General features: G+C 40.4%; 1 protein-coding gene across 1 annotated transcript; it reads left to right on the forward strand.

The window, feature by feature from the left end:
- Window positions 1-16,632: 16,632 nt before the first annotated feature.
- NID1 (nidogen 1) lies at window positions 16,633-59,686 on the forward strand. Its single transcript, XM_086744977.1, has 20 exons — window positions 16,633-16,869; window positions 23,566-23,865; window positions 25,079-25,308; window positions 25,957-26,384; window positions 27,513-27,662; window positions 28,927-29,178; window positions 30,163-30,363; window positions 32,221-32,466; window positions 33,396-33,539; window positions 34,599-34,727; window positions 37,189-37,332; window positions 37,991-38,113; window positions 45,578-45,802; window positions 46,444-46,616; window positions 48,373-48,499; window positions 51,745-51,916; window positions 53,140-53,297; window positions 54,644-54,767; window positions 55,939-56,051; window positions 57,600-59,686. The coding sequence occupies exons 1-20, from the start codon at window positions 16,648-16,650 to the stop codon at window positions 57,719-57,721; spliced, it is 3,783 nt and encodes a 1,260-aa protein (XP_086601103.1). The 5' UTR covers window positions 16,633-16,647; the 3' UTR covers window positions 57,722-59,686.
- Window positions 59,687-72,089: the final 12,403 nt, after the last annotated feature.

A 72,089-nucleotide genomic window follows, 5' to 3' on the forward strand; every position in this document is an offset into this window, starting at 1 on the left:
CCATCTGACCCTGACCGCCTACAGCAACAGGCCAGGGAAGGCTCACTCGTAGCCTTCCCCAGCTGCCCTGCGCCAGGACCAGCCTCAACCCGCGCCCCAACGAGGCGCAGAGCCCCTGGGGGGGTTGATGAGGGCACGAATGCAGCCTTGGGCCCTGAGGAAAACGAAAAGGCGGGCAAGAAAAAAAGAGGGAAGCGAGCTCTCCGACACCCTTTCCCGCACACCCTCACCGCCGGCCCGGCCCGCTCCCCTCACGCGTGCCCGGCGCTGCCGCGCCTCCTAGTGGCGCAGCGCCGTGCCTGCAGCGCCGGCCGGTACCGGCTGGAACCGGCCTGTGGCGGCGGAGGGCGGGCCCGGCGGGGCAGCGGGGCTGGGCGGCGGGGTTGGGGCTCTGGGAACGCAGGCGCCTGAGTGCCAAAGGCTGGGCACGGCTGTGGGGTGGGGGAAGAGAAATGAGGTGGGCTGGGCGCAGTGCACGGCCTGCTGTGCCCGGCAGGTCACCCCTGGGAGCCAGGGCCGGTGCCACCCGGTTCTCTCAGCGTGTGCGGCGGCAGCCACCTCTCCAACTCCAGAGGGTACGGGGGATGCAACCTACGTGCTGTGGGTTGCTAATTTTATGATTTGTTAAGGCCACCACACGTGTGTGTGCAGCATTCGGGGTTCTGTAGGAGCCAGTGGGCTAGGCCAGCGACGGACTCCCTTCTGCTGATCAGCAAAGGGCTCACTGAGGGGGATTGCAGCTGCTTGCTTTCCCCTCCAGCCCTGGTGTCCTCAGGGCACCAGCTTTTCTATAATGCCTGCCTGTGAAGATGCCTGTTTTCTTCATAAAACTCCCCTGGAAAAGAAACAGAAGTTGCTATGTAGGTTCATGTCCTTCAGCCAGCTGCATTTAGCCAGGCAGTTTCCTGTCCCAACCAGCAGCCGTTCCGGATTTATCCCTGTTGCAAAGCAACATTACCCCACTCTTTGTTCTGATTGCTTCTGCAGGATTTTATTTTGTTCATAACCTGTAGCTCAGTGGCAGAAATCAATTGAGCTTTATCTCCATCTCCTTAACATTGTTAAAATACATTTATGTGAAAAATGAGGTTAATAGTAGCTGGCTTAACAAATGTTGGTTTTGTTGTGGGAGAAGTGACAAGAATGTATGTTTGTAAATGGAACTGCTTTTGCTCCTAACACAGTAAAATAAAAGGTGATCACTTAATTAATTTAATTATTGTGCCAGCTAATTATGTTTGTTTCTACTGTGACAGAACATTAAATGCATTAGACTTCAAGTGGCCCAGGTGAATAAATTGCTCTAGTGGGTGGAGCAGTGCAGAGAACTGTGTGTGTGAGAAAAGAAAATAGTGAAAAAAGAGGAAAGGAAAAAGTTTGAAGAAACATTGCTGCAGGTGTTATAGGAACTACATTAAAGAGAAGCTGCTTGGAGAAAGTAAGTACTATGCAGATCTCTTATCCTTTGGGGGATTTTTGTAAAATTCTCACAAGCAAGTTGCTTGATGATACCATCATGTGGATAGCAAAAAAAATTGTCTTTCTCCTTTCTTTTCATAAACCTGTGTCTATGTAAGTTTATTATTAAATAAGCATCTCAGCTACAATTATAATTCCTTGATGGTCATATTTGATAATACATTTATAATAAATCATAATATAGAAATAAATACATCACAATATAATTTACACTATAACTAGATAATAAATTATAATGTATAATTATTAAGTAATAAGATATTAACTATTTAAAGATTAGTAAATGGTGGAATTAGGGTTGTCAGTGCAAGTTTTGTTTGAACCTCTTTGCAAGTGATTTGTGGTGTTACCTTTAGCGAGTGTTTTTTCCTTCAGGTTCCTTGCTTCATTCAGAGGACAGAATGGTAGTGCAACAAGTGTTCTAGGAGGAACCAGAGCTGTTAGGAAGTGATAGGGTTGTTTGTAGGGTGTAAGATACATGCGAATTGGGGTTTGGTAAAATAAGGGTTTGCTTAAGGGCGTATCAGATCTTTGTAACTACAGGATGAGAAGATCTGAGGAGCTTTGCAGAGAGGAGAGGGTAGAAACCGTCCAGTGCTACATGCTGTGAAAGGAAAAGAGAGAGAATTATTTAACAGCTGAGATGGAGGGTAAGGAGTAGGTATTTATCCTGGACATACTTCTGTCACCTCCGGCTGTGCTAGCTGTGGTTTATTTTGGAGCAAAATTCAGTATAATACAATGGCAGGTTTCCAATCCTCTTGTAGAACAGACAACATTACAGTAAAAGGACTTCAATAATTTTTGCTATTAAAATGTTTCAAGAGGTCTGTTCCTGTGTGCAGCTGTATTGACTTTGTCTTAACTATGCGATTGCAGAGAATGTTTAATCAGAAACTGCCATCTTTTGTTTTATTTTTTGCATTTTGTTGGCCCGGATTTTTTTAGAAAGTTGTAAGTGTCTAAATCTCAGCTAGGCAAAGCTGGTAGAGGCACTCAATTAATGAGCAGAAAAAAATATACAGAATTTCGAACTATCTTAATTAAAGAAACTGAGCAGCTGAATTTGAGTCTGCTTAATCGTTATGAAATCTTTTGAGATACGCGTAACCTAACCTGGTTTCTCAGGTTGGTGACATCAGGGACCCATAGGTGTCCATTACATACTTCATGCTAAGTATTGGGTTTTTTGAGAATACAATTGTAGAGAACCAGAAGTATAAAACTGCAGTCTTACGAGACCTACAGCACTACGCCATTCATTACACCTTGCTAAAAAGGTGTCCTGTGTTCAAAGATATGGCAAAAGAATATAAAGAGAAGAAGAAGAAAGGGTTTCCAAGACTGTGTCTTCAAAGGTGAGATATGCAAGCCTCTGTCTGTATCTTCAGACAGCTTTGGTTATAATTTAGTTAGGATCTTATCAAATCTATTCTAATGGCCTACTGATTTTATTGTGTTTATGACTATCAGTAATTTTTAATTAAGAGAAGCAAAATAGTCATTTCAGAGAAAGTTTGCAATAAAAAAAGACAGTGTAATCTGTTAGTCAGAAGTCGGTTGGGAGGGGCAGTCAGTTTCCCGCATAGACCAGTGTAAAAATGAGTTGCACAAGAAAAATTCAGTTTTCCAAATGTTTTCATTGGGACACACTAAATGTAAATAACTTTCATTTGTTCAGTTTACAAGACTTTGTAAAAAGAAAGTGATTTTTATTTAAAAAAATATGAAAACCTGAAGCTAGTTATTTGCAAAGTATATCCTCTTTATAAAAGCCTTATAGTGGTGTATCAAAAGTGAATAACAGTGGTGTATCAAAAGTTGTGGCATATTACAGCATGGACTCAACTTGTAGTGCAAGTGAGACAAAGTTTATTTTGCAAGCAGTGCTTTATACATCTTTACCTGGACGCTTGTTCCCTTGTGGTTTCTGTCCCGGTAGGGCAGCTATTTGCGTGAGTTCTTCCACCCTGCTTCCAATCCACTGTCACATCACGCGTTAGTTAGCCACTACGGTTGCTGATCATGCACCATCCACATTCCAGCTGACGTTGTACTGTTGTTACTCTCACTTCTTCATCACATACTCAGATCTTGCTTACTTCAACAGTTCGCTCTTGTCCCCATGCTCTACAAAAAGTTAATTTAGTCTTAGGAGAAATTAAGTGTATTTTGAAAAAAAAAAAAAGAAATAAAAAAAAAAATCTTTTCATTAAAAAGTAAAGCAGCTACCTCTCCTGTGCTTTCTGTTGCAAACACAGTGACTGACAGATACAGAGACCGTGGAAAATTCTCAGCTTGTTTTAATTAGTTGTAAAATAGAGATTAATGAGGAAAACACACAAATATCTCTGTCACATTTTATGATAGGTACCTGTGTATACAAAACAGTTAAAAATCCTGAAAACTCAGCAGTAGCCAATTCCATCCTTTCAGGAGGATTCTACTGGGAACTGGGGTGGTTTAGCCCAGAGAAAAGGAGGCTCAGGGGAGACCTCGTTGCTCTCTACAGCTACCTGAAAGGAGGTTGTAGTGGGGTGGGTATCAGTCTCTTCTCCCAAGTAAAAAGCAATAAGACAGGAGGGAATGACCTCAAGTTGTGCCAAAGGAGGTTTAAGTTGGATATTTGGAAAAAATTTCTTCACCAAAAGAGTTGTTGAGCATTGGAACATGCTGCCCAGGGAACTGGTTGAGTCACCATCCCCGGGGGATTTAAAAGATGTATAAACATGGCGTTAAGGGACATGGTATAGTGGTGGACTTGGCAGTGTTAGGTTAACAGTTGCACTTCGTGATCTTAAAGGCCATGTCCAATGTAAATAATTCTATGATTTTATATAGACTTAACAGTCTGACTGTGTTAGCTTTCATCGTACCTTTTTTGCTTTTATTAACTTAATCCACATTTTTCATTATTGTTTATGTTTAAGCAGTTCTGTAAGGAATTTTTAAATTACCTTTGATAATACAAAATCTAGGCATTTCTAAATTCTGTAAGAACCTACATGCTGCCAGATTGGTAGAAAGAAGCTTGAGCGTTGCCAGAATTGGAATAGGTAAATTTGCTAACTGGGCCAACAGCTGTCTTGTTGGCCAGAGGCAGATAATGTTGATTTTCTCCCCTAGCTGAGGGCAGGGGGAAACTGTGATTGCTTTTTTCATTGAAGTCACTGTATATATAGATTTCACTAAAGTTTGTATAATATGCTGGCTGAAGATCTAGTCCAATGTGAATTCTTACACTTGGTCAGGGTGTCCAGGAATTTGTGGTACGAATTAATCTAGTCACTGCATATGTATTCTGTGTCTATCCACTGACATGATCTTGGACAGCATATTTCAAATGCAGTCTATCCATTTAAATTCCACATAAATATCCAATTTCCGTGTAGTTATAGTAAGCACATATAATGGCTATGAATGACCTTTCCTAGTTTCAGTCTAGGTATTTTTGGTTATGTAATTAGTGACAGTAATCGGAATCAAATATACATATCAGTTGGCTCTTGAAATCACCGCTCCTTTGCAGGAGCGGCCACTAAAATAAAAATGAACTATATACATGAACACACATATGCTAAAAAGAAAGAAAATATCCCCCTTCAAAATAAATACGTGATCACATCATGAACTGGTTCAAGTAGACCATTATTTTCAGTATGGACCTTTGTGTTTTTATTATTGGATACCTCGGTATGGCTAAAGAGTTTTGTAAGTACAGAAAATAAAGATTTTTAGATCGATAATTTACAGATGATCTTCAGCAAAAATAAAGAGGTTAAAATATGCTGAGCATGCTTAATCACAGACAGTCAGTATTTACTTCTTCTGGATCAAGTGAAAGACATTTTCTGCAAGCTCTCATGCACACAGACACCATATTTTCCTCATGCACAGTGGCTTAGATTGTCTTTTTTTTGTTTGTTTGTTGGAATTTTGCACATATCCAATGGCCAGAAATCTTAGAGGAAAAAATATGATGGTAACACCCAATTTAATCTTTTAGGGTTGGTGCTGTAACTAAAGTACTAATTAAGAATATTCTGTTTGGGAAATATATCATTTCATATATGGTAACACAATTGATGCATCTTGTTATTAACACTAAAATTAAGTGTTCTTTCTGCGCTTTATAGTCACCGCGCCTGCTTTTAAAGTATGTATGTGTGTAGCGACTGGAGCAGCTGGAGGCCACGTACAGATAACATGAGCTGTTAGTATGGTTAGTAAAAGGGTGTGTTTCTCTAGATTTAATGTGACAGATCTAGCAGCAGCTCCAGTCAGCCCTTTTACTGCAGGTGTCTTCATGGCAGGGGCCAGCGGAGGGTGCTGTTGTTACTTGCCTGTACTGGCGCATGGTGGAAAAAACCTGAGAGTAAAGTTGTACTGGAAGAAGTACAGTCTGCCAGTCCTGCCCTTCCCCTCCCAGCATGGCCTGTGCAAACTCCTATCCACCACAGCCTACGAAAATCTAGTTAATAATGGTTGACAGTGAGCATCGTCTGCTGTCTGAAAGACAGGATGTGCTAGCTACGCTGTGATGGGGAGAGATGGGGAAGCAGGAACAGAGCAGCTTGCTTTGAGAAAGTCTGCAGCAGAGTGCTGCAAAATCTTCTGTGGTAGGAGTCAGTTGCTTGTCTCGCTTTCGATGTGTAAGCCACACATTGGCTGGCAAGAGGTTCTCATCAGTCACTGGACTCAGTCTGTCATGCTAGGGGTTTCAGTTTGAGCTCTGTTTCTATTTTGCAATATGTATGTGGAGCTGCACAACTGGGGTTTACCTCCTTTAGCATAAGCTTTGGCTGCATAGGTACATCCTTTGTGATGAGCTTTTGCTGCCCTTGTGATATTGTTGCTTCTTGGCTGTTTTCAAGCAGTCCTGATGCCAACTTTGAAAAGTCACCTGTTAGAGGATGCAAGATACACAGTATTGAAAGTATCACATACTGTAGCCCATGCATGTTGAATAACCTATGCTTGGATCATTGCTGGCTGACTTCATAAGTATGGGACCTCTGACTGGGGAAAACCTGCTGAGGCCCTCAGCTTTTACTTCGTTATACCTGCAATTTGCCAGATATTCTAAAGTGAAAGCCTGCAATGCCAGGAAGTCTTTAAGACTCACTGAACAGAGTCTGAAGGCAGCAGTAAGCTATTGGACGTAGGAAGCAGGAATCAATTTCAATAAGAAGTAACTTCTAAATACACAGTATAAGCCTCTTAGTGCCTCCTATGTGCTGCTCTGTCATTTTGATTGGCACTAACTTCACCCAGTTTTTGCTCTTTAGACCAGTATCAGTGCCTTTCTTGTGCATCGTGAGTCAGGCATGCCTATTCCTTTCCTTTCTCTAAGCATCCTTCCTTATTACGAAGTAGCAGCATTTCTGCTTTATCCAAACACAGCAGGCACTCATTTAGAGAATTCACTCATCTTAGCTGAGCATTAATGAAGGGAAATCTTCAGTGAGAGGAGAGATCCATTTTTTTCATGCAAGGGGTCAAGAGCAGCAGGATCAGCAGACCTTGGGTTTCATTTGGTGGAGCTGGAAGTGTACATACACACGGTTAGGCAGCAATCCACCTCTTTGCTTCTTTGCCTGCAGGATTGGATAGCTGAAGTTGTTCTCTTCTGGTTGCTGTTATTATGTGATGAGCCCCCTTAAAGTGAGTGGGACAATTCACCTGCACAAATGCTGGCAATGTCAGGGCTTATATTTGTATCCTCTGACTTAAAAGATTCAGGTTTTCTTTTCCTTCTCTCATCTGACTCCTTTTTGAAATCCAGTTTTCCCCCTGCCTGGTTTATTCCTTCTCAACTGAAAAAAAAGACATCCTCAAAGTAGGGAGGGGGGGTTACTGAGGCCAGTGGAAGTCCAGCAGGCTTCCTCTTCTCAGTTCTGGGTCTGCATCTGCTGCAGCCAGGAGCAGCTGCTTCAGATGCTGGGACAGTAACAGAGTTGTTGCTCGGCTGAAGCAACTCATGCAACAAATGTTTATATCTGGTGCCAAGAGGGACAAAGCATGTTTGGTGAAGATGGGCTCTCTGGAGATGGCAAAAGTCTTGTCCTTAGGCAAGGTTGAACAATTTGGGGGGGATTTCTGGTTAAGTGAGTCTAAAAAGCCTGAGAAAAGTGGTACACTGTAGGGAATGTTCAGAAATTGTAGAAACTAGAAAAAGCTGTCAGAGTTAGTGGCAGTGAAATAGTAAGGGTAATGTACTTATAAGTTCTTCTGTACGTATAATATATATGATACTAAATCTAAGCCCTAAGGTTGCAAATGCTCAGGCAGAATTGTTCCCAAGTTTTAGAGAACACTTATCTCTATTAGTGCATGAAATGTACAGGGCATGCTGGTGAATATGTGGAAACGAGCATTGGCAAACAAGAAAATTAAGTTAGTTTTCATCATAGTTTGCCACGTAAAATGGACATGATGCTATGTAAGCTTTAAAGGTAAGGTGTTACTTGGGCAAGTATCACTCCAAGTAGAAGTTCCTCTCTAATTCTCCTATCTTTGGACTCTGCTGTCTTTGGATAGAGGGCTATTTGAAAAATACTGCGCTGTCAGGGGTGGTTTGCTGCTGCTGTTGTGTTAAATCCGTGTTTGTTTTACTTTACTCTGAAGCATATATCCTGTTGGCAAAGTGATGGGACAATTTATGGAGATCAGAAACAGCTTGCAGATCTTTAAGACCAACCTTTTAATTCTTCCACCATACAGAATGGAAATTGTGGCAGAAGTTTTGTATCTTTGTCTGCTTACTGAATTGTCATTTGTCAGTCATATACCTTCCCTATTAAGGCTGAATTTAGCAACCAGCCACAGAATTCTTTGTTACATATTCACCTTAAAAAACTGACTCTTAACTTTTTCTTGTGATTTTTTTAATTCATTTCTGACATGTGGTAGCCCCCTGAATATCTGAAGTTGGTGAGCTTTCCTGAGGCTTGAGAGCATTAAGAGCAACTACAGAGCTTCACACTCTGGATACCCAAAGACATTTATTAGTTGAAGCTGGCATTTGTCTCGGGAAGAAACATGATCTGCTTCTCTTCAAAAAGCTACTTCTGGTTGTCAGGAAATCTCTACTGAGTTTCCCGTGTGTCTTCTGATTTGCCAGGTGAACAAGCTGCATTTCTTCAATGCCTTAATTTTTCTATTTTGTGAAGTGGAATAATAATAAATCTTTCTTAAATCACCAGGAAAGGTTTTGAGATTTGACAGAGTAGTAATGGAAACTGCTGTTGAGACTAGTGTACTGTGATTGCTGTATGAAAATCTGTTTTCTGTTTTAGCACTGCTGCAGGGAATAAGCTGCAGAAAATAATTAGGTTTTGGATGAGGCAGAGTCGTATGCTTAGTACTTAAATAATTGAGTTATATTTACTAATATGGAAGAAGCAGTGGGCAGTAGATGTCCCTCAGGAAGAACACAATGCTTTCATTTGTTTACATGCGGTGGCTCGTTTTTCCAAAGTTAGATTCTCTCCTCACATGATAAAAATGTAAATATGAGTACATCCACAAAAATTAATCATTTTGTTAAAATTTAGGTCCAATGTAATACACATTTTTCCCCATTGTGGTTTTTTTTTTTTCAATAGTTGCATCTCCAGTTATTTTCAGGCTGTGTAAGCTATGTACATGTGGTGAACAGGGGTCTCTCAATGGCAATTTCCTATTGTATTTAATAGCTCTAAAGATGGGTGGGATTGCTGGATCTGATAATTGTATTAAGGGACAAATGCATTAAATACATAAAATGCATAAATAAGAATTATTGTATTTCAAGAAAAAAATATATAATTAAGGATCAGATTTAGATGGTCTTATTTTGGATAATACTTTTTCTTTCTTATATAGTTTCCTTAAGTTTAGTGGCCTTACTTGTAAGTAAGAATAACCCATGCTGGCAGAACTGTGCTTTGAAAGATCTGTGCTGCTGGAAAACATTCAAATGTTTTTCATGCAGGAAGTTTGAGAGAATCATAAAAGATTTGCAATTAAAGGAAAGCAGACGTTGAGTTTCTCTGAGAAAGAACTCAAGGAATGAGAACTGGTCAATGAGCCATAAAGTGGGTCGGCCTTAAGGTCCCAAAAAGGTTAATGAAAAGACAAGAAGGGAAACTAGGAAGAACATAACCAGTACAGAGTTAAAGGCCCTTGTGGGGAAAAAGTGAAGGAAGATATTTTAATGTGGGTTCAGAGAGCTCAAGGCAGAGAAGATATGACAAGAAAGACCATTTAGGTAGAAGTCCAATACTGACTGCAGAGCAAGAACAAACAATTACTTGAAAAGGGGGTTGGTAACCTTTCATTTGCAGATGTAACTTTTTCAATTGTAACAATCTTGTTATATCTCCCCCTTGAAAAACTTATAAATATGCGTCTGACTGCAGTCATGCAGATACATCTCTGTTGCTAATGAGAGAGGGCCAGGGATCTCTCACATGCACCGGACTCCTGAGTATCAATATTGCTTAAATATTAGCTGATTTTCTGCCTACTCAAAATGGCTCTTTCCAAGATAAAGCACAGGGACGGTCTGGGGACAGTTTACTCCAAGGACCACGCTCAAAAATCAGTTACAAGCCAGGACCAGACTTCATTCTTGGCCCTATCTAATCTTCCAGAGCTAGTCCAAAGGCTTTGTGACTTCAAATACCTGCACATACCCTCGTGTCACAGGCTGTGGTGTGTGATATACACTCCTAAGACTTCTCTTGTAACTAAACCAGTGCTAGACTGCATAACACTTCACTGTATTTCAGACACTGTGAACGGAGAGGGGGGGCTGAAAATTGTGTCCTAGGGCTACAGCAACTCAGCAGAGATCATGGGCTAAATGCTATGTAGTGTGGATGCAGACAGTGAGATTTAGGGGTTAGCAGTTTGGACACAATCCAGTTCTTGCTACATGGCCTCAGGGATCATACTCTGTCCCTCTTTTAATTGGGAGTGTAAACTACACACAGAGTTTGTTCTCAGCAGCCTCTTTCAGGAAAAAAAAAAAAAAGAGAGTTCCTGCTTTTCTTGCTCCTACCCTGTCACTTCTCCAATGAATAAGTTACTGCATCAATCCTTGTGTTTGCAAATAATGCTTCTTTTTCCCAGGGGCAACATGATTGTTTCTGTGCAGAGTTGCTTTAGTGCAGGTCCTCATGTTTTATTGTTGCTCTGTGACAAAACTGCAGTGTTAAATCCTCAGCTAAAACACTAAACTGTGTTTGGGGAGAAATGAGTGGGCCACTGTTTATATTAGTCTGCAGATTCCAAGTGAAGTGAACAGCAATATAAATCCTTGGGTCAGGAAGAATAAATAGCTGTAATTCATGGAATTACTCCTGGTTTTCTGGATCTGGACTGTTTCAAGCCAGGGGAAAGTTCAGTCTTTACATGGTTTTTAGATGAGGAGAGAAAAATCTTCTTTCAGCATTATAGGTGCATGGTGCGTTACAGACAACTATACGCATTATGTCCAACTAATTTAAAACATGATTTATCTCCAAGCACACAAATTCCCGTATCCAGTCCTGTTGTGAAAACCAGTAATTAAAATTGTTGATCTGTGCTGCACCCCAGCATCGTTTACCCTGAATGAAAATAATTTTCTCTGTTTCACTCACAGATGTTCAAGATAATTATATATTTTCCTAGGTGAATTTCAGTAGCTTAGACAATAGATTCCACCTCAGAAAATCAGTTTCAGAATTAAGTCTTTTTCCTTGTAAAAGAGATCATCTAGTCATTCTGGGGGGAAATTAGTTAAACGTCTTCTCTAAATTGTCATGATTATTTAGACTCATCTGAGAAATTATGTACTCTTTTTCTAAATTACAATTGTTGGAAATTGTATTATTCTAGCAGGCAGAGAATCTAGGCAGGGCCAAGCTCCATAAGGCTGGCTGCTTTGTAGGCACACGGAGCAGATGTGAGATAGTAGCTTGGCTGTCACAGGAAAGACTGTGCCAGTGTTTCAGACTTTATGAGCAATTTTGGATGTTTGTAGAAAAGTTGAGGCTGAGCTTCACTTATAATCATTTTTTAATTGCATTACTAGCCACCACTAGCATCAGACCAGTGCTTGGCCTCTCTTTTCTCACTGATCGTTGTCTAGAGACTTTGCTGCTGGGACTCAGTGCAACAGATTGTTTTTGTGTTCCATGTACAACTGAGATTCACAGTCATTGCAGTCAAAGTCTGCATCCCAAGTAAAAGCAAATACAAAATTAAGCAATGCTTTTGGTTTGGTTGCACTTTCAATCTGAAGCGATGCTTTAACTTGAGATCCATTAAATACCATCTCGTCACCAGGCGACAAGCAGGTGTATTTTCTCTGCCTGTATTATCTCTGACACAGTAAGATGTCAGTGGGCCAGAGTAGTTATTTCTTCAGTCTCAGAGTAGATAGGAGGTAAAGGATATGTCTTCCTGTCCCATTCAAATTGCTTCTCCACATGCCATTTCCATTGTTTAAAAAACAATGTTCCTTCATATTGTAATTGTTTTTTGCACATATGCGAAATTGGTCATACATTTTGTCTTCCTGTCTCCTGTGTGTTTTTTAAAAGTCTCAAGTCAGTTACTATTTTCTCTTTGGAGTCTTTTGTTGCACAAAAGCTAGAACTTTTAGATAATAACAAAATAGTAAGACGTGGAATAGGTGTAGTAGTTGACTTGGAGTAAGTGTAGTAGTTAGTGCTGTGCTGAATATTTAAATAGAAGACTAATTATATACCTTCTTGCCCTATTACAACTCTCTCTTACTACAGAGAAGTCCTAGTATTCTTACTGGATTAGACTCCATTATTGAAAGACAAGAAGCATTATGGTGTAAGAAGGGTATTTTGATGAAATACTGAAAAAGAGCATCGTATTTTTTGTGTGGCTACATGACAGATGGGAGAATTATAAGGCTGGATTTTTTATCTAGCCAGTGTCCATGATGCTGCTATTTTTCTGTTCCATTTTCCATCTCATTTTTTTCTAAGTTATGAACTGGGATGAAGAAAAGCGTTCATGCTTCTGCATAAGCATAATTTCTCTGCATAACTCCCTCCATGACAATTTTTTTTCTGACCCTTGTCAATATAGTTATCGGTTCTAATAATGAGACATAGATGTAGAGGTAGCCCTAGAAATGTAAACAGTCTCTGCTAGCACCAGACCTAGAAAGAGCCTGAGAGATACTGTTTCCAATGCTTCCTGCCCCGCTCCAGGACGTTATTAATTTGTTTCTGCTATGTACCATTATGTCGCAGCAGTACATCTCTTCTGTACTGACCAGGTCATTGGCCCCATTCTTGCCCAGCTGTTCTCCAGAACAGGATACGAGTTCCCAAGTAGCTTGTCCTTTTGTTGCCCTGTAAGATCTCTGCGTAAGAGAAAAAGAAGGGATTCTACAAGCTTCTGTACCCTGCACTAACGTTGAGGGTGAGGTACAATATTGCCCTTCATGTGCATCACTTAGCAAGAGCATCTAACAGCACTTCAAAATTAGTCTCTTTCTGTAGGGAGTTCTGCTGCAAAGTATGCTTTTTTTTTTTTTTTTTTTTTTTTAAGTTGGTCCGGAGTCTTGCGACCTCCATAGTGACACAGGCTCATGCAGAGTTACAGAGTGAATCTCATCATGTTCCACTTTAATGAACAATGAACATTAAGTTCCAAGACACAGTGATTTAAATTTATGATGCTCACTCCATGATCTTCCTGCAAGCCTTGCCTCTGCTTGTGACCCTCTAATTCCCATGACCTTGTCTCTCTAAAAAATGCTCCTTCTCAGCAGACCTCCGGCCTATTCTTTCCTGTCATTGTCCCAAATGCTCAATTCTCTCCAGTTTATTACCACATGGCTACTCTGTCCTTTGATGATCCATCTGCTAGAATGCTCTGTCATCTTTGAACACCAGAAGATCATCATGAGGGGCCCACGGCATTATTTTCCTTCTTCCAGTCATGCCAGCAAAGGGGACACTAACTCCCTTTTCTCTTTTAACAGAAGCTGGGAAGGAGCTTGAGAAGGTCAAGAGTCACAGTATCTGCAATCTTCTTTTCCAAATCTCGTTGCACATAGGGAGTGGAAGTCTTCAAGTATGTATGTGTGTATACCTGTGAGCTACTTTAGTGCCCTATGAACATAGAAACTCAGGTCAAAATCTGTTGGGCTGTCTCATCCCGTGATCAAATACAGAATTATTCCTTAAGGTCTGTCATTTAGTAACCCAGCCAACTTAGTGTTGGACTACTCAAAGCTGTCTGTTATTCTGCTTCCACTATGCCTAATCTATGATTTTTCTGAAAATAGACCCCATGTTAAGGAACCGTTTTCTGATACTTGATTTCATGGCTTATTTTAGTTGTTCTGATCTCATAGTTATGTGTACTCCACAAACTCACCCATATAATTCCTCCATCTGCTCAGTAGCACTCTTCAGGTATTTGAATTGAAGATACTCCGTATCTTTGACAGAAGATGTTAATCAAATCTCCCTGTTATCATTTAGCCAAGTACACATGTTCAGTTCTTTAACAATTCCTTGTACATCACTCCCTCTGGTCCTCTGATCTTTTTTATTATTTCATTCTGAATTCTCTCTAGTGGTGGATTTTCTGTGAGATCTCTGATCTCACAAGCAATCTCTGGAAAAAACAATGTCATTATATCCCTTTAGAAAATGTCACTTACTTCCTTGTAACACCATAAAACCTACTCATTTGTTGTACAGGATCCCAATGGCTGCTCTGGGGATGCTGTTGCTTTATAAACTGCTGTCATATCTGATTTATCATCCATTGAAAATATTATGTTCTTCTTGGCATTTACTAGCTATGTTCTGGAAGATTTTTCTCAATGGTGTGTTAGCTGATGATATTCCAGTTTGCATCTGAATACATTTCTTCTCTTCTTAAGTCTCGCTGAAGTCTTTCGCGTCCTCCATTCTGGTTGGTTTTAGCAATTAATGTCTCCTGATTAATTGTGTTATATGTAAGCATGCTTTCCTATCCCTTTTTCAGGTTATTATGGAAGATGCTAGAAAGGACAACTGAAAATATTTTTTTAGTCTTAGAACTAACAATTCTCGTTACTCATCACAGTGGGAGCAACATACAAGGCAAACTTACTCAACTACAACAGAAACACTACGATCCTTTTAAGGTAAAAATAGACTAAACAATCACAACATACTGACTAATGGACAAAGGATTTACCATAACATGGCTATTACTCTGTGTTTTAAACATGCAGATGTAGATATTTAACTCTTCAGTCTTCAAATTGATTTCAAATTTACTACAGTAAGTTTCTGGTTTCCCAGTGGTCCTCATCATCCAAATTCTGGACATAATACTAGGAATTCATGTGGATCTGATGGGAAAACATTACCCTCTCAGAGTTTTCTTCTTGTTGTGCTTATATCTTCCTTTCATTGAGGTTGACTTCCATATTGAGGGACAATGTGGCTATGGAAAACTTCAAGCCTAACAGAAATTACATTTTTATGTTGTGAATCTGTATATGGGGTTCTGGAGATGTTACGGATTTTAGACTTTCTCTTTTCTATGAAGCTGTATTGCACAAGCATATCTTGCCTTTAGGTTCTGCAGGTTTGGAAATAGGCTTATGCAGGAGAGAGGAAGTTGTAATGGCAGGATGATTTTGTGGTGAGGCAGTTGGTGGTATTCCAGTGTACAAGCTTAACATGGGTAAGAAGTTACAGTTTGCTTAACTGCTTGAAGTATCCATTTGTGAAATGAGGAAAAGGTACCTCAGTTGGGTATCTTGAGGTATCTTTGTGAATACGACTATGCTCAGATAGGGTGGTGATCCAGCCAGGAGATGACTTTTGTAGCAGTGGTTAGCCAGTGGATCCCAGAATCCACCAGTTCCTCTCTCACGGGCTCTGAAAATATGGAGGGAAGTTACAGGTGAAAGTACAGTGAGAACTGGATTGTGTGAGAGAAGATCTGTCTCTCCCGGACCACCGCGCTGCTTGTCATGGTGGCTGTTTTCACCGAACTATCAAAGTCAGTTGTAAATAGTTGCTAGTGATGATAATGGTGATTAAATATACAGATGTGTTTCTCTCCTTTAGGTAGGTGTGGTTATAGCTCTACCCTGGAATGTCTTGTGCTCTTGCAATTCACCAAATGTAAAATTGTTTTCGTACCAAAAAAAAAGAGCAAATATTTAAAGAAAAGTAAAAAGCCACGTAAAAAGCATGTGGTGGCATTTCAGCTGCCTTTCCTCAGGTGATTTTCTGCTATAAACGTTCTGTGGGAATATCATGGCATGTGCTTTACTGGGCAAGATTAATCCTTAAATACCGCTGTCTTCCCTTGAAAGCTTTAGGAAAAATACATGAAATATACCCGTTCTTCAGTTGCTTCTGAGTGTTTCTTGGGAGCAGGACTAGGCTATAAAACAAGAAGACGTAGTGAGAAAGAACGTATTTAAGTATCTCGTATTTCTTTCCTATGTATCTGATATCATCACTGAATTTTAATTTACAGATTTTTGTTTTATTTTACAGTCAGAGGCAGCTCTGACACTGCTGGTGTTAATTTATGGAGAACGTTCCAGTGTATTTCTTCGTTTTCCCCCGACAGTAAGCAGCTGATGTCAAAGTGATTTCAGAAGACAGCACAGGGGTGCACGTTTTCGTCTGGCGTTGGTTTTGGTAGTTAGTTGCGGTGCGTTAGCCCGTGCCGTGCTGGCGGAAGGTGCTGCAGCTGCTGCAGTAACTCCCCGTCCGCATGTCCCAAGCGGACACAGAATCCCCACCGGTTTGGGAGGGAGCCACGGCTTTGAAAGCATCTGTCGGATGCCTACAACCCCGCACCCGCTGAGCTTCCCGAGTTCCTCTCTGATCACGAAACCGGTTGAGTCTCCCCCACCCAGCGCCCCGGCAGACCCCCAGACACCCCCTCCCCTCCCGTCCCTGTGCCGCAGCTAACCCCTCGCTCTTCCCCCCACCCCTTACTCCGGGCAGCGGGCCCCGGGGGGTCGCGGCGGCGGGCGGCGCCGTGCTAGGGGCGCCCAGGGGAGGAGTGGCGACGGGTCTCGGCCGCCCCTCTCCGCTCAGCCATTGGCCGCGGCCCGGCCCGGCCGCCCCCGCTTCCCGCCCTTATAGCGGGGCCGGGGCCGCGGCGCCAGCAGCCGGCGGGATGGGGGGCGCGCGGAGCTGCCCGCGCTGGGCGCTGCTGGCGCTGGCGCTTCCCGCCCTGGCGCTTCCCGCCCTGGCGCCGCCGCCGCCGCCGCCGCTGCTGCTGCCGCACGGCCGGGAGCGCGGGGACGCCGCGCTGCAGCCCGGGGACGACGCGCGCTCGGCGGCGCTGGAGCTGAGGACGGCGCTGCGCTTCTACGGCGCCGCCGTCCGGTCCCTCTACGTGAGTGTGTGGGGGTGGGGGGGGGGGCGGAGAGGCTGTTGGGGGCTCCCCACAGGATGAGGCGGGGGGGGGGCGGGGTTGGGGTTATCGCCTCTTGCCGTGGTGCTGCCTGGCTGTGGGTCGTTTCGCGTCGGTCGTGTGAGCGCCGTGGTCGGAGGTCGGTCCAGTTGTGCTCCAGATGTGTTCAGTCAGGTGTCGGAACGCGTTAACTCCCCTTTCACACCGTGCAGGGTGGGAGGATAAAGTAATGAGTTATCCGGAGTGAACACCGTCCCCAGCCGTTTTCCGTGCCCCCGCACAGGGTGTACGTCCAGCTAAGAAACATCCCTGTCGTGGTCTCTGTTTTGTGCGCTTCAGCGTGCCAGAGTCACAAAACGGAAACTACGAGCGTCCGGCCAGCAGCCTGACGTGTCCGAGACTCGCACCTCTCAGCACTGAGAGTGCTGTTCTGCTCCTTGATGTCTTGGGCGCTCTCAGATGTTCCTTGGGTCCCTTGGGGAGGGGAAATAGGCGCCCAGAGCAATTGCGGGCTTTGGGCTGCAGGCAGACCTCAGCCATGTGTGCGTGCCTCGTAGCGGAATCCAATCTAAGATGCAACTTTGGGAACTAATCTACATCGAGACACTTGGGAAACCAGACCTCCATATGGCCACAGCCGTTCAAAATGTGATACGGTTCCCATGTACTTGAGCCTGTTCTATGGGTATTCGCTGAAGATTTAGCATGCTTGCATTATGTTAGTGCTGCCACTTAAGTTGTGCTCTTTTTCATTGTCCATGCTGCCCCTGCCTAGATAAATCCTGAAGTCACATCTGAAATCCAAAACTTTGAGGGATTCCAGTTACGCCTGTGTGGAAAATGAGTGTTGTTAACTGAGGCTGGCAGTAAAGACGAAGTAATTCACAAGTATTAAGTGGAGTTCAGACTTAGTGGCCCTTAGTTCATTGTCTTGTCTTCTGTACTCTAAGTTTGGTCACTGATTAGCCAACCCAAGTGAAAAAAACACACTTTTTGAAGCACAGACGTATTCTTGAAAGATAGTGGTCTGTGTACCCAGTCACTGAGAAGCAAAGATAACAAGTGACTTGTCAGATAAGTGACAGAAAGGGGACAGAGTTTTCAAAGAGCAGTAAACTGGTTAACAATACTAGGTTTCTTTAGTTTAATGATCTTGTTACTTGCCTATGCCATAAAACAGCAAGTGTTCTAGTTAGTTTTTGCCTGGAAGAATACCTGTATAGAGGCTATTCCAGAATCACTTTTACGGCTCTTTCAGCAGTACTCAGTACTAAGGATGGGCAATTTTAATATAGGCAAAATCTGATAATGAATGGTATTTCAGTATCAATCATAGAAGCACCATATAAACTATATGGGAGTAGGGAAAGGAGATGTATCCTTGTTAAGGAAAGGTATTGAGCAGTCTTAAATGCACCCTCACAATACACAGTATTATTGTGTATTGGCAGTGAGTACTTATTAAGCTCTGTCACGTTATTCAGTAAGCAGAATTTACCAAAGTGTTGCTGGTTGATAGTAAATACTCTCAAGCTGATACAATTAACATGTGGTATCGGTAGAAATAAATTGAAATACTTAAAGGAATTCCTGGATCAAATTTTGAGTTGTTGTGATGAAATACATCTGTCTGTATGGTTCATCAGGATAATGTGATAACCTTTTATTAATTTTTGAGTGCTTGATTTTTGCAAATTTTGCCTCTGATCAGTTGAAAATTTATGTGGGTTCTCTATTTTTTCCAACAGTTGAGAAGCTGAGTTGTTTGAGTTAGGTCTACAGGTGAATAAAAAGACGAGGAGTTCTGAGAAATGATTGTTTAGTATCAGCTTGTCATAAAATCCCTGGCAACAAAACTTTTTTTTTCTTTTCATAAACGGAAGAGAGAACTTTTATTTACTATAAGTGGAAACAGACTTTCACATACTGTAATCTATGGTGTTTTCCTATGCAAGGTTTATAACATTGAATCCTATCGCTAACCCGTACTGATCTATTTGTTTCAATAGCACGCTTTTAATAAGGCTTTTCCAATTTACACTATGACTCACTAATGTGGAAAAGCTAAAGGATTAGGGATTACTTCCTTTTAGGGAAGAACTAGAGTCCTTTAAGGCAAACTTGGATCAATTTGTAAATAGTTACTTCTGTTAACTTCCTAAATTAATAGTTGGTCATGTTTATATTAGAAAATATTACTGCTTTAAGTCAACTGGAACTTCATTCTACAAATAAATTAACTTTTTCTAAACTCTCTTGCTCAGAAATATTAAAGTCCTCAAAATGCCTAGTAAGCGAATAGGGAAAAATCTCAAATTTGTTTGAAACTTTAATTTTTGTTATACACACGTGGATACACTTTTTCTTTCAACAGAAGAACTTTGTTACTTTGTACTTCCTTCTCCTCACTTAGTTTTTCAGGGTGGACCTATAATAGAGTGTGTGATTTGTTCTGCTACAAACCGCGAATGTATGTTAACTATGTGTGTAATCCAGAAGTTTAACATGCTAAAAATACATCTGTGTTCGTTCCTGTCAAGTTAAATAGTATTATACCCTAAAAGGAAAGATGTACAGTACGGCTGGTCTTTGGACAACGCCCACCTGAGGCCTTTTATTTTTCCCTTTCTCTTTTGACAGGAATATTACTTTAAGGAAACCCAGTACTTACCCTGAATTGCTTCTCTTTATTTTGGGGTTCACGCCTTAACCTCTCTGTGTGACCTTAAAAGGAACAGCGTAAAGTTAAATCATACTATTCACAATCTTTGTCAATATAAATGTATCCTTAAATCTGAAAACTAAAAACATTTTTTCAGTAATGATGAATGTTCTTTCTCTGCACTATAAAACTCTTCACAAAGTGAGCAGTTTGTGTATCTATTTTCATTTAATGACTTTCAAATGTTTTCTGGGTATAGAGTACTTGCAACTGAACATTCCCTGAACATTTGAAACTGAACTATCTCATTATAAACTACAAATGAAAATGACATTGGGATTTTTGCATGTCTTTAATAAAATTGCTTGTTGCATGCAAGTTTTTAGCAAGACAGGAAATTAATAGTCAGAAGCATGCCCCTAATAGGAGAAAAGAGGAGGGCCAAATTTTGGATAATTTCTTCTGGTCTCTACTTTGTTCTGTAGTATTAACTAGTCCTGATTGTATTTTCTCTTAATGTTATTTTAATCTCTGCCATAAATGGGGGACCGTGCAGCCGCAAAGTCTGCGCACACCAAAGCTGATGAAGCGCATGGAATTTGTTTAAAATACTTCAAACACCAGTCATTTCTCACAAGAGGATTTAGAGTGGTATAGGGGTGCTTGTGTACAAGAAGTATAAGCAAGGAGAAGGAAGGGAAAAACGTTTCATTTACTCTCAATTTATTACTTTAAAGGTGGAGTGCATCTTCTCCTTGCTAAAATGTCTTAATGCCCACCATCTTCCCTACTGTCTTCCAGTGGTATAGTATAATTGATAGCTTTTAATTTTTAAGGTATATTTTAGCTTTGCTTTACAGGGATAGGAGGCATTTTCTGGTGTACAGATGTAATAAGTGTTCTGGGAGCCTTCCTGGACTAGAGCTCTGTGGCATGGCTGCCTGCAATTGCAAGGTCTAGACTGGGGTAACCCATGCTGTCTTTTTAGTTCCATATTCACAAAATTCATAGTTCACCTTAGGATCTGTGACCACTGCTAAGTCACAAATAATTAGAGGAAAAATGATCACAATATTGAGCTTCTCCTCCCCCTTTCTAACATGACCTGCATTGCCATCGTGCTTGTGCAGATTATGTACTGCTTATATATTTTACATGTACTGTTCATGCGTAAAGCCAACTTCCCACTTCTTACATGATCTTAACTTTTTTTTTTAGTATTTTGCACTGTAGCAGCTAATGAAATTACACATCTGCAGATAATACAGTTAGCCATAACATACATCAAGCCATTTTAAAAGTAAATTCTGATACACCACATGAACTGTTTGCTAACTTTAGCTAATGATTTGTGCCAGCCATTTTATACCAAGCTGACTGATCACTAGCCCGTGGCAGGGGGCATGCCCTGAACTCCTGGGTAGCCAAAGGAGGATTCAAGGTATAAGCGTGTGCTGTGTATGAAGGGATGGTTTGTAGTACGAGTTCCTGTACTGCACTTTTTCTGATTTGCTGCATGTAGTGGTAGTAATGGTGGTCCAGATTTTAAAGGCTATTGCCAAGATGTATGTAGCCAACATCCTCGAGAGGCTTGCACAGCCCGCAATTTCTCTGTGTCTTGAGTAATCTATGTAGTACTGGCCTCCTTGTTTCCAAATGTGTGTGGTAGAAAAGGGGAAGAAAAATTTGGAGACAAATGGAATTATTGGAGTTGGGGAAGAGCTCTTATACGGGGAGTACGTGAATAGGCTGAGGGTCTTCATCCTAGAGGAGAAATGACATAGAGTGAGAGACTGGGTAGGATTTGACTGTATGTCCCAATACAGAATGAAGCTGAGAGCCAGACTGAAAACAAACAGAAGTAGGAGAGACCTCAGGGTATGAGTCACAGACCTGTGGAATTCCTTTTTAAGGGATTTTGTAGATGCATAAAGTTGATATGTGTTGAAGGGAAGACTTAACAAATACATGAAGGAGATCCACTGAGGATGAATGAACACTCAAACCACAGGGAATCCCTTGAGCTGAATGTGGTCAGAGGCTGATTGGAGGAGTACGTGGATGTCCTCCTCTTGTTCTGCTGAATCCATAAGCTAGCAGATGTGACTGAGGACAGGCAACTGAGCGAGATGGCCTTGTGGTCTGAGTCATGATGTTGACTATTCTGACCCTCTTCCAAGCATTAATGAAGACTGCATAACGTTGTGAACGTCTTGACCATGTCAAAAGATCCAGCGGCAGTTAGTTCTTCTTAGACTCGTGAGAGTCCATGTGAGTGAGATAAATCTCTGGAAGACTGCAGTTTCAGTTTCATAGCCTGTGGTGCCAGTTTTGGGACCTTTGTCCCTTTCTGTGTCAGCTGCTTGTGTGGCAGTGGCGAGTGCCTGGCTGCCTGCAGGTCGTCAGATGTGTCCTCTTGTCGGGTAGTCAAACACTTGGAAAAACATTTGTGTGTATTTGATGCGTACAGATGCATACACATCTGGAAGAAGGGCCAGGGACAAAAAGCTGTATGTGAGCCGTTTATGTGCTGCCTCATGGCCTGACACCTGTAGTTTTGGTTACTTCTTCCGTGTGTATGAGTCAGCTCTGGTTTGCCGAGGGAGTCACACAGTTGGACATGCCCTAGCATCTACATGTGTGTGTGTATGTATGTGTTTTATTGTTAGTCAGAGGTGGTTGGCTGTGAGTCTTCATCTCACCGACCAGTTAAATCTCACTGAGCCAGTATGCATGCGTTTTCAGACCTAGAGTTTCACTTATGCATGTTAACACTTTTTATTTTTCCAACTAAAAGAGGCAGGTTTCCATAGTACTGTGTCAGGGCACTCAGCTATAAGGGAATTTACAGGGTGGCCTCTATCTGCTGTACAAATTCTGTCTCCTAGCCTCTATAGCCTCTGTGCTTACAGCATATCTTAAGAGTGAGCAGCAGCTTGTGGCAGTCAGCCTTGCACAGTAGCAGAGAAGTTTGTAGGAGGATGGTTGTAATGAAGTGAAAATTAGAGCAGTCTTGGCAGGGCAAAGAGAAATCTCAACATCTTCCCGGAAGACTTTCACCCAAGCTATTACAGTATTTAAGCATGGAGCAGTTTTTTTGAGTGGGCATCTATGTGTAGATTAGTTCTTTGCTCAGAAGTTTTACCAGCTTCTGAGGCAGAGCTGTAGTAGTGAGGAAAGCTCAACTAACCTGCTTGCGTCCTGACTCCCTGACCAGGTTTTCACGGGGGTGACATAGCCTGTTGTATCATGACTTAACGTGTGTGTATGGGACAAGTTCAGTGTCTTCTTCCCCTGCCCCCTGTCCTTTTTATTTTCTTTCATCAACATCAGACTTCCTTAGGAATGGGCAGCTTTCCTAACTGTCCAGATTAAGCATCCTTCTCTGCCCTCATGGTAGAAGTCCTGATTTCCAGGGGGTATGCTATGACTTCGATAAAGCTTCTCTGTAGTCCACTCTTCTTTACACCAGGTGAGAATCTAGCTTTCTGGTTAACTGGAAAAGTAAATGTTGCAAGTGCTTGCTTCATCCTTACCATACCCAGTGCTGCTGTTGTAAAACTGCCCTTCAGGAGAGTACGCACTGAAAGTGAGAAGAGCTTTTGGTCATCTAGGAGGGTCTGTACAGAATTCTTGACCAGCTCATGGAGGGGTTTTGCTGGGTCTTGGTCTGAGAAAGGCTTGGAAACTTGTCAAGCATGGTGACTATGTGTATCTTTGTTCAAAGAGGCAGTAAGTGTCTGAAATTTAAATAGCTGAAATCTTTATCTAGGGAAAAAAGGTTGATCTACCCATAAAGCAGACCTCTGGTTTGGAGCAACTGAAATTCCAGGAGTCCTGACATGGGGTACAAAACAAAAACTTAAAAAAAAAAAATCAGTTACTTTACAAATACAAGACTGACTTTTGATCAATTTCTTTTAGAAATGCAATTAAAATATTGTGATCTAGAACACATAGGTGTGGGAGACAGCCATATGAACAGTATCTATCTTATATGTCCACCTTTTTATTAGGTTACCACTAATGGGATTATTGCAGTGAACGAACCTTCAAGTGAAGAAAAATATCTTGGTCAATTTCCGGTCAGTTTTGGGGCTATTGCTCCTTTTATGGCTGACCTGGACACAACAGATGGACGTGGAAATGTGTATTACAGAGAAGATTCATCCTCAGATGTCTTGCAACTTGCATCAGACTATATCAGAAGAGGTTTTCCTGAGACTACTTTTGATCCCAGCAGTGTTGTCATTGTTACCTGGAAGCTTGTGGCTCCTTACCAGGCACCAGGAGAAGATCATGCTTTGGAAGAAAAGGTGAATCTTAATCAGAGCTTTAAGACATGTTGGACACATGTTCAGCTGAAGTTTAACACCGTAACTTGTTGCTTTGAAGGCTTGAATTCCTTTATGTTTAAATGAATTCTATACAGTTAAGAATGTGTTTTGTTGTTCAAAAGACTCTAGCAGAAGAGAAGTTTCCAGAATTGGTACTTGATTTTTATTTTACGGTATTTTATTCATTCGAAAGAAAATGCTTGCATCCACAGAGCTGATTTCTTTGTATTTCCTGACAACTCTTACTTTGAATGTTAAGTGTGATGTGGTAAAAACTGAAATAGTAGGATATCCTGCCCTCCATCCATGCAATATAATCCAGTTGCCTTGCATTTTTCAACAGACTCATAGTCATTTTGACATCAAACTATCTAAAATCTGATAGGTATGTGGACTAACAGGAACTTCAAACTGTGAATCTCTTTTGGATAGATGACATTGCATTGACAAAAAGGTCATGCTCTGTAGCTAGTATTGAATGAAGAAGCAGTTAGAGGTTATTTTTTGTATTACTTGCAAACCATTTTCACTTTTTAAACCATGTTAGCTACTATCCTACAAAGATATGTAACTTTTTGCACCATAATTACCCCAATTGATGAGCCTGCTCTCAATATATAACACAAACTTAGCAAATCTTATTTTGTCAGAGATTAATTTCTTGTGCCTAACTTGACACAACCATTGTGTTCGCAGTAATGATTCTGCACTCTGGTAGCAATGAATAGCTGATGTCTGAGGCACTGTTTTAGTGGATCCTACAGTATGTAGGACTGTTCCTACAGGAAAAGACACTTGCAGCAACATGAAACTTGAACTCTTCTTTGAATATTCTATTTGCAGAATCTTTCTATTTAGTCTAGCACGTCACTCATTTTAAGGAGGTGATATAGCATCCTAAGCACATTGCAGAACTTAGAATTGTTATGTTTGTGGCAGCCTCACTGGCTATTTCTTAACAGATTTAACTTACCTTTGATAATGCTTTCTTTTTCATGTTTATGCATGCTAAAGCTAATACTGTGTTAGCAGAACATAAGCTTGTGTAATATTGATTTCTCCTAGGAAGTACGTGTTACGTTGTGTGTGATGGAAATTCTGATTTTGACTTTTTGTTTAAAAAAATGTTATTCTGCTGTCTATCTTGACTATTTTCCTATGATTAAAAGGATGTTCCATTTTTTTTCCACAGAGAAACACATTCCAGGCTGTTTTAGCTTCTTCTGATTCCAGTTCCTATGCTATTTTCCTTTATCCAGAAGATAGTTTGCAGTTCTATAGTACGTACTCCAAGAACGATGATGGAAAGATTCCTGCTATGGTTGGCTTTAGTCAAGCCTCTACAAACTACTACTTTTGGGAAAAGCCAGGATCCTACAATGTCATTGCTAATGATGAAGACAGCATTAGAAACCTGCACAAGTATGCTTTTTTGTTTGTTCCAACTTACCAAGAAAACATCAAGGAATTCCATGTTTTTCTTAATCGTAGCATGAGTCAGTGAGAAATAATAAGATTCTCTTAGCCGTTGCATAAGAAATCAGAAAGTCTGCCACTGATAAATATCCACCCTCTTGAGGAATATGAGGATTTTTGTCTGATATGTCCAAAGCCCATAGTTCCGTTGTCACTTGTAGGAGCTGCTGTATACTTAGCCTTTCTAAAAATAAGACTATTTGAGACTTTAACTCTTTATAATCTCTCCTGGGCAGTCTTTTTTTTTTTTTGAAAAAAAAAAAAAACAACAAAAAGGAAAGGGAATAAGTTAGAAAGTTCTAGTAAGTAAGATCTTTGTGGCCCAAATGTCTCCCTCTGTTCCCATCACTTTGGAGACAAGAAGGCTAGAGATTCTCAAAAAGAGAGCTCTGAGTGTGGAGAAAAAAATGCTATCCAAACTATCAGGGGTGTTTTCTAGCAGAATAACTGTCCCTGTAGATAAGTACATAGATAAGCTAATTCAACAGTTTTGTCCTGATATTTCTCAGTGAAGGATAACATTTTGTGTAGGCTAGAAATATCCCACAATTTGTGCTTGATCATTTTGATTTGGCATATTCTTCTCTTTGATAGAAGCAGCAATGCTGGGAAGCAAGGTGTCTGGGTGTTTGAGATTGGTAGCTCATCTGACAGTATTGTGCCTGCCAAGATCAGCAACGTTTTGGAAAGCCTGGAATCCAATGAACAAGACCAGGAGATGACTTCAAAACCATTTCTCTCAGACTACGGCTCCACAGAAATAAGACAGCACTATGTCAGCAGTAGTACAGACAGCACAGAAGAGGATCAGCACCACGTTACATATAGTGTTCCTCAGCTAGGTGCAGAAGACTTTCCGACTTCATACCAAGATGTAACAGGAACACCTTCAACTGAGTCTTTTTACAGTCATCAAGATTTCCCGACAGCAAAAGCTCCACCTCGCCAGTTCCAGGTCCAGCAGTTCCCCCCACAGCAACCCCAAGTCATAGATGTGGAAGAATTTGATGAAACTGGTATAGGTAAGGTCTTCTGTACAGCTTGGTTCCTTCTAAGATGGATAGGCTACAAAAAAAAAAACAACAGATGTGCAAGAAATTGAACTACTAAAGAAGTAATCTGTTTCCTTCTCACTACCTTCATATCTGAAAATCCGGACACATTAAATAAGTTTGTTATTCATTGAGGTAGTTAACTTGAATTTTACCTCAAATTCAGTTTTTTGCCAGTCTAGAAAACTAGCTCCCCAACCAAGCTCACAGGAGAGCATGTTTATAGTGTCTGTGAAACCTGAATCCCTCCAAAGGAAAGCTTCCTATCAATATAATTGTATTGCTAAAGCTGACACATTCTTAAGCAGGAACTGATTTCCCCATCTCTTTTGCCCAGGGCTGTTGTTAAAGGTATGACCTTAACTTTAATAGCTGCATCAAGTGGCTGTTCCTGGTAAGGATTTTACGATCAATTCTACTGAAACCTAGCTTTTTTCCTTTCATAGATGTGTTACTGAACACAGATGATTTAATAAAGGTTGAGAATACTAACTGTTGTAAAAATTGTTGGCTAGTATTTCATGACCTCAAGCTTTACAAGGGTGGGATTAGTGATTCTAACTTCTGAGGAGGTGTTCATAGAAAATTCAAAACGGTGTGACTGACTGCCCAGACGTTAATTGTTTCTTGAAGCAGATATGAGAATTGCTATCTCTATGAAATAATAAAGTAAACCAATGAGGATTACAGGGTGCATCAGTTGGTGAGTGGTCCTGTGTACCATACTGATGTGTTTTGTTCCAAGGTTGGAAAGGCTTTGCTTTGCTTTGCTTTCGAAACAAGGATGGATTAAAATTATTGTGTGTTTTAGTTTTGCCTAGACAGTTTAACTGATCTGTATTAATATAGATCCGCTGAAGTCAATAGAATTAAACAGTTTTCTAACACCTAAAGCCCTGGTGTTTTCTGCAAAATGGTAGACTGTTACTTGCATATTGCAAGGTTAGCAAAAATCAATTGCAATTGTTTGTTTTCCTTAAAGAGAAAATGAAAAAACTAATCAAGTGAGTCTAGAGATATTCTAAAACTAAACCAGAGATAGATGAATGCTATATAGTAGTTATATGAATCGTACATGTCTGGTCTTATTTTTTACAGTGTTTCGCTACCACACAGATGTCCAACAAACCTGTGCTAACAACCGCCACCAATGCTCCGTTCATGCTGTTTGCAAAGATTACCCCAACGGATTTTGTTGCAGTTGTATTGCTGGTTACAAAGGAAATGGCAGACAATGTGTAGCAGAAGGTAACTTTCTTGAAAATTAGGTACATGAGCAGCAGTTACACATGCCATTCTTGAACAAGGGACCTGTTTTCAATACTAAAAAAGATGTGCTTAAATACTTTTTGAAAGGCTTATCACTGACATGTATTGAAAGATATTCTAAGAAGTGAGCTATACTTTCTGAAATGGTGTGGTTTTAAAAATTATTTTAGTTGGTCAATTATATGCATTATTTATTTTAACATGACTTTCTAGAAAAAATAAACTCTTCTATTAAATTATGTCAGTTACAGATAGCATAACATTCAGTGTTTTTGCTAGAATTAGTTGTGAAGTTCCAAGGTGTTATAATCCTGACTCTAGAAATTGACAGGGATGAACAAATTAATGTTGATCATCAAACTAAAGAGCATGGTTCATCTTTGTCTAACTCTTCAGCTTCTTTACTAAAGGGCTAATCTGTCAGATTTTTTAGATACCCGTTAAAGCTTTGTTCCTGTGTAAAATCCATAAAGGAATTTCTTACATATACATTCGTAATCCTCATAGTAACTTGGCTCAGAATATAGATGCATTTCAGCAACTAAAATAGCTGACTGCAGACTGTGTTTTATAAGGCAGGAAAGCAAAACCTACTATTTAGCTTTCAGTTCATAAAATTGAATTTTCCAGAGAAAAAAATAAAGGTCTGATGATAATGGAATCTGAATTTGCATGTAGGAAATTATATACAGAAGAAAACTGGTAATCCAAAGTAGCTACTTCTGTAAAACATGGACAGTCTTAAAATGGTCAATAGTTTTGAGTCAAGAAATAGAATATATTAGAATAATAGGTCAATTATTCTAACACGTAATGGTGTTAGCCTTCTCATAGGGAATGGAAAAATTTACATTCAGAAGGTATCGATACGAAATGTGATCTTTAAAAGAAGTTTCTATACACCTCTTACTGTCAGAGATACTGTAACCACGTAGTCTGTTTATGGAGTTATCCTTGCAGATAAAACTGTTTATGGGGATAAAGGACATCTCTTCAGGCAATTTTGGCCACTTAGTTGTCTGTATAATGACAACACACACACATACACATGCACATACCTATGTACGTAAGCAAATTAACACAGTGCTCATAGGCAGTTTCCTGTCTGTTGAATTCTGTGAGCACTTGTTTGCCATTTATTTCAACACTAATATCTTCGAACATACTGAACACCCTGAACACATTCCTTGGAGAGTAAGTGAGAACTGTCATTTTGTTCTGATGCATTGTATTGATTTGACAGGTTCTCCTCAGAGAGTCAACGGGAAGGTCAAAGGAAGAATCTTCGTAGGGATTAACCCTGTTCCAGTTGTATTTGAGAACACTGATCTCCACTCCTATGTTGTGATGAACCAAGGGCGTGCCTACACTGCTATCAGCACAATCCCAGAGACTTTGGGGTATTCTTTACTGCCTCTTGCCTCTATTGGAGGTATCATAGGATGGATGTTTGCTGTGGAACAGCAAGGATATAAAAACGGATTCAGTATTACTGGTAACTTCTAAATTAAAATAATGTTTAAAAACTGTGCTATGCTTTCCTGTGTCTTGAGAGAAAATAAATATGTATTTAGAGGCAATATAGGATGAAAATATGTTTATTCTGAGCTGCAAATGGATTGTTTTGTAATCAAACTTATCACCATTTTTCTTGTTTAAAATATATAAGTGTTTAATTTACCATCGGTGCACAAGTACTGTTAGAAAGAAGAATGGCTTGAGCAGTTCCTGTGCAAGAAAAAGATTATTAAAAAGGATTTGATTTTTTGGTACTGGAGTGTACAGAGCTGCTGGAATAAGCTGCCCCTACATCTGCAAGAGGTCTAACATGTTAATTGCCTGATTATATCAACAGAGCAAAAGAGAAATGAAAATCTGACCTCTTGAAGGTCTGAAATTTCTTAACAGAAGCAATTCCTGCATGATATGCAAATGATTCTGTTAACTTATTTGAGGGAAATCCCAGTTTACAATTACAGCTTTTTTAAGAGTTTGAGGGCAAATCTAGTTGGTTGTGCACATGAATTCAAGCTGTAGATCCAATCTGTTCTAGGAGAACATGTGTTTCTTTTTAAAATGTTATCCTTCACAGCCCTGTACTATGAATTTAGTTGAACATAACTTTTTGTTTTGGGGTTTTCTTGGATTTGGTGTGTTTGAAGTTTGTTTTGGAATTTACAACATACATTTCACTTGGTTTTGATTTGGAAACAGATGTACTGGATTTTTTTTTAACTCACTGTATTCCTAATTGAGGTTTTCTCTAAAGTGTACAAGTCCTTTGCTATTGTAAATGGTAGGATAAGGCCTACTATTACTAGCTTTGTTTGAACTTTTTTTTTAATTAAAACTTTAGCAATTATGCTGCATCAAAGCTTGCAGAAAATAGTAATTTATATTTTCAAAGTTTTGCTTCTAGCAGATAATAGAAGGACTTAGAAACTGCTGTTAAGTCGTTTAACTAATGCTGTTTCTTTAGGTGGCGAGTTTACACGGCAAACTGAAGTAACTTTTCTTGGCAACAATGAGAAGCTGGTTATAAAGCAGAAGTTCAGTGGAATTGATGAGCATGGTCACCTCACCATCAGCACAGAAATGGAGGGCAGAATACCTGAGATCCCATCTGGTGCATCAGTCCATATAGAACCATATACTGAGCTCTATCACACTTCTAGTTCTGGTAAGGTTCTCTAAGAATGAATTGATAAGAAAGTGTACTTTTCTCAGAGCAGAGAGTAAGACAATCTGAGAAACATTACTTTATTCCCTTCTTAGCAAGTGTACTTAGGATTCTTCAATTTTTATAAAGTTTCTTTTTGCCTCTTAGGAACAGGTCCCAAAAGAAGATGGATTTTGAATAGGGCAATACAAATATTTCTGATCCTTTTATTGAAAAAATGTGAGTTTAATTTTCTCTGAACTGATGTTTGCAAAACACTCAATTTGCCTTTTCATTGGCCTTATTTTTACACTGCTGATGACAGTCATATAAGTTGCTAAGCTTTTTTGTGGGGTCCACAGCTCTTCAGTAGGAGCTGTACTTGTGTATACCTTTTTGTGGTAATGTCATCAAGTGGGCTTTGGTCTTGTCCAATGAGACTGTGCAAACCAGTTATTTACTGGTATATATCATGTAAACTGCATTGCAATCACTGTGCCTTGTGTTAGTAACAAGCATTTGTCAGCATTATTTGAGCCAAACTTGAACAACTGCCCAGAAAATTAGGAGCTTCTTAATTCCCTTATCAGTTTCCTCCATTGTCTCTTCAGTACTTCTCTCCTTCTCTCTCTCTCTCTCTTCCTTATCTCAGACTCTGAGATTGGTAAGAGAACCATTCTTCACTTAAGTATTTACAAGGGAATCTCCCTTCTTTTGCTTCCTTCTTCCTGGATAAAATTATGGGTGTTTCAACACAGCAAAATCAAAGTGAAGTTGGAGTGTTGCTGCTGGGCAGCCAGTCCAGCTCTCAAAGAGCAATAAAGAGGAAGCAGCCTGTGGTGCACTCAGGTGCACGTGAACGCTGGAGAGAAGACATTTTGTTCCAAGGGCGTACTTTGATTGTTAGAGGTAGCTGAAAAAGGTGTAGTTGCATCATCACTGCCTTAGATCCGCTAATGATCTGGCTTCAGTAGCCAGTGATGAACCCCTCTTGCTGCTTTGCCTGTCCTTGTGGGCTGTGAGGAGGAGGAGCTTGGAGGCAGCAGGAAGCTTCTGCTTTGTGCTAAACAATTTCAGAATTTTGGAGGAGTTGTTTGGGCAGCATGTGCTGTGTAGAACACCTGCCTTCTTAGCAGAAATGCTGTCTCCACGGAGGAAAAATCAGGGGCTGGAAGGAAGCATCCTTCAGGCGGGATTTGATTTACCAGTACTCAGATAGTTATTCTTGTGCTGTCCTATGGCAGCACTATGACTTAGCAGAAATCCAGCTTTTGCTAACTGTTGCAAGTGGATTGATACAGGTGTGTTCTGGTGTTCAAATGAAGTATAGTGGAGTTCTGAGGAGTTTTCTGTTGGTAGGAGGATCTGCAAGCCCAGATCTGCTTTGAAGTGTTTGGTCACAATTTCTCACAAGATAGAAAACTGTTGTGAAGCATGCAAGAGCTCTCAGACATGAGCCTTCTTCAGGACTCTGTCAAAATCCAAGACCAACAGACCACACTGAACTAAAAGTGGGTGTAGTTTGATGCTGGTGAGGTGGCTCTTGTCCTTCTTAGCTTATAGATCCGTTGTGTAAATTCATCTAAAGAAACTTCTGAGTTGAATTTTCCTTTCTTTACCTGGTAACTCATGCAGTAAAGTTACATTTCTAAACTATGGGAACATAAATGATATGATTCATTCCTCAAGGCTGTGATATCTGAGAACAGAGTAAGCCTAGTCAAGTGCCTATTCCTTTGCATGGAAATACATCCACTTTCATAGCTTCTTGCCTTGGAAATTTCTATTTACTCAGCGTGTATCCCAAGTCTACAGATAGCACTGGGCAGAGTATTTTTGCTCTCTGTTCTGATCAGCGTGTTTGTTGCCGTGTTCCAGTGATCACTTCATCGTCCACCAGGGAGTACACAGTGACAGAGCCAGAAAGGGACGGGGTTGCTTCCACCTACACGGGCACCTATCAGTGGCGACAGACCATCTCGTTTGATGAATGCATCCATGATGACTCCCACCATGCTGCTGCTGCGACTCAGCAGCTCTCAGTGGACAGCGTGTTTGTCCTGTATAACCGAGATGAGCAGATTCTGCGATACGCTATGAGTAATTCCATCGGCCCAATCAGTGGTATGTATGAATTGGAAATCTTTCTTTTTCTCTCTTGTGCGTGATTAAGAGCAACCTTCTGTCTTTTTTTAGACTGCCTTAGCTGGGTTAAATTAATGAGTTTTATTAATTCATTGCATTAGTCAGTAGAAGTTTGGGTCCATCAATTAAGAAGAGAAATGAGACTGTTGAAAGTTTGTATTGTCACTTGGGGAAGAGTGTTTATCTCCTCTTGAAATTTGATGGAGTTTGTGTCTAATTACTTGAATTACTCTCAACATACCACCCTGAATCTATTGCTGCTCAAATATATATAGTGTATCGTTTACCTAATTTATAGTTTCTCTATTTTTTTTTATTGTCCGAGCAAAGGGAAAAAGAGGGGAATAAGATTTGCCATTGAAACAGCTAGTTTCTATAATTTGTCTTGAAACATGGCATTTTATCTTTAGAAGGTAGGCAGCCTATGAAGTCTATTTTTTTGATGAGCTGTCCAAATTTGTCTGTTTGCACTAAAATCAGAAAAAAAAAGCAAAAGAGCCATTTGAAGATGCATACCAGATGAGTACAAGAAAAGACTGTGCACACTTCTGTTTGTTACAAAGATAAAGTTCTACTAATTAAGATGAACAAACCAAGCTGTCAAGAATCACATTTTGAGTCTAGTGTCAGTGGTTGGAAGATGCATTGTCTTGCCCTTTAGAGAGGTTTTTGAGGCTTTTCTATGTCTTAACTCAGCAGTTGTTTGCACAAGTAATGAGGAATACAGGTGCTTTTGCTATATCTGAGATTCATGGCCTGTGTATCACCTGCAAGTCCCCTTTTTCCTGGTGCAAAAAGTATTCTCTCATCTTTTTTCATGTGCACTACAAGCAATCTCCTTCTGGGCCTTATCTGAGTGCTATTACTTGGATAGAGATGTCATAGCTAAATATGATCTCTCTTGTCAGATGGTTCTGCTGATATTAACCGGAATCCTTGCTACACTGGTACTCATAACTGCGACACCAATGCGATATGTCGGCCAGGAACTGGAAACCGTTTCTTCTGCGAATGTTCAGTTGGCTTCCGTGGAGACGGAAGTGTTTGTTACGGTATCAGAAAACTTTCATTACAAAATGATAGCTAATGTAGAATTTGTTTTGCGTGGGATGTATTGACTCTCAGGACTAGCAATTCCAGCAAAATGAACTGTCCTGAGAGGCTGTACAGGCATGCTGGGGTAGCTGATGTATCTCGGTAATCAAAGTAAGCAAGTTTGTCTTAAAGGGTCAAACTTGGGTATGCTTTGCTAGCTTACAAAGCATCTTTCCTACCCAGTTCGCCTTTTCGTAAGGGTGAACTGTGGGAACTTAGCTGTGAGAAATTTACTGTAATGCAAGTTCTGGTCAAAATGAGTCAGCTAGGTTAAATGTTCTTGAGGGAGATGAGGGATGGCACATGCGCATGCTTACAGAGCACAGATATGTGGAACCCATTTAAATAATCTTTTTCAAGATCTGCTTTGAAAGTCAAGGAGACTTTTATTTCCCAGTTCTGTGTTCCTAATGTATTTGGGCACAAATACTTGTTTTCAGGAGGTAAAAGTGTGTATAATGAAACATGAATCATCCCTATTAGTTAACTCAGGTTTTTTTTTATTAAAAAAACCAAAAAAAAAACCCAAAAAAACCACAACCTTCTGCCTGCTCCAACCCTTCAATCAGCTTGCAACTGAAAATAGCATCACACTGACTCTCCCAGTTCTCTGGGTCTGCGAGTTGAGCAGCAGTGGATTGGAGATGTATATGGATAATGGGAGGGAAGTCTTTCCTGAAGTTCCTGCTCCCTCAGTAGTCATCACTGCTCCCAATCACCTTGTAGGCTGCATTTTCTTTCTCAGTGGCACCTCCTTCCTTTCTGATTTCCTGTCCCTTCCCCTTATTACTCCATTATAGAACCTCTTCTGTTTGTTTTTGGTGCAGATTAGCTGAGGACACAGTTACCTGAAAAGTTATTTTCAGGTTATTAACATCTTTTAAGAGGTATGGTCTATCCAAGATGTGGTTTAAATACAGAAGCCTACTATTATTCAACAATTGCAGAGTTTCTGTTTTTCTGGCATCAGTATTAAAAGCATCTTTGTCATAACTGAAATCCTTATAATATTCTAGATATTGATGAATGTTCAGAGCAACCAACTCTATGTGGCAGCAATGCAGTCTGCAATAACCAGCCAGGAACCTACCGCTGCGAGTGTGTTGAAGGATACCAGTTTGCAGCAGATGGGCGGACTTGTGTTGGTGAGTTTCGCATTTCTTAACAGCATTGCCTGTGAACCTTCAGGCTGAGATTCCTCTGACAGAGACAAAAAACAGAGCTTCTAGGATCTGCACTAACTTCTAACGTGAGTTGAGTTTAGGAGTTCACGCTGCAGTTAGTGGTTACAATCCATTACATCACCAAGGAAGGTGCCTGAAATACTTTTGTTTTCATCTCATAAAAATTCCAGGTTCAGAATGTTTACTGATAGAAAGTGGTAATTGTTATTGAATGTTTCTGTCCTTTCTGTTCCGTTATTTAGCTGTAGATTTCACAAGGAAGTAAAATTCAAATTTGTAAAAGAAATAAAATTAAAGCAAGCAGTTATTCATTTGTTGTTATTTAACAGCATCTCACTTCCAAGATGAGGTAGAACTTTTTCTGCATTTTCTGTAGTCCTACGCTTTGGATGGTTGGACCAGTTCCTGTTTCTTTTGGAAAAAACTGATAACAGCTGAGAATTATGTTCACTTCTGTCATGGCTGCTTTGGGGTGGAAGCTTAGTTACCTTTGGATCAGCTAATGCATTCAGGTCTTTCCTTATTATAGCCGAGACTGTTTTTCAACTAAGACTGAGGAGCCTTCATCTTACAGCAGAAAGTTGCATTACTTCCCTTAAGTGTGTGATTTTGCGAGCTGTATATTACATTCCATCACGAGACCCATTTCTCTGCTCCAGTAAGAATTATCATTCACATCTACTCACAGTGCACCCTAAGTCTCCCCTTTGTTGCAGAACAGTTGGAAAAGGCGCCTTCTTCTATCAGGACACTGGAATGGTTAGGGTGAGATATGGAAGAGCGGCTTTGTATTCTTTCCCTGATGTCCACTGCTTCCTTTTTGTCATTTGAACCTGAAAGGGAACATTCTTCCCTCCAGCCATGACCTTGCTGGCTTCACTCTACCACTTTTCTGTGAAGCTGATGTGTCACATTTCTAACAAGTGCTAAGTAATTCCTTGCCCAGCTTGAAGGACTTCAGTTTGATCCCTTCCTTCAATCAAAAACTTTGCACCCATAAGACTGAAGAGAGGGAAGATGAACTCTAATTTCCCAACAGATTGAAAATAAATGCCATGGTAATCTTGCTCCCCTTTCCACAGAGAAGGGTTTTATAACCCACAGACAGCTTGAACCCCAGAAAGGGCAACAGCTACCCTCTTTGTGCTTTTGCAGCTTGCTCCAAGATACCAACTCTGACTCTGCTTTTCTGAAACTGCAGTTTTTTCATACCAGCTGTGTGACTCACTGGATAGCTTTAGAAGAAACTTGTAAATGTAATCCTGTTCTCCTATTTCCAGGCTGAGGAATAGGAGGACTTGGGGACTCCCTTTGAGCTCCAGTTCCAAATCTCATGCATTTATAATGCAGTTCTGAATAGATTCTTTTATAATCTAAAACTTGCTTCATCAAACAGAACAGATGTAAATGATTCTAATAATGACGTAATCTCCCAAGAGAAATGGAAAAAACGACTGTTTTCAGATCTGGCTCTAATGGCAGATATTTATTACTTCCCTGCTGATACTGTGGTAGTTTCCATCTGTGTACTGTGATGAAAGAAGCATTGTAGAGTCTCATCTTGGTCTCCTGTCAGCTCCTTGTAAGAACTGTGTAAAGAGAGCCACAGTAGACTTTCTGTTACAGCAGCTGGATGTCTGTTCCTAGATTTAAATTCATCTATTTCCAGGCCTCGAATTTTTGTAGTATTTTGCCTTTTCCTATTTTAAATACCGTGGTTTCCTTTCGTCTTCTCTGACATAACAGGTAAGCATAGGCAGGGCTCCAGTGACTACCTGAAGTAATTTGTGTGTAAAGCAGTGCAGTTCCTTCAGAGTCACTGCTGTCAACAACGAGAAAGTTATGAAAAGCTGCAGGACTGGTCCCAGCTTCCACAGTTGGTCAAAAGTCTCTCCAATAGTTGACAAATGTGTTTATCTTCTATTGGGTGAGTCACAGCTCCTATCTGTTACCAAGCGATGACAGCCCTGGGTCAGTGCTAGGTTAGTGTACAGAGATATCTAAGAATTCCCAGTGCGGTGAACTGGCCACTTAGCTAACATGTGACATACCTCTGTGAGATGCCTTACATTTCTTCATCCAGTACTCCTTTTTGTAATCAAAACTGTCATGGGTATTAGGATATGTCACTGTGGTAGCCTTTTCACCCTGTTCTTTATTAACAAACATCTATGAGGTGCTGAGGACAATCAGTTCCTTATAAAACATTAATAAGAATATTTGATACCAGTGAAAGGGAAGATCTTGGCAAAATAAAAAAAAATCCCAACCCTCGAAACAAAAAAACCTCAGTTTCCTTGTTTCCTTTCTCTTCTTTATGCTTTCACAGCTGTTACCTCCCTGCAAACTTATTATGATCTTCAGACTTTTTGCAGAGGAAAACTCAAATTTTCATCTCCTCTCTTGTACTTCTAACCTGCAGCTGTTGAATATGTCGTGAACCATTGCCAGACAGGCACACACAATTGTGACATTCCTCAGCGCGCTCAGTGTGTGTACACCGGAGGGTCTGCCTACATCTGCGCGTGCCTCCCTGGCTTCTCCGGAGATGGGCGTGCCTGTGAGGGTGGGTAGCACCGTTTGTCATGGGGTTTTTATACTCTTTATTGCACAAGTTGACTGGTCATTGCGAAGTCCTATAGCTGCTTGTGATTTAAAGTAGGAAATTTCATAGTTTAAGACCTTCAGGCAGGTCTTAAATGCCTGCCTTAATGCAAAAGCATTAAGCTTTTGTCCTCTCCTCCCCTCACTTCTGAATTCACTCTTCAATACAGAAGAGTATTGAAGGTAAGGTAAGGTCACACATGATGCTTTTTACTATGTAAAAAAAGTTATAGTGTCTTTCATGTCAATTGGAGTGCAGTGGGGGAGCTGCTTTATCTAACTACGTATTGGAAAACTTGCTGGCCAAATCCTACTTTTCTTGCTGTGTTAAGTCTTTTCCTTGAGAAACATGCGCATATATTTCTAAAATATTGTGTGAGTTAACAGTGCTGGTTACCCATTGGAATAGCAGAGTGCAGGGATTTGCTGAGACAGAACCTAAAATGCATGCATGCATTTTTTTTTCTCCTTTGCATTTCTTCCAAAGGTCTCTAATTCTAATCAAATATCCTAAAATAGGAGCCTGAAATTAATACTGTGGATTCACACTTTAATTTGTCACTCTCATTTGTCCATCGGTAGGAACAGATAACTGAGATTAATTTTCTTTTCTTTTACAGATGTAGATGAATGTCAGCAGGGCCACTGTCATCCAGATGCTTTCTGCTACAATACTCCTGGGTCCTTCAGCTGCCAGTGTAAGGCAGGTTATCGTGGGGATGGTTTCCGGTGTGTGTTAGGAGGTAAAATTTTACAGTTCTTGAAAGTTGGACCAGAAATATAATTTGGGAATTGGAGGATATGTGTTAATTTGCTTCCTTTCTGGAACAGATTGTGTATTGTCCTATTGGTGTCAGTATTCTTTCTGAAGTCTTTCAAGTTTTGAACTTCAAGCTTGTGTCAAAATCTGTATCTTGACTATTACCACTTTTCCATGATACCCTGTTCAATGTCCTGTTTTGTTTTCTTTGTCCTTTCCTCAGCAGTTCTCAGCCCTAAGCTGATACTATCTTTTTGAAGTTGCTTTATGTAAAGGATTGACCACAGATTGATTTGGTTTGCATACACAGTAGTAACTTATCATAAAACATCTGGAACTGTTGGCAATGTAATGAAATGCAACAGTTACAGGAGAAAAGTGAAGAATGAGACCCAAGTGCCTGCACTGTTGTCTTCAGTGGGATGTAGATGTATTTACCCAGCACATTCTCTGTTTAGCAGAAAGTTCTTTACCCTCACCCACTTCTATTCTTGCATTGTAGTTAGGGCCTTGAAGTATAAAAATCCTGATCTTGAAAGTGTCCTTAAAAAAAAAGAAAATAAGGGATGCTGAAGCACAAAGTAGCACTGTTATGGTTACTTTAATTCCAAAGCAAGGCAAGCCTATGGGACAGCACTCAGGGTTTGCAGAATGGTGAATGCTTTCATCCAGGAAGTAAAGCCTGACTTCTGAGTATATTCAAACACAGTTCTCCTGCTTCCAAGATTCCTGTTGTTGGGCAAAAGACCTTACATCTCTCAACAGACTGAAACTCAAATTGTGCAGCCAATTGTGAGAAAGGCGTAGGGCCAAAGGGAAAGAAAGCAAGAAGCAGTATGACTAAGGAGGGAGGCTGTCTTTATAATTCAGCTTCTGCACTGTGGTCTTAATGATGTCTCAAGTATTTGATGATTCAAAATTGAGTTGTTCTTTCTTAATAGTGGATGTGCTGGCTTAAAAATGCTTGTCTGCACGGCACAATATTACTACCTGATGTCTTGCTGAAACTTAATATCTTTCTTTTGCCACTATATTCCCTAATTCTGAAGTTCTGACTTTTTTTTGCACAGTTGGATACTCATGTTTTTAAAAGGCAAAGGATTGTTTACAGGAAAGGCATAAAAAATCGCAAGGTTGTTTCTGGTTTTAGATCATATTTACATGAGTCTTCATCATGTGCTCAACAATGTGCTACATCAGATCACGCAGTACTTGTAGCCTTTCCTGTTGTAGGTAGATTGTAGGAGGTGTTGCAGTGTCTAATTCTGAAGCTGTAGCTTTTGCCACTTTGTCAGTCAGTCTCAAAAATATTGAGATATTATTTTTAGCTAACTCTTTTGATACATGAATGCCCATGTGTATTTTCATTTTAATACCAGATGAATGAAGGACTACCTAGTGTTTCTGACCTGTGTCAAATTATTTAGCTAACCAACCAGCTGATAAAACCAGGATTATTTCTCCTAGAGGAGAAACTTGATGCAAATAACTTGAAGTAAAATTGAACCTTAAAGCTTCCAATTCTTCAGGAATAATTGTAGAGACAGAAATATTGCTTTCATGTGTGACACATCCCCTTTGTAGCAGAAGTAGGTGGTTTGCTAGACTGAGACTTGAATTCAGCCAATTAACTTTATTATCAAGACACAATTAATTTCTTCTGAGTATATGTGATAGCATATTTAAGTGGGTTTTCTGTTGCTGTTAACAGCAACACCTTTTCACAGGCAGTGGTTAGTGTGTCTACTAAATTGCTAAGCACAGTGTACTATTTTGCAGTAGTTTTATGCTATTTTTTTGCTGCTTACCCTGTACGATTCTTGACTTTCCATACTCAACACAATTGTATCTTGAATGGGGATCTTTCCATGCCACAGCTTTAATGGTAGTAATGAAATATTTTGGACAGTTTTGTTGTATCTGCTGTTTTAGTGGATGGGGATCTGCCAGGTCTTGTTAGTCTTCATGTATGCCTCTCTGATTTTTATTTTTTTAATGCTGTTTTGTACTGCCAGTAGAAGACATCTGTCAGAAACCCTTGTATCAATTGGCTCTGCTCATGAAATGCTCTGTGCAGAAAAAAATCTATGTAGATTTTCGGACTCTTGCTGAATCCTGACTAAAGTACAGAGTATCTGTAACGTCCTGCTAGTCTGCAGCAATAGCAATGTTTACAACAAACTTAGCTACTCCTCCCTTCTTAGAGAGTTAATAGAACAATAGCTGCCCTTGGGTTGTAATCTGTTGCTAAAGCTTTAGTACTTTTAAAATTGATATATCCAACAGTTAATTATTGCCAGGAGATAGAATTAAAATATACTTTCTGGAGCCTAGCAATAAGCAGCTTAGTTTACTTTAGCACCCAATTTGTAAAGTAAGTTGCTTTAGAATGGAGATTCCAGATGAGATTGTATTGTGTTCAGCGCTAATTAGAGACCCTTTCTTCCCCTTTTTACCTACTAAGGTTGTGATCTAATTAGCCTCAGTAAAGTCACTGAAGTCTTTCCTGGTTGTTAATAGCAAGGAAAGTTTCATTTGTTTGAATACTCAGTTCTTTTTGCTGTGCCCTTGTCCAATCCATGTGTGCAATTGTTTGCTTTCTGGGTGTCTTTATTATTCTATGAAACCTACTGTTGAATCTTTCCACTGCTGAACAGCAACTCTTGAAACAAATAGACTAACAAGTAAAATGGATTTGAGTCACACACAAGAGAAGGTCTGTAGGACTGAACCAGCAGGTTACCGAACGAGTTAATGATGCTGGAATGTCCCACTGCTCTCAGCTATTAAGAAAGTCTGTACTTCATTATTTCCTCACGCTTCATTTTTCCGTTTCAAAAAACCAGATGTCTGAGTGTTTCTACCCCTGCAGACCCCAGACACTGTTTACTAAACAGAAACAAATCTAGATTCTTGGAACTAGGGGTCTGACTGTTAAGAGCCATTCTCTGGTCTTCTGTATACAATCCGTTTCACATGAGAAATGCACTTAACAGGGCACCACTGCAAGTGAAGGATTACAAAGCAAAATGAAGGGACAAAGGGAAGTGTGTTATTTTGTTTTAGTTTTTTTCCTCTTCTTTTCTTTTGCCAAAGTCTGAGAACAGCAATTAGAAATGTCAGTATAACTAGTTGTGATACATGGGAAATAGTGATCCGCATAAGAAATTTAAAAGTACTCTTTGATTACATACTGATTCTAGACACAGCTTTAAATCACTTCTGTCTTTAGCTTGTGAATGAAAACCCATTTGAGTAGTTATTTCAGATCTTTAAAAATTTTTGAATGCTGTTGCAGAACTAATTGCATTTGATTTAGTGTATCAGACTGTAATTCCTCCTGCAAAATGGAAGGGAAGAAGTCCCGTACATTTCTGTTTCTCATACTGTTTTCTCAGCCTCCATCTGTATTTGGAAAAGTCTATAAATCATTTCCTGCAGTACTGCTGCAAGAGCTTTCCTTTATGACCAAAAAAGACTTTGAATGTTTGTATATGGCTTTAGGGTGAGGGTTTTTTTTCCCCATTCTGTTTGTTTCTTCCCTTATGTGGGAAATGTGTACATGTATGTTTTTCACCTAATCCACTTCCCATATGCATGCTATTTCCATTTCCATGATATATTTCAGTGACTTTTAAATTCCAGATTGCTACTGGTAGCTTATGAAACAACTGAAAAAAAAATGTTTAAAACATTAAATATAAATTTGTTTTTCTGAGGAAGGGTATACATTTAGCCTGAGTTCAGGATGCACCGTTCTACATATCTAGTGTGACTTGTGTACTGTCGTCTGTGGAACGAGACTTCTTCGTCAGGCCTTTGCTCTCTGTTCTGCACCACAGCTTCACTCTTAGGAGCTGTCTTCTGGACACTGGCTCGATTTTTCATTATCCTTTTGAACTATTGCTACCAGACCCGCTATTCCCTGAATCATCTCCACAGTCCCACATTGCTTCTCTATGCCTGTGTGGTGTTCCCTATGTTTACATTAAATTCTTATTTATATCCCCTCCCAATCCTTACAGCACTGAGCTGGGTACTGGCAGCTTATCTGCTCACAGTTATCTGCTGAGAGTTGCGATCTGCTGATAGCTTTTTTTGGTTGTGGTTTCCAAGATGAGTCTATCTTTAGAGGCTGGTCTACACAATGTATTCCAAGAAGTGTAACACCCCATCTGGCTGTGTAAATATACTTGTTGATGTTAACGAGCTCAATTTACTTAGTGATGAGGTCCTGTCATTCTCCTGTTTTGTGGCCTATTTCTTTTATACAAATTATGCAACCTGTGGTTTTATGTTTTCCTCTGGAATCCTAATGAAGGAATTATGTTTCTTAATAAGGAAATATAAAACCAAGAGTAAGGTAATATGGGAACCTACTAGAAATATCAGTACTTCATGACAGTTGTCCACTGACTCAGGTGATTTTTCAGTTTTTAATAATTTATGAAATTAAGGTAGCCCACAGTAGGGTGCTTTGTTTCAAAAATGATACTGTCCTGTGGGTGTAAGCAGAGTGCTATAGGGAAACTCAAAGCTTTTAGGTCAGAGTCTTACCTGCATCAGCTGCATCAAAAAGCAGTGAGAATGGATTTTTAGTCAATATTATGAAAAACACTAATCAGTAATGCTTAAAAGTAGATACTGAAAAATATGGAAATTTCATCCTGCTGTTAATAAAAGGCTGTTACCACCCCTACTTTCCGCCATCCCTGAAGATTACCTAGGTCTTGCTGTTACTGTTTGTTTCATTTCTGAAAATGTGGATTTCATGAAGATGTTTCATATCTGAAAACTTGCTTTCAAATGTGGGTTTCAAGAATGGTAAAAACCTCTGAAAATCAGGGCTGGTAACCTCTGAATATGGAGCCTTGAAATGAGCTTGACTTGTTTTCCATTTGCTATGATCAAGTGTAGTAGTGGATGTAACAGCACCGTTACACCAGGTAAGTGTTATTTGTTCTTAGCTCTACCTGTTGTAGTTAATGACAATTTTCTTCATGCCAGTCAAGAGATCAAAGAATTCTCCTATTGTTAATTTTTCTGTATCTTTGAAGAGTCTTGACTAGATGAAATATTACTGTATTTATATTAAAGGAAGAGCACTAAGAAACCTCATTTAGGCTGCTGGACTGAAGGAAGGGAAAGTTATTAGCCATAAGGTTTGTGTCTGGAAGCTGGCTTAGAGAGTAGGCCTTATCTGCTGATTCTCATTATATGTTTTGTCTAATGTGTGTTGTTAGCTTATCAAGGCAGGGAATGTGCTTTATTTACTGCGTCAATCTCCTCTTTCAAACTGTGTCATAGCTAGCCTCATTTCAGACAGTTAATTGATGTAGTTTAAAGCTTGCAAAATCAGAGCATCTTCTCTTAAGCACAGTGAGTAAAATGTTTGACTGTATAAGCAGACTATTTATCCCAACCAGCTGTTATCTGTATCTAAGATTATTGTCCCTTCATTGCTGCATAGGCTATGATACCAGACTGGGATTCAGCTCACTTTTCTTTAGGTGTCTTTGAACTCTCATAGTAATCCTGCTCATGATTCAGAGATAAGGAGCAAAAAAACACAGTATGGATTCCAGGTGCCTGGTTTGGACTGTCCTACCTAGTTTAGAGTCTTGTCTTGGTTTATAAATTTTAATATTGGCTCAGTCCATGTTAGCGAGTTGAAATGAGTTTAACGTTGAAAGACAGGTTAAAATTATTCAGTCAGCACGGATTAACATGGCAATATTTTTATTTCTTTTCGGAATGTTTCTTAAACATAGATTACTTATCGCACATGAAACTGCTGAAGAAGTTTATCACAAGTACAGGAGATGTTCAGGAGCACAGAAGCATTAAATTACTTAGTTATTCCTAAAAATGAGTGGCAATAGGGTATTTTACATCTTTTTATGCAACTGAAAAATCAGTGTTGATGAGATTGTTTAGAAAGAACAAATTATATTCTCTGCCTTCTAGAAACTGAGTACTAATTTTAACAATTAATTTGCTTGACTAGTCTCTTGACTTTAGAGGGTCTAATTGCACAAGCAGGCCATTTTTTGAGATTGGTCTTGATGACTGCAGTATAAGTACTCTTCAAATACTCCGTCAATATTCCTGTATAAAATCTGCAGATATACACATGAACACTGTCTTGACATTTGGTATTTCAAGTTACCAATAATGCTGATATATTTTATGTCTAACAGCTGGGACCTATCTGGGAGTGTATACACTAGCTCATTTTCATAAAGTTGATCTAGTCTATTGATTTTTTTTTAAAACTGTAAGCTGTTGGATATTCTCTAATTCTGGGAGTGTCAGATGGGAAGGAAAAATGACCAGCTTCTACATTTGTTTTCATATCCTACTGAGAAGGAGCTAATAGTATCCCTCAAAGATTACATGAATGCAATGAAGGTTTTGTTCTGCAAATGAACAAAAGCAGGGTGGGTCAGTTTACCAATACTCTGTATTCCCCCTGCTTTCTTTTGTGAACAGTGCATATAATTAGAGCTTTAAAAAAAAAAAAAAAGTGTGGCAAAACTATCCGGTTACTGGAATCAACATTTCTTTTACCTGCATACTGCGTAGTGCATTGAATACATGCAAACAAAATTTGAGATAGATAATGGAGGCTTTCCTTCAGGTCTGGTTTTGTAGGTTGGTTCAAGGCTCTCCACCACCCCCATTAAAGCTGATGCCAAATATTTCTGTTGTTTAGAGTGAGCTGTTCTCCAGACATTTGTATTCCTCTAATTGTGTCCAGGTGCATGAAACTTGTCCAAAGCTTTTGGTTGCATAACTACTTTAAATAATAATAATAAAAAACTACCCTTCTGTGATTTACACCACAGTAGTCCATGGGCGCATGAGGTTAGCTTTTTGCTCAGCTGGGCTGGGTCTAGTGTGAGCCACACATCGCTAATGCTGTCCACCAGGCAATGTGAAAAGAAGGGAGGAATAAATGGAAGTGTAATGTTAAAGCCTCTTCAGCAGGCAGTTTGTGATAAGCATTTCTAACTGTCTGTAGAAATCATTGTCAGGAAAAAGATACTCCCCCGTAATTAGAGCTCTTTTTCTCCCAATGCACAGAACCTTTTAGGGATCTCAAGCGTAAGGTAAAGCTAAGCCAAATTTCTTTGTCTTCAGGGGGGCTGTTTGTTCTGTTTTAAATTAGACAGTGAAAGACAAAATGATGTAAGTTTAAGGCAAATGTATCCCATCTACATAGGGCAGAGTGTTCCTGAAGGTGCACGGAAGGCATGTGCCTTCAAGGTTTGTAACAGTGCCATGTTCCTCCAGTGGTGAGAATACTTGCGTTATAAGTGGTCAGCATACATTAACTGTTAATGGAACGTAGTTATCGGTTAAACCAGAAATAGTCACTGAGTCACTGATCTGTTCCTGGTTTTTTTTTGTTGTTTGGTTGTTTTTTTTTTTTTTTTCCCTGCAGAAGTGGAAAAGACCAAATGCCAGCGTGAACGAGAAGTAGCTCTTGGAAGTGGAGGCACTTTCTTCCCAAGGGAGATAAGAGTTGGTCACTTCATTCCCCAGTGTGATGAGCATGGGAATTACCTACCCACTCAGTGCCATTCCAGCAGTGGATATTGTTGGTGTGTGGATAGGGACGGAAATGAGATTGATGGCACCAGAAGCGGCCCAGGAGTTCGACCACCATGTAAGTGGCTGAAGCACTTGTTTCTTCTGGGTATCTCTCCCCCCAGGTGCACTGCCTCCCAAATGTGGGGCTTAGTCATGCCTCTGAGATGGAGCACTGACTTGGTGCAGTGCAGATCTTTACTGTCCCCGTGATGATATGCCTTGTGCCGCAGCCCTTTAGTAACTCCCGCATACACTTTTCCTTCAGCCAGGGCATCTGGACAACTGGTGAGCATCTGAATAAGAAGATGATTTTCTAATTTCTTCCCTGCCTTGAAACTGTGAGGGGCCCCTACAGTTTCTGCCTTCTAGAAACTGTGGCAAGTCTGAATGTGTGGTAACTGACTTGCCTCGCAAGTGAAGGATGTTCCTTCCTACATCTTCAGCAGCAAATTAAGATAGGTTTTTTCTAAACATTTGAAGGAAAGAGCAATTACAGAGCTGAACATGAGAAGACCTATTATGTCAATTGCTCCTTCTCTGTCAGCCAACGGGAAAAATTCAGAAGCTTTCTGCATCTGATTATAGTTATTAGTGTCTGCTTATAGGGCTGTTTCCTTCTATGAAGTCTGACTGTAATTGTGTCTGCAAATAACAAGAAGCCTTGTTATGCTGTGCAAGCTAATTTTTTCCCCATCTGTTTCCTTCTCTGCTAACAAGGTCTGAGCACAGCTGCTCCTCCTGTTGCTATTGGGCCCTCTGTTCGACCAGATACGGTACCTCTGCCGCCAGGAACGCACTTGCTCTTTGCCCAGAGTGGTAAAATTGAACATGTTCCACTAGAGGGAAACAATATGAAGAAAAATGGTGCGAAAGCACTCTTGCATATTCCAGTAAGTAATCTGCTGTACTGAGTCCATGTATTTTAGAAGACAGAGATGAGAGTGTTTGTCTATGTAATTCGATTGTTTGTCTATGTAATTCGATAATTTAAGTTCCAAACCTGATTTTTTTTCTCTTGATTAAGATTTCAGTATCACATCACTTTATCACTGAAAGTTCCTGATCTGACTAGTCAAAAAGCCTAAAGCTGAGCTACAGAAAAAAATATTTGCCTTTAAAGAGTAGCTCATAAGACAAAAATCTAATATTTGTGATCTTGTATGCCTCCAACAGCTCATCATATAAACTTTCCTACACTCACACTTCCATGGGCTTTCTGACTCTGGTATAAAAGTTTAGGAGACCTACAAGAGCAGTATGTGGAGAGGCCTTCTTTTTTTTTCTCTCTTATTCCCTCAAATTTTTTTCCTAAGACTTAATCTCTTCCTGTTTTTCATAAATTCTCTGCACTTCTTGGCTACAGTTATATATAGATTTATTTTTTTTTTTCTTTTTTGCTTCCTTCTCCATGTGCAGGCCCAGTAGGTGGTAAATCTTTTTCCCACACTTCTTACTACTGTATTGAGAATCCTTTTTCCTTGAAAATGAATCCCTGATGCTGAGAATCTCTTTTCCACCACCTGTGACACACGCCAACTGTTCTCATTTCCGGTTTCATCACATTCATTTGTTTTGCCCAAAGCCTGGGATTTCTGTTTTCATTCCAGTGTTACTGTATTTATAATAGATAGCAATACCAGGTAGCATACTGGCTTCTTTTTTGCATTACTGTGAAGATTTAGTAGATCAAATACTGACTAAATTACACAGATTCAGTTCAGTAAATAGTACCACAAACTATGCAGTGATGTAAGGGCAAAATCAAACTTCTTTCCCTTGTCTAAAATGCTGCTGCAATAATGTAAAAATAAAGTAAAATACCATGTGCAAAATGGAATAGTTAGGCTGATATTGACATGTGAGTCTGAATCTTTGTCAGCTAGTCTCATTATTTATTTGATCTAGCGTAGAGGAATTAGAGTATCTTCAGGAAAGAGCTTCCAAGAGATAAGAGCAACTCTTCATTAAAACTTCGAATTAAAATGAAACTTTCAGTCTCTGCTAACAGTGTTGTCACTGCTTGTGTTGTCTCAGTGTTGTGTATTTGCAAAGTGACTGTTTAGCAGTGTTCAGACTGCTTTGTAACCTACAGCATTAATCTATGCTGATGAATGAGTGCATCTGTTTTAATGCATGGTTTTGACCATCTTTCTAAGAAGCTGCAGATTTCAAAAGCAGCAAAAGTGATAGATCTGGGAATCCATGTAAAACTATTGTTTTACCCTGAAAGTTTCTTTCATTTGCCTGGAGAAAAGAGTTTCAACTCTAAACGCAAACTCTAGTCCTATCTTATTCTGCCTGGAAAATTGCATCTGTATGTACCTTGTCCCTGAGCATATTCTTTCCAGCAGAATGAGTTATGGAGTATTTGTTTAAGCTATTTTTTATTTTTAAAACTTACTTTGCTGGAACTTTTTGGGGTCAAATGGTGCTATGCAGGTAGCACTGCTGAAATCCATGGGTTGATGAATGTACAGAACACAAGTCAGATTTGAAAGAAGTCATTATTCCTCCTTGAAGGGAAAGAATAGGAGGAAAAAGCACATGAGGAATAACATAGTAAAAAAAAAAAGTAAAAAAGCTAGTGCTGCTGGCAAATAATTGTTGCTTAGCATAAGCTGATATAATTTGCTTGCTGACCAACAGGACAAAGTTGTCATTGGAGTTGCTTACGATTGCACAGACAAGATGGTTTATTGGACAGACATCAGTGGCCCTTCGATCAGCAGGGCTAGCCTGCATGGTGGCGAGCCAACAACCATCATCAAAACAGGTAACAGTAAAAATTTCTTTTTGAGTAGTAGTGTCCTCAGATTCCTAGAACACCTGTGAAGTCAAAATACCAGAGAAGGTTGCCCTTGCTGTGTATCCTTTACAGCTATTGTCACAAAAATTTAGGAAATTATTTTAGCAAAAATGATCATTCAGTTTTAAAACTCAGCAATAAATTTGCTTTAGTCTTCTTTGGATGCGTTGAGTATCTCTACCCTGAGTTTGTGCTTCAGAGTAGCCGGTTTGCTGGGACCCCATTCAGGTTCTTAGGGGCAGCAGACAGATGGGGGCAGCTTGGATTCTACCATTTTCCTGAGAAGGGAAAAGGGAGTGTTTAAGGCCATCCCTAACCATTACATCAATTATGGAGCTTCGTATTTCTGTACAATTTCATGGCTGAGATATTTGTAAGACTTCTTTTTTCGTCTAAACATATTTAATCTGAAAGGGACTCTAACCTGTAGCGCAAGCATGTGCCTGCACAACTACGAATTCTGTGGGGAAGGGATTTTTGATTTCCACTATTAAAGTATTTTCTCAGGTACTGCACTTTTTAAAGTGAAGGAAATTAGTGTTGCTAAAAATTTTATATGGATATTAATTAGTCTGTCTAATGAGAGTGTGTGTGCACGCATTAAAAATGTTGCAGTGTATAAAATATTTTAGAAATATTTGTGAAAGCTTTCAACTAAATTGGATTATCTTAGGTAATTCAAGATGCTTCAATGCTACATGGAAACATCATGGTTTTTATCTGCTACAAAAAACATTATATGTGTAAAAGCATCTCATTATTTCTGTTGTCCTGTTGTTTACATAGGAAGTGAATGCCATTCCTGAAGAGATGTTGAGCGATGTTGCACTTGTATGTTAACTGGCTCTTCAATAGGAGTCAGAGCTAAATAAGGTTGAATATTCAATATTTGAATGAGCGTCTTCTATGCTGGCCAAAACTGAAACTCAAAATTTCAGGAAATAGCAAAATGCCTCCCTCTGAGAAGACTCCTGAGAATTCTTTGTTTTGTTTTGATCTTTGCCTTTTTCCTCCTGTGAGCTGCAGCTGCTTTCTACAGTTCACATGTATTTTTGTGGAATGCACTACTTTTTTTTTTTGTTTGTTTGTTAAAACTCTTGTGTTCCAAGTTGCGTTGCTTTGCAGAAACATGTTTTGTTGTGGAGCTCTATCCAGTTCTCATCTATCCCTGCAGCTGTATAGCCTGTGGAGGCTTTCTGAGCTCCGCAGCTGTGGAGGCAGGTTGGGAAGGAGAGCTTTCCTCTTTGTTGTAGTGGCTTAAGTCATATCTGCTGTGCATGTCTGTACAAGCCTGTCCCCAGCGACAGAGCCTATGACTGTATCAGACCTGTTGACAATATAGCAGGAACACATTTGTGCTTCTGGAAAGAACGGTGACACATGAAGCCTATATATTCCCTTGTGCCTCTATGGGGGATAGTTTTTTCTGGCTCAGTGTCAACCAGACAGGAAGGATACTTACTTTAGACTTCTTTAAATCTCCTGGCATATAGCTGAAGCAAGAAAACTGAAACAAGGAAACTAGTCAGAGAGGAGGGGCTCCTGGGAATCAGTGGCAGCAGATCTGTTGCCTACTACCTTCTTTTGTTTCCTAAAAGAGGCTGAGAGCTCCTCTACCACCATTTAGTTGATCTTCTGATCCCAGAGACTGGGGATTGTCACCACGATCGCCTCAAAAGAGGCCACTTTCAGCAGTCTCTGCCATTAGCAAGAGAAGAAGTAGGGACATTTGAGAGTCTGAGGTAAATGTGGGGTGATTTCTTGCAGGTGACAGATTTAGCTCCACAGAGGCACTTAGAGAAATACAAGTAGTAAAGTGAAGTCATTGTAAACAAGTTAAAGTTCTTTGTCCAGGAGCCCTTGGGAGGAGTAAAGAGAGAACTGATTCACATTTACTTTCTTGGTCCCCACCATGTATGAGCTGTGAGTCAGAAGCAGAGAGATATATCTTATTTTTTCTTTTCCGCCTCTTCAGCAATGAATCCAAAATGTCATGGGTGCAGGTTAACTGTGGTAAGTGTAATCCACCTGTGTGAGAGAGCAGAGGCTGTTTAGGCTACTGTGCAAGTATTATTCATAGCGAAGTCACAGTAGCGAATTTTAGACAACTCTCCCCAGTGTTCTGGACCAAATGCCTTTTCTCCAGAAAGGTTGTTTGTGTCACATACTGTTTATTAAATAGCTGTCAATAAATAAACGTGAAAATTAACAGAAGGCTAATGGGCCACATTCCGTCACTCCTGGATATTTACATGATCTGTACTTGAAAGGTTGTTTTTTGGTTTGTTTGTTTTTTTTTTCAACAGCTGGCTGTTATGAAGGGTCACTTCACCTCTTTTCGGAAGTGATCACATACAATTGTTTCTTTTTCTTTTGGAACTGAAAGTGGACTAAAATTGATTTGTACCTGTCTTTGGCTTCATTACATCCCACAGAGCCTACTTGCTCTTTTTTAATGGATGTACGAACCTTGATAAGTGTAGAGCAGTTTTTCATAGTGGCTGAATTAAACCTTGGAGTGCTATATATTTATTCTGTATCCTTCATCTGAGTTCGAAATTACTAATGCTAAAGCAGTAAGTCATTATCTGCTGTTTCCTGTTGCTTTTGGAACAACTAACTGTCCAAGAAAAACTGTGCACATACAGTACTAAAACATGTTCCAAAAAGGACTGCTGTGCAAAAACAAAGAACTGGATTTAAATTCCATCAGTTAGCTAATATCATTATCTCTAGTGCTTTGGGCTTGATTATCTTTAAGTATTGCATTGGCTGAACTTAGCATAAATCCAGTTTTCAGAGGGGTGCCACATATGCCAGTACCAAAGAAGGGAAAGTATTAAAGATTATAAAATCCATTCTAGATCTTGGCCTGCTAAGGAGGGTAGAATAAGATTCTGATAATCTCAACTGTTTATTTCTCTGCTATCAGCTTTTTTACTGTGTCTATTCCCCAAGGAAAGCTTACATGCATAATGAGTTGGTTCCTCATATAATTTATCATTCTATGTATTTATGAAAGTTCTGTGTATTTAAACTTCACAAGGCAAAATGTGCATTCCTTTTCCAGCTGACAGGAAGTATCTTTTGTTGGACCACAGCCAGAAAACTGAAGAAAACTTATCTCAGTTAAGAGTTACGCTTATGAGGCTGAAATTGTGTATTTGGAATAAATATAATGCCTAGGCATGTTTTTCTGTGTTCTTCCGCAGACCTGGGAAGCCCTGAAGGGATAGCTGTAGATCACCTAGGTCGCAACATCTTCTGGACTGACTCTCAACTGGATAGAATAGAAGTGGCTAGGCTGGATGGGCGCCAGCGTCGCATCCTTTTTGACACTGGCCTGGTGAACCCCAGAGCAATTGTTGCGGATCCTATGAGAGGGTATGGATATGTTGTGAAGAGATAGGTGCAATGCTTGAATTCTTTATTTATTTATTTAATGTGAGCGTATACTCTGAGTCCATGTTTTTAGGCTGTCTGTAGAGAGTAACAAGACTTTTCCTAAAACAACTAACAAACAGAAATGGAACAGTCTACTTGTGTCCTGTGTCTGAGTGGTACACAGAAAGTAAAACTTCTAAAACGCCTGCTAGGTAATACTGTGATATTTTGTTGAGAGGTTTGTTAAATACTTATTTGTGCCTTGCTTTCAGGACATTATTTGCAGGATGAGAAGTGCTGCCCTTGCCTAAAAAAAATTTTTTTCAAGATTATTGGTCTAAAATACTAGATTAAGTAATCTTAGATTTTCATTTCCATTATGACAACCTTTCTTCCTGTACAGTGTTCCTTCTTTGAAAACTCCCACAGTGTCTCCTCTCTCATCGTTTTAACTTCTGCCATTCAATTGCCTGAGAAGGTCCTATTAGGCTTCTATTTGAAGATACAGATAACTACATACTTAAAAAATTGAGCCTGTAAGCTGCAGTCACATAAGTATAAACTACTCTGATTCTGTTGTATGTTGCTGAACTTGGTACACTGAAAAGAAAAATGTATGCCAAATGCTCCCGCTGCTTAGCCTGAGCGGACATGATAGGTGGTGAGGGGAAGAACTGTAGATGTATATTGTGAATGGTCCTCAGAACTATTGAAACAGAGATCTTTCTGCCTGGCATCTTGCACATAACCTAAGCAATGCAGAGAAAGCATTTCTTCCCTGGAAATGTTCAAGGCCAGGTTGGATGAGGCTCTGAGCAACCTGATCCTAGTCAGGGATGTCCCTGCGCCTTGCAGGGGGGTTGGACTAGATGACCTTTGAAGGTCCCTTCCAACTCTAACTATTCTATGATTCTGATTCTCACGTATATGCTTGGGTTTTTTTTGTTTTTAATGGAAGTATAACATTTGCTACATCTTTACTATACTTTTGTTACTTCTATAATGAAGTGCAATGTGGTTCTTCTTATTTATTTAAAAGATTTTGAATCATAGAATAGAATCATAGAATTGTTTAGGTTGGAAAAGTCCTTTAAAGATCGAGACCAACCTTTGAGATTTAGGGTGTATACCTGTTACTTTTGTGTCCTTAGCATTGTCCTTAATTACAACAGACTTTTGAGATCAGTCACTATCTTAATTCTTGCCTTTTTCCTCCTCTTAAGAAACTTGTACTGGACTGACTGGAACAGAGAAGCTCCTAAAATTGAAACCTCATACATGGATGGCACAAACAGAAGAATTCTTGTTAAAGATGATCTTGGGTTACCAAATGGGCTGACATTTGATCCTTATTCCTCAATGCTGTGCTGGGTGGATGCAGGTAAAGAGATGCTAAAATCTTTCTTTGCAATAGTAGAATAAGTATGTCCAATCCCGAAATTGTGCACAGCCAGTTAATGTTTATAGCTCTTCAGGCTGCATCTTAGACTTCATGCCTTTCCTTTTGGCTTTAAGAATCTCTCAATTTATTTGTTGTTACTACTGTTGTAGCATTCACATGAGACTGTGTACAAGCAGAAAGATTTCAATTCTGATCACAAAACTTTTTAGGAATGCAACAGGTGTTTATATCTGTGTGTCTTGTATGTGTCTCTCTCTTTAAGTAGTGCCTAGGCCTTTGTAGAAGAAGTTGTGAGTTTAAGACCAGGAAAAAAACACTGATTCATTTAATCTGGCCCTACAGTATCATCCTGGCACTATTGTTCTAAGACCACTAATCTTAGGCAAAATCTGGCTAATATTCACAGTAGATTTAAAAATCAAGAGATGAAGTTCTGCCACTGACCCATTGTTAGTTTTGTGCTAGTGTCTTACCACTAAAAAAAAAAAGTGTGCTTTTAATTCATTTGAACTTTTTTTTTTCATCTTGCTGTCTTTCTTCCTGTAGACTCTGCCAGAGATCTCCTCATGTGGAGGTGCTTTAACACTTCAAGTCACCTTTCGAGTTTTCTATAAACTAAAAAGATCAAGCTCTCTTTTTTACTGTAAGACACTTTCTCCAACCTTCAAATATATCTCCTTGTGCTGTCTTTCTTTTTCTCTCTTCCTCTCTTGTTCTTGCATTTGTCTGTCTTCCTTTTCCCCTAATTTTGAAACCCACTACCTCAGAGAAACCTACGGGTGTTTACACTCACTAGCAGTGTTCCCAATATGTAGTAGCTAGACCTTTTTGCACCCTATTTGCATGTACAAGTTAGATGTTCTTCCTGCAATCTTGCCTTCATGACCCAACCCAGCAAGCATTTTGGGAACATGCTCACCGAAGTAACTTTTGCAAAAATGCCTTCCAGAGGAGGAGGAACTGGTTAGTGGTTAAGTATCCCTCCAGAATGGAGGAGACCTTCTGTCAGCTTCCATACCAGCCTGACGATGCTGGTATCTGTAGCAGGAATCCCAGCTTGTGAGCAATGGCCATGGCTGCACTAGACATCAGTGTTCCTGTAAGTTAGGTGGTGTGGTGGTTACCACTAGATCAAAGTACTTTTCCAACCAATTTTCGGCACATGCAGAGATATGGCATGAGGGGAGGGCTTTGGCTAAGCATCATACTGAAAGACTTCCAGGAAGTTTTACTCTGTTCATGGTTGCATGCTTATGCTTTTCTTTCATCCCTCATGAGAGCTCTCTTGCTCTGGTTCAAAGACTTAATTGTTTCACTACACCCAGGTACCAAGAGGCTGGAATGCATGAACCCTAATCAGCTTAGTCGACGAAAGATTGTTGAAGGAATTCAGTATCCTTTTAGTGTTACAAGCTATGGGAAGAATTTATACTACACAGACTGGAGAAGGTATGTTATCTGCTAAAGAAATTATGGAGTCCTTTAATCTATTCTTCTCTCTGATAGAAACTGGAGCGTATACTGCATTTCTCGTGTCTGACCTCTCACACATTCTTGTTTTTTTTGCTTTCCTGGCAATAGCTGATGCAGGGTGGGGTGGATCTTTAGAGCTGACCTATTGATGTTGCCAGTTAACTGACTTTTCATCTTCAGCATAGTGATTTGTTCTCAAAGAAAATGCTTTTAGCACTGAACATTTTTGGGAAATGAGTGGGAGCTAACACATTTCCCTTATGGCTGTACTTGCTGCATTGTAGAGTGCAGAAGTTTGTCACTCTTGGCTTTCTAGCCCTGTATTATCTGAATGTTCAACCAGAAATAAGAAAAAAAAAAAACAACAATCATTTTTAATGTCTTGATGACACTTTCTTTGTTACAAATAATCTAAAACATTGACATATTAAGATTTCAGAGTTTACTATATTGTCCAGAAAAAAAAAAATCTAGTCCATACATTTTCAAATATTTATTTTTCCTTGACATAAATGATTATGTGGGCTCTATTTGCAAACTCTTACATAAATGACTCCTTCAACTGCAGCAGGAAGAGCTATTAATGCATGTAAGGATTTCCAAGCTAGAACCTAACAGCTCAGAAATGCTATTCTAGAATAGGCTTGTATCAATGGGAAGCAATCTGTTACAGGTCTGCCAGTTGACTGCCCTTTTATTTTTAGGAGGAAAAGATTGTTTATAACTAGCTGTATGCTAGTTATCAGACTCCACTTGAAATACAGTATTGTCCGTAATCATTATGCATAATACCTGCAATGTCAGCTATAACACGGAAAATGTCAGAGGGACAGAATATGGAGAATGTATCAAAACTGCTAACAGATGCATTCCTGCAGAGGGAAATTGTCCTGTGTCCTGTACCTTCAAAATTATTGAGGTGGCTTCCTATTAAATTTCTTAGCTACCTAGAGTGAAGGTTATGACATATTTGAGTTGTCCAGGAAAGATGAAGTCTTGGAGGATTTTGCTTTTGGCACCACTTCCTAATTGGAAAAAAAAAAAAACAACTTCAGATTTCTTCCTTTTTTTTTTTTTTGTTTGTTTTATTTTCTCCTGTACTTCCAACTTCATCTCACTTCTGTATATTTTCTTCTGCGTACGGCAGGGATGCTGTTGTAGCAGTGGATCGCACAATTTCGGTAGAAAAGGATAACTTGCAGCCTCACAAGCGCTCCCGTCTCTATGGAATCACTACAGCCTTTGCTCAGTGCCCAGGAGGTAATCCAGATGATTCTCCAGATTTTACAGCTGTGCAACACCTTACTGTTTAAATGAATTTAGCAGCAGCTCCCATTGACAGGCTGCCAACTGATCTAGGTAGTTAGTGAAGAACTGGTTAGTGCTTAGATTTCAGTTTACTAAGAAGTTAAAAGCCACCTAGTTTGTTTTTGTTTGGTTTTTTTTTTTCATAAAAGCAGTTGTGGCTGCCAAATGAAACCAGAAGAGGGAGGGAAGAAGGGGCCTGTTCTGTCCTTTATGAAAGGACAAGTGTGTGATCAAGATGGAGATCTGACATGGCAAAAGCTACTATGTTGTCATCAAAACCAAACTGAGTGCTATATTCATGGCTAGGGCCTTATTTAGTTATTTTTTAGTTTAAACTAGAGAAATATCATGGTTTTCCAGATGTCCTTAATGAGATCCAGTGTTTTTAAAAAAAGAATGTTCAGAAACCAGCGGGTGGTAGAGTGGTTGGACTAGTCTTTCTGCTCTGTTGAATGTTAAGTTTTTCAGATACATTATTGAAAAGCCCCTGGTGAAGCTTAGAAGAGAGGAAGTTGATACTCTTGAAATAACAATTTGTTCTTTGGGAAGCAATATCACTGTTCAGTTACGTTGTTCTTAGCAAATCACGGTTAGGAGAAGAGTTCACTTTTTTATCATTACAACACGACTGGAATTACAGTTGTTGTGGCGTTTTTACTTTAGGCCTAAAAAACCCCTAAGACAACTTCTTTGCAAATTATTCTGTATATATAGTAAAAAAACCCCAGAATTTAATTTAAAGGACAGCTTGATTTGTAGCTTTAAAATGCATATAAATATCATAATTAAGAAGTCAGTTACATTGTTATTAGTAGTTAATTCACAGTTCCATTTTGGTAGGCAGTGTAAAACAAAACAACACTGCGTGCTCTGAGTAACTGCTTATGTTTATAATATTCAGAACCTTGGTATCATTTCTTTCTCATCATATGTCTATTTCAAGTGTTTTTCTTTTCCTGGGTTGGATGCCTTTCCCCTCGCATCCACTGCTTCTGGCACTGTCTTCTCTTCCATTTTACCCTTCAACATTAATGTCCTCCTATGCACCCATCCAGTTTTTTTTTGTTTTCATGGGTCATTCCTCTGTGTTTTTGTAGTGGGTGGTATCCAGGGATGACGTCCTGCAGCATTCTGGACTTTGTCCCCACATGTTGCACTTTCTGTATTTACTCCCTCACTGTCTCTTAATTCTAATGTCTGTGACCACTTGGTCAATTTATGACGGGCATTTCAGGCACAGCCCATTTTTTCATGTTGGCTCTTCTGCTGTGGCCTAATATCTTGATCTTTCTTTGAGGTGAGGATCAGAAGCTGACACAAGGGATATGATGACTGTCATCTCCCCAGAGCATAGTTTTATTTCACTCTCAATCTCGTTATGGCTTGTTTCTCTAGCACAGCCATGAAATCTGCGCCTCTTTTGTATGTATGTGTGTTGAATTTTAGTATGGTTTTGCTTTTGTTTTTCTTTTAACACTTTACATCTCTGTTCTTTTCCAGGACATAACTACTGTACAGTGAATAATGGTGGTTGTACTCACCTCTGCTTGGCTACCCCGGGAGGCCGTTCTTGCCGCTGCCCTGACAACACAGTTGGAGTGGATTGTATAGAGAGAAACTGAGCATTAAAACAAGCTTTAGAGCAGCAGACGCCTTTTGGAAATGTGCTGTAAACAATTCACTCCTATCAACACAATCAGGCCCTAAAGATAAGTGCTCTATGCTGCTGACAGCAGGCCACAATGCAGATATGCAGACACACACACAGGCAATGACTGTTTTGTAGCAGTTAGGCAAGACAGAGCTGCCCAGGTAGGGTTCAACTGCATCTTGCTCCTTGTAATATTATCTCCTTGCTTTTAAAGGTAAATGTGGAGGCCTTCGTTGCACCTGTGCTGGGCTAGGAGGACGTGTCTCTTGGCAAAATTAAAATAACAAATACCGAACAGAGTAAAGAAGATGGCAAGACTCAAATTCTGAGACTGGGTTGCAGAGTATGCAGCAGTTATCTGCATAGTGGCATGCTTAGCCCATCATAGATGTGGCTGGGCCATATCTCTAGCAGAGAAGCAGGCAGGGGGTCCCAAAGATGAATAGATGTGAGTGTGAACACCCAGTAATATCACAGATTTAATGCCTAACTGCATTCCTTCTGACTGCCAGTCCTTTCACTTCCAAAATTTGAATGTCAACTTTTGACTCTTGTATTATGGAAATACTTTATCCTTGTGCTGTGAGGGTAGTTCTTACCCTAGCTCATGTGATCCTTTCCCACAGCACATGATTCTTTATAGACAATCAGCACTGCTTAGTTGATGTATTTGAAGTTTTTATTGGATTTTAAGAGATTTTTTTTTCTTCTGTCTGAGGTGGATTCCTGAGTAGTTTTCTAAAACACACTAAACAAAGTTTAGATACAGAATTGCTGGTAGTTCATCAAAGAGTGCATGTTGACTCATTCAGAGGCATTTGGTTTTTAAGAGATACACAGTCACATTTGTTTCCTGAGAGCTTTTAAAATAGTATTTCTATGTTTGATTCTATAAGCTGAAAGTAGTCGTTGAATTCTATCCTAGCAGTCATTCTTCTTTAGCAAATCGTGCCATGCCTTTTCCTTGACCATGAGAAACCATGGCAGTTAAAAATTTGATTTCCAGAAAGGTCACCTGTGTCTTGGTGCTTAAAAGAAAAGATATACTGATGCCCCATTTGTGTGCCAGTGTTCAGTAGCAGCAAAAAGGTGTGCTGAAAATCAAAGCAAAGCTGATGTTTTCATAATTGCCAATAAGTTTGGAGCAGGGAAGGAAAATCAGAATGCATATTCTTCTGCCAGATTAGCAGTACAAATCTGGGAGTGAAGTTTGGCTTCCACACTGTGTGTTGGGAAGGAAGCTTACCCACAAGCCAACCTGCAGCAGCGTAACAAAACAGGGCTTGTGAGGCTTCTGCCAGGGCATATTTCACAATGTCATGATCAGAGCAGTAAGCTAATATTCCATTTCCTCACTCCCTCTTCAGACACTACAGTAATAGTTTTAAACAGAGCCAGTTCCGAGTCTTAACTGTGTGACATCTTCCTCTTTAATTGTATATTTATCATAAAATAACAAAGCATATAAACATTTTAAAGTTTTTTTGGGGTATAACTTTTTATAACTTTTAATTCATTTTATTCATACACTTAATCAGGTATGTCTTACTGTAAATATCAAAAATGTGTTGAAATGAAGGTGCTTGATAACTCTTTCTCCAGAATTATTCACATATCTGGTGAAATATTAAAGTTTACACTCTGTACAGGTATCTACAGTACAGTCAATAAAAATTTGGTTTTTATTTTCTGTAAAAAAAAAAAGTCATGCCTTCCGAAGGAAGTGATATGTTGTGTGTCAAATCTCATTTCCTATTGAGTTCTGACTTTTAGCTAACTCTCATATCTAGTGATGATACTGCTAAGATGCAGCACTATATAGGGGAAAAACTGCTGTTGGGGCTTTTGTATTTTGATGCCAGTGGGATACTTTTATTCAAAACAAATATGTGAGAGCGCTTAAAGAACATACAGCTTCCTCTGTTTTGACACAGACTTTTTACTGATTGTTAACTCTTCTTTAACTTTGACAAATAAGCATAATTCAGTTATACCATACTTCTACACTAGGGGAAATGTAGGACAAGGACTGGATTCAATGGGGGACAGAATTTATCCCTCTGCTCAAAGATGCCCTGGTGCTGAGTTTCTCGGTGGAGTTCTTTGCTGCCTGGTGCCACTGCACACAGGCTCAGCGTGTGGCTGCAGGTGTGCTGTGGCTGCAGGGCAAGTTGCAAGCTAAGTGGTGTGGCCTGCTGGAGGTGCTAATGCTGAGATTTAAACTCCTTGACTTTTACAGCTGCAGCATGTCGGTGCCTCTGGGTGGGTGGCAAAAGGCTCTTCAGTTCAGTGTAGATGGAGAGGTGGAAGACAAGCATGCTGTTCTCCACCCGTCCAGGTGAGCCATTGGAAAAGTGGACAGTGGGGCAACAATGAGAGCTACTGGGATCTAAAGGGTGGTGTGTGGAGCTACAGGAAGAGATTGGTGTTGATCCGTGGTGGAGACTACACATGGAATCAGAAGGACTTGTTCTTTACTGTATGCTTTGATTTTATTTTTTTTTAATTCTGATCCTTTAAAATTGATGATTGCCTGCTTTGTATTTGGACCAACACAATATTCCTCTTTGTGCGTTATGACAAATACTAATTTATTAAACCTCAGTCAGCTAAGTCTGTGCTGATCAAGGAACGATGACGAAGATATCAAGAAAGGTACACCTCTGCTGAAATTCTAGTGTTAATGCGTGAACTCCTATGTAATCTGCAGGACAAAGGGAGAAATTATATTACTATAGACTGAGTTTTTAGACTGAGTGACTCTCTGTTATCTCTGGTATCGCATCTGGCAGTAGCTAGCACTAGATTAGGGGGAGCTTCAGCAGATCTGTGGCAGCAGTGTAGATGTGGCAGTTTGCACAAATTCGAAGAAACCTTCAACATTCAAGTCCTTAAAAATGAGGAAGTTTTAAAAGCTGCAACATGAGGTTTTGTTTCTCAATAAATACTTGTTGCTAGCTTCAGCTGTGGTAGCTTTGTGTTAGAGTGCAGCAAGAGCAAAGCTGTTCCCTCAGGGAAAGGAGGCCAGGTTCTGAGCATGATAACAAAGCCACCAGAAGCAGTGGCTTCACCAGCAAGGGATCAGTGTGAGGCAGACAGTGCCAATGAGGGCAGCCAGGTTCAGGTGAGGGGCCAGGTCATGAAGCAAATCTGTAGTGACAGAGTAAGTCCAAAATCAAGTTTGGAACTTGAGTCGGGATCAGGATCAGATCTGGACAAAGTGACCAGGATCAGTGATTGCCAGGCAAGTCTGTAGGAGTGAGGGAGACCTGCAGTCAAGCTGGGAAGTTGTCCAGGATCTAGATCAATGGGATATATGGCTGTGGCACAGCTCAGACAAGGACCAGGGTGAGAGTCTCAGCTTTAAAGCAACCTTGAAGAGAAAGAGGGTTACCCTCACTGAGGCCTCCCAGCAGAGCTGTTTGAGGACGAGCCTCTGCTGAAGTTTTTTCACGTTTTCTTCATACCTTCTATCAACTGGCTGGCCTTGAACAGCCAGCTAAGCTGCTAGTGGTGGGAGTGTGCTCCAGGTCCTGACACTCTGAAGTTCTTTATTCCTATACATGTTTGCTTCCTCATTGAATCTTGCTAAATCTTTGGCCTCTAAAATGATCTGTGGTGTCGAGTTCCTTATTTTAATTACAGCCTGGTCAGGAGTCTTATCCTTTGGTAAGATTTGGTATTAGCCATTTCAAGTCTTGTGCCTGTCGTATTTTTTTCAGTTAAGTGTTCACAAGTATTTTGAATGATAAAAATTTGAATTTTCTGCTTCTTTCTTCTAACCTTAGAGAGTTAATAGCATCTTTTTATGACACAGAATTTTCTCATGAGGACCTGGTCTAATTCATCTACCCAATCCTTTCTCTGATCTGCTTATTAGTGCCTGACTGTTGTAGTCTTGTTTTGGAGCAAGTACATTTCAGATACATTTTTACATTGTGTTTTGGTTTAAAAAGGTAATGGAAAATGGGATGTGTTTTATTTCATGAATAACATTATATTATTATTAGAATAGGCTGGGACTGGTAATAGTGTCAGTGTCTGGTGCTGTGGTGCTTGAAGAAAAAATTCAGTGAAATTACAGCTCACCTTTTTTTTTTTGCTACAGAAAATAGTAGATTCCTAGGTTTTCCAGGAAAGGAGAACAATTGCTTCAGTGATTAAACAAAAGACAAAATACTACTTAGACTTATTCAGAGGTAAGTTAAGTGTTTTCTTAATTGCTTCCATTCAGTTCTTCCAGCATACACAAAAGTATTTAATGATAAGACCATTAGTGATGTTTATCAATGATGCAGTAAGTTGCAAAAAAGTGAAATCTACTGAAAGTAATATAGGCTTCCTGATGACTTAATGGGGTGGTTCAGCCACTTGTCCTTCTGAAAGGTGCTTGAAAACCTCAATTTCACTCAATTTTTAACCTGTAAAGAACCCTCTCCTCAGGCTGAAAATCCGGTGTGGCTTTCTGAAGCCCAGCATCCTGACCAGTGTTGTTCCAAGTTGGCAAACTGCTTACTCTGCAGTTCTCCAATTGCACAGTTTTGTCACAACATATTAGATTTTTAACTTGCAGGCATATAATTAAGAATGACAGATGATTACTGGAGGATAATGGCCTCTCAATGGCAATGTCGCAATGAATCAGTTTAACCTATGGTTAAATGTTTTTTGTGTAGTATTTCATAGTGTATTACTTGGAGATCTTGCTGAAAAAAAAAATGCAGGTTGTGGAATAGAAATGACTATAGACACTACAGTTGTGGAAGCTGCTTGGCCTGTCTGTAAGAACTAAATATTACCTCCAGAACCCAAGTCCCTACCTGGGGATCTGGCAGCAGTTTGTTCCTTAAGTGATTGAATCACCTCCTTCGTTTAAATTTTACTCCACTTGAAATCTGTCCGTATCTTATAAATAGGTTTAGGACAGCATGTCAGTAAAATACATGAAAGATCAGTATATTGTATCCTGCAAATATACATATTGATGACTCTGGAGTGTTGCTTGCTTAACAAAAGGCTCAGCGGCCAGTGGAATGCAGTGAGTGGGCTTCCCTGCTGCTTTGTGGCAAAGCAGATGGGGCTGCAGTAACTTAATGCTCTTGTTTTGTTTCCAGAGGGATTCTGGAGTTGATGAACGGGGACAGACTGCTATTCCCACAAGTAGCCAGGATGGTGTATGTCAGCCTTTGGTGTCTTTGTCTTAAGTATTGATTAAAGTCCGTTCAGTCTGTGGTGGTGTTGCTTGCTCTGGGCAGGCAGCGTTTCCTGCCCAGTGGGGTTTCTAGAACACATAGGAAGCACGCAGAGGAGCTGTGTAGCGCAGGGCCTTCAAGACGAGGAAAATGGCCTGCTGTACAGATGTTGGTGGGGCATGCCAAGTGGCGGCTGTGGACCTGATCCAGTAACTTGTACACCAGTACTGGGGATGACAGTGGAAATCTTCCAAGGAGCTGAGTATAGGCTTACAGAGAAAAGGTAACTGTGATGGAAGGCAGCTGAAGAGAAATAAGATGTCAGTGGTGCAGATGTGTGTGAAGTTTGGTGGGGGGAACTATTAGCATGGTGGTTGTAGTATTGTGCTTTTGTGGTCTTTGGTTAGTGCAGCAGTATGCTTCTGGGGACAGGGTGAGGGAGACTAAGATGCAGAGTTGCTGAGTTATAGCGGATTTTGGAAACCCTTCCAGTCTCTTCTTTTCCCACTAGAATATCTGACTGACCACAGCACTCCCTTCAGGCACTGTGGGATAAACTGTGGGATCCCAGATTCAATTCTATTTGAGGACAAAACTGAAGAGCACGAGGTTTTGTTCTTCCCACACCTCTTCCCTGCTTTATGCAGATAAGAACCCTAAGCAGATAAGACAGAAGAGAGTAACAGTACACTCCACCCAGCTTCCTGCGAGAGGGAGGGCGTGCTGCCGAGCACGACATCCCTCATTCTTGAGACAGCCCCAGATACCCTGGTGAGCCACTGCTGACATCTCATGACACAGCTGCTCTCCCAGGCTGGTACTCCCCAAACAGTTTCTAATCCCCACCTGCATCACCTCTTCCAGAACTAGATCCTCTAGCTATGACTTGCTGTGCACATTAACTTGCACACCAAGTGTGTCACAGGGGGCTCTTTAATAATAAACAGCGACAAAGTACGAGCCTGCTAACAAGCTGCTAAACCTATCCAGCAACTTGAATCCAAAGGTCCCTGATGACGCATTTGTAAGCATGAGATTTTTTCCCTTGCATTGTATTACAGGCTGTCTTATTGGTTCATAACCTTTAAGCAGATGTATCTCATGTATTCTTAAGTGATTGCACTATAATTAATCATTTCTCTCAGCGGCATGTTGTCCTTTCAAACATACACATATGGGGAAATGGCAAACCGCACAGTTAATTTCATTCCCTTCTAGGCAGAATATCCTTCTGGGCTCCCAAGCGACAGTGCAACCATGACACTGATTTCTTCAAAACAGTAAGAGACCGATATGCTGCAATCGGTTTCAGTGCTTATCTGCCTTGTAACTCAACTGCCAGGCTGACGTGCCACACTAACATTTTTAGCTCACCTTAAGCAGAATCAATGGGTTTTGCTTTACAGTTGTTTCAGCCTAAATCCTAGCTTGTCTGCTAGACCCTGTACTGTGTTACACCCAACTAGTGAGGCAGAGCATGAAGTCTGATATGGTCTCTGTATCAATTAAATAAAATGTATTTAGTTCTGGCTCAGAAATTTTGGCATGATCTCCAGACAGATGTGTCCATGCTCTGTCATGGCAGGAGCAACTTTCAGCAATGACAGATGGCTGTGGTCTTCATGTGCTTTATCCTCGCTGTCTGTGACTTACACTCCTCTATCTGGTAATTTTACTGACTAAGTTTATGAAATTGACAATCTGGACTTTGCCAGTAAAGATGTTTTTAATGTTAGCCATTGATTAAGACAGAGAGGAGGAAATTGTTTCTCTCAGGGGAGATGCTGCCACAGATTTATGTGCTCCTTGTGAAAGCTCAGTCCTCACTGATTGTTCCCTGACATCCAAACTTTTCAAGTACAAGTTAGCAGTACTCATATTTGTCTGCTAGATTGACTGCCTGTGAGAAATGACATTAGGGTCTGAAAACCTCTGCATATTATACATTTGTTCTGATACAGTGTTTTATTACTAATGGAGCAAGAAAATTTAGCTTCACTTTTGTTCTTCAGCGCCGTGACACATTTATGCTCCCACAATTACGCAATTTTAATTTTTTTTCATTTTCAGCTTGATTTTTACTCGAATGAAGAATCACAGAGGGAGGATGAGCATGTTCTTATATAAAAAACTGTTTAAGACATTGTTTTAATGAGCAACAAATGTACAACAGTTAAGGAACACACAATGAGAGTTTGTTCACAGATTTTTATCCACAATGTTTTCTCCAAAAGCCTCAGCTCTTTATACATAGGCCCCCAAAAACCTTGACTCTAGAAGGCAAATAAAAAGACCAACACACATGATACTGTTTTTTCCCAAATTTATGTTAACTATCTTAGAAATTTCATACAGAAATTTAGATTGGAAGGAACCTCTGGAGTGTGTCAAGTCCAATGGCCTGCTCAAAGCTGGGATGACTTCTCTGTAAGAGCAGATTGCTCAGGACCTTGTGCAGTCAACTTCTGAAATCTCCAAAGATGGAGATGCTACAGCCTCCCTGGACAACATCTCAGTACTGAACCACTTTGGTGTTGAAGTCCTCAAGTTCAATAGGAATTTCCTTTGATGTGTGAGAAATAGCCATTCACCCTGAAAAATTCGCAGAGGACAAAGTCGCTGGAGCAAAGCTTTATTAACGAGTCAGCTGAGTCGGGTGCGTCTCATAGTTACAGTATTTATAACCTCCCCCGGGTCTCCCCACTTTGCCTGTCTCCTTTTTTGGAGCTCACAATCTACATTCCATTGGTCACCTACCTTGTTTGCAACAGGTATTGATTGGCTAAGAGCATATCACACTGTCATAGTTCAGCCCCGATCGGGACCAGACTACGCAGTCCGTCTCTCGCTCCCCCCACCCTCCGAGAGAATAGGAGGAGATGATATAAGAAAAACGGCTCAAGGTTTGAGATAAGGACGGGGAGAAATCCTTAAAGTTACCGACATGGGCAAAACAGACTCGACTTGGGGAAAATTATTCATTTATTTCTAAAATTAGCAGGAGAATGAGACAGGGAACAAGATAAGCTCCCCCTACCCCTCCCTCTTCCCGGGCTTAACATTATCTCTACTGCCTTCCCCTCCTGAGCGGCACGGGGGGGGAAAAGGGAATGGGGGTCGCGGTCAGTTCATCACGCGTTGTTTTACGCCGCTGCATCATCGTCGGGGGAAGAACTCCTAGCATTCCTCCTCTGCTCCAGCGTGGGGTCCGTCCCACGGGCCACAGTCCTTCAGGAAACTGCTCCAGCGTGGGTCTTCTCTTCCACGGGGTGCAGTCCCTCTAGAACAGCTGTCCCAGCGGGCCCTCCAAGGGCCACAGCCTCCTTCAGGCCTCCACCTGCTCCGGCGTGGGCTCCTCCACAGGCTGCAGGTGGATCTCTGCCCCTCCGTGGACCTCCATGGGCTGCAGGGGGACAACCCGCTCCACCATGGTCTTCACCACGAGTTGCAGAGGAATCTTGGCCAGGAGCCGCATTACTCCTCCCCCTCCTTCTGAACTGACCTTGGCGTCTGCAGCCGTTCCTCACAACAGGCTGGCAGACGCCTCTCAGGATCCTTTTTACATCTTATTCACATCTCATCTCCTCTCCACTTCTTGCAGCCAGGCCAGGCCGAGTTGGGCCCAGTTGGCTGCCCGGCGGGAGGCCAGAGGGTGAGGCCTGCAAGGCCCATGAGGCTCGCGCCTCCCCCTCTCTGCCTCCCGCTCAGCTGCTTCACATCTCTTCTCTCCTTTTTTTTTTTCTGTTTTCCCCTTCTTAAATACGTTATTGCAGAGGCGTTATCATGGGACATTCTGCTACCAATTGGCTCAGCCTTGGCCAGCAGTGGGTCCGTCCTAGGCCTGGCCGTGTCCACTAAACAAAGGGGAGCAACTTCTAGCAGTTTCCTACAGAAGCTACCACCTTAGGCCCCCCCTCACTAACAAAACCAGAACACACGCGTTATTGTACATGTGTTAATTGGCTAAAAACATATCAGCGGCTGGTCCCATATTTGGAGTTGTTGACACCCCTGTGGCCATCAGCCCCTAGCCCAGTTTCCCGCCTTTTGCTTGCTCCACTGTCAAATGTCCTTCTTATAACCTTGCAACCCTGTCAAGCAGGTAAAACCTTTAGTCATGTCAAACTACTAAGGCAAGAGTGAATCCTGCCAAACACATTTTAATAACTTAAACAAACCTACTAAATACATTTTACAACTTTAAACAAAACCTTATACATAATCTACAAAGTTACAAAACATGGGCTTAAGCAAAACCCTATGCCCTTCTCTCACAGATGCAACTACTGACCATTGTTTCTTGTCCTTTTCCTACGCACCTATGCGAAGGGTTTGGCTTTAGGTCTTTTCTCCAGGAGACAGCAGTTGCTTCACTCTTTCCTCACATGCCATGTACTCCAGCCCTCTAACCATCTTAGTGGTCTTCAGTAGACCTTCTCCACTTTGTGAATATCTTTCTTGCCCTGAGAGCTCCAAATGACACAAATGTAGTTTTATGAGACCTGAATAGGTACTTGACCAGGGCTTTGACTGTAATGCTTGAGGTGGGCAATAGTGAACGCTGTTCTTAAGAACTGTCTATAGAGACTTTGACTTCTTACCCTAAGCTTACTTTGGGGGTGGGGGAGGGGCAGGTTTTTCCCAGTTTTATGTTGTTTTTTCTCTTGGTTGTTCTGAAAGCATGTTATTCTTCATGGCTCTTTGCATTTCTTTCCTGTAGGAACCCTATTCCAGCACAAAAAATAGGTATCTATCCATTTGTTGGTCCTGTTTTCAATTTTTAGAGCTAACGTGGAGGGGCTGCACCACTACCCCTCTCCACTGAAAACACTGGGACTGACAGAAGTCCTGGAAAATATGAGAGCTGTATTCGTTCTCCATGTGTGAGGGGAATTAATTCACCAAACTGCAACTTTAGAAGGACTGATGTGAACCCGGGAAGCTTCCTACTGTCAAAATGCAGCTGAAAGGCTTTTGGGTACAGAACGGCAGGAACTTTTGGAGGGAGCTTCGCTGGCAAGGGTAGTGTAAGACAAAGAAACGTTTCATCTAAAGTTCTGCTGTGGCCTAGGCATTGGGCCGGGTCAAGCTATAGAGCTGGATGCGCACCAGCTGAAATTTGGACCTTGCAGTGACTGTGCACCAGGGGATGTGAGGGTCTCAATGCCACATCTATGCTGAGTAGGACCTCTTCTGGGTCTGCTCCTCATTCATTTCGTGTAATTCACTGAGGAATGATGGCTACTGGTGTCGTTCAGTGTCAAGGGATGTCAAGGAAGTTCAACCACGCCAAGTGCAAGTACCTGCACATTGGGTCAGGGCAATCCCAAGCACAAATACAGGCTGGGCAGAAAATGGATTGACAGCAGCCCCGAGGAGAAGGACTTGGGAGTGTTGGTTGATGAAAAGCTTAACATGAGCTGGCAACATGTGCTTGCAGCCTGGAAAGCCAACCACATCCTGGGCTGCCTCAGAAGAAGCGTGGCCAGCAGGTCAAGGGAGGTGATTCTGCCCCTCTGCTCTGCTCTCATGAGACCCCACCTGGAGTACTGCGTCCAGCTCTGGAGCCTCCAACATAAGAAGGATGTGGACCTATTGGAAAGAGTCTGGAGGAGGGCCACGAAGATGATCAGAGGGCTGGAGCACCTCTCCTATGAGGACAGACTGAGAGAGTTTGGGCTGTTCAGTCTGGAGAAGAGAAGGCTCCAAGGAGACCTTATAGCAGCCTTCCAGTATCTAAAGGCAGCCTACAGGAAAGATGAGGGTAATCTTTGTATCAGGGCCTGTTGCGATAGGAAAAGGGGTGATAGTTTTAAATTAAGAGGAGGTAGATTTAGATTAAATATAGAATCATAGAATGGTTAGAGTTGGAAGGGACCTTCAAAGGTCATCTAGTCCAACCCCCCTGCAAGGAGCAGGGACATCCCCGACTAGATCAGGCTGCTCAGAGCCTCATCCAGCCTGGCCTTGAACGTTTCCAGGGATGGGGCTCCCACTACCTCTCTGGGCAACCTGTTCCAGTGTTCTACAACTCGCATTGTAAAAATTTTTTTCCTAATATCCAATCTAAATCTACCTCCCTCTATTTTAAAACCATTACCCCTCGTCCTATCACAACAGGCCCTACTAAACAGCCTCTCTCCGTCTTTCCTGTACGCCTCCTTGAGGTACTGGAAGACCACTATCAGGTCTCCCCAGAGCCTCCTCTTCTCCAGGCTGAACAGCCCCAAGCATTTTAGTAATTGGTTCAGCGTTTCAGGTGGGTAGGTAAATTACTGATTCCAAAGGAAGAGGTTTCAAGCAGAGTTTCCTTAGGTGCTTGTCCATTTTCATGGTTTGAGAGGCTTCCAGGAGTTGTGCAAGAGAACAAACTTTTGTTCTTTGTATCTTGGCTTGGCGTGCTGCCTGGAGCTTCAAGATACATCCAGCTGCAGCTGCCTCAAATGGAAAATAAATTGGGCATCAGAGAAGAGTTTTGGGGTTTTTTTTTTAGGCTGCTTGTAATTATCTAGATCCCACAGCCCTGTTACTTTGCTGTGCAGTCAGTCCCCTTACAGCAACTCAAATGGCTGTAATTCTAGTGTTTTATTAAAAAAAAAAAGAAAGAAAAAATTAAAATGAAGGTAATTCTGTAGAAAATATTAGTTACTTTGAATTAATCTGATTGTCAGGCAGCTGTTGAATGGTTTAGAGTATGCTAGCAGTTACAAGCCCCAGGTCTGTAGGAGAAAGGCCACATATAACCTGGCTGGCATCAGTGAAGCCTGCTTGTGATGGGCACACTGATTTGTAATACTCTTACAGAGTGAGAGTCTAATTTGTGCATGTACGTGCAGAGATGACTGACAAAAAGCTGAAAAAGAGAACTCTTAAATTACAGCTAAACAGCCGTGAAGTCATGAGTTTCATCATTGACTTGGCTTCCTTCATAAACAGCATAGGCAGCTCTAAACATCTCTCATTATTCATCACTAGAGCTGATCAAAACGTATCAAACAAATTCTTTTTAAATTCAGTTTTAAATCACTCCATCCCCTGCTGTGACACCGGTAAGTAAGGGGGTTTTGTTGTTTTTCCACCATGAAACCATGCTTTCAGAGACTTGCCATGCACACAGCAAAACTGAGTTCAAGTCACATTTTCTAGTCATTTTACTGCAAATTTCTTTACAGATGAGCTTTAATGCTCCTTTTCTATTGCTCCTTCCTCTTTTGCCTTGCAGACATACTTTTTACTCCTGCTAAATGAAGACTTTGAAAGGTATTAATTCAGGACGTAAAGAGTTAATGTGCCCTGGTTTTCTTGCTAGTGAATGACGGAGGCCCCCTGGTGCCTTCTTTATTAGCAGGGCTGGGAACAGAGTGAAACGTTGCAGTAATGGAGTTTTTTAGTTTGTCCTTGTGTTTAATTACATGGGTAAAAGAGGAGTAAAGGCGAAGGAAATAATGCTCTTTTCCAGAACGCATTCGTCTCTGGATCCCACATTTCTTCAGTGATTTCGTACCCTTTATTTTTTTCTTGCAGTTTTCCTCATGACACTATGGCTCTGCAGTAGCTCTCAAACCAGAGGTAAAAGACCACATATCAATCCCCACAACACACAGGAAGGGTTTTGGCTTTTTCAGACTGGCTTTTGTAATCTTTGTTACTTAGTTGGTTGGACAGTGCTGGGTGGTGTTTGCACTCTGGACTCCTCTTTGCATCTCCCCTTTCCATTTCCCCCTGTATTTAGAAAGGATATTTTGCATTGCTTCAAGCCTGGCTCAGCTTTCCTTGGTTGCGGTTAGGTGCTCTGTAGTTCAGTGCTCCTGTTTATACAAGAATCCACATCAAAGGCTTCATCGTTTCCCATTTAAAAGACCATACAGAGATCAAAAGTAAGACTTGAAAAGCCAAATCTCCCTGGAAAATAGCTTACTCAAAATATCAGCAAAATCTGTAAGAGCAAGCATTCAGCAATTCTGAATGTTGTTTTTTGATGAATGCAGGTGTGGTTACAGCTCCTGTAGCTGGATACCATCTAGTGGTAGAAGATAAAAAAAAAATCTAATTACAATCATCTGTTGATCCATTCTCTGGGTTTGTTCCAATGCTTATGGTGGGCAATATATTGAAACCTCTTGCTGAAGATCTTTCTGTGATCACAGACCAAAAACTTATTTGCTGTAGTGATTCACAAGCTCAGGAAATTAAAAGTCGACTTCTTGTCAAATCATCTATTCATAGTTTGTAACAATCAGCAGTGTATTTATAATTTGAAATTATGTACAATCATTCAGTATCTTGTTTAGGAGTAGTCTGATGTGTAGAATTCTGTAATGCATTTGAAACCAGTTGGTTCCTAGGTGTGCGTGGGTTTTTTATTTGCCTTGTGAGTTGAGTTCATTTTTTGGGGTTGTTTTTTACTTTTTGTCTGCTCCGATTTAAAAGCATGAACTATTTGAGTGCACTGCTTAAGCACAACTTTGCAAGGAAAGTACTGCTTAGAAGTTGCAACACATGTTTTGCTAATATTTGCTTAGAAATTCACGCATTCAGCTGTTCTGAGGTTACTGGAGAGTGCAGTGTCTAAAAATGCGCAAGACAATTCAGTGTTTGGTTTGGATGTTGTTTATACAAACAAATATTTGTTAAGGCTTTAGTGCTGTTTGTCCATTTTTTTGTAAATAAGGTTTTTTGGGTTTTTCCTTCTACTTGCTTGTATGCTAGAATGTTGAATAGCTCATTTTGTGTTGGCTAGTACAGCGTGATGGATGAGTTGTGGAGGCTCTCAGCTGGTAGTATGGATTCCTTGTATTGCTCTCTTCTTAGCAGAATAAAGCCAAATTTAAAAATAAAGAACAAATCTCAACCTTAATTATACAGAGTTGTTAATATATTGTTAGTAGGTACTAAAATTGAGAACAGTACTAGGTACTTTCTTTTCCTGAAGTCTGCAAGGCCTGTCAGTCAGGAATGAATATTTGTCAAAAGAAGGTAAAACTGAAGAATAGTAATTTAGAAATTTGTCCACTTCTCTAAAATGCATATTTCTTTCAAGCACAGGAAGCTGGTACAGAGCTTACATCTTGCTCACTGGAGCTGTCTCCCAACACAAAGAGATGTCACCTATTAGCAATGTGTTTCAAAATTCCTTTACTTAATTTT

Source organism: Chlamydotis macqueenii, chromosome 3 (genome assembly GCF_036417535.1).
Source record: "Chlamydotis macqueenii isolate bChlMac1 chromosome 3, bChlMac1.mat, whole genome shotgun sequence".
NCBI lineage: Eukaryota > Metazoa > Chordata > Aves > Otidiformes > Otididae > Chlamydotis > Chlamydotis macqueenii.

Coding starts and splice junctions, on each gene's coding strand:
- NID1 (XM_086744977.1), top strand. CDS start 16,648: ATGGGGGGCGCGCGGAGCTGCCCGCGCTGGGCGCTGCTGGCGCTGGCG. Junction 45,803..46,443: donor CCCAGGAGTTCGACCACCAT/GTAAGTGGCTGA, acceptor TCTGCTAACAAG/GTCTGAGCACAGCTGCTCCT. Junction 51,917..53,139: donor GTTGCGGATCCTATGAGAGG/GTATGGATATGT, acceptor CCTCCTCTTAAG/AAACTTGTACTGGACTGACT.